Source organism: Desmodus rotundus, chromosome 7 (assembly GCF_022682495.2).
Source record: "Desmodus rotundus isolate HL8 chromosome 7, HLdesRot8A.1, whole genome shotgun sequence".
In the NCBI taxonomy this organism is placed as follows: Eukaryota; Metazoa; Chordata; class Mammalia; order Chiroptera; family Phyllostomidae; genus Desmodus; species Desmodus rotundus.
Window position 1 is genome coordinate 6,981,540 of NC_071393.1, and position 71,900 is coordinate 7,053,439.

General features: G+C 49.2%; 1 long non-coding RNA gene across 1 annotated transcript; it reads right to left on the bottom strand.

The window, feature by feature from the left end:
• Positions 1-30,041: 30,041 nt before the first annotated feature.
• On the bottom strand, positions 30,042-40,586 carry LOC123480406 (uncharacterized). The gene is made up of 5 exons (XR_006656411.2): positions 40,476-40,586; positions 36,372-36,483; positions 33,480-33,597; positions 33,127-33,206; positions 30,042-31,769 (listed from the first exon to the last, which is right to left on the bottom strand). It is a non-coding gene; the product is annotated as an uncharacterized lncRNA (long non-coding RNA).
• Between the last annotated feature and the right edge of the window lie 31,314 nt (positions 40,587-71,900).

The following is a 71,900-nucleotide window of genomic DNA, read 5'->3' on the forward strand; positions in this document are numbered from 1 at the left end:
CCTGCTCCCAACTGGTTTGAAATTGAAGTTTAAAACCAAACCCAAGTTTCCTCTTCCTCGCTCTGTTCTATTTAACTTTCCTCTATAAACAGAAGCTCGTGTGCGTTCAGCTGGCTGAGGGGCAGGGGAGAAAGGAGACTCAGACATGCTCATTAGGCTTGGTTTAATCAGAATGCAAGGCAGCTGTCCTGTGTGCACAGCGTCCTCAGCTCCTTTTAGTAAAGTGGACGCAGCATCTGCACAGAGGTAGACATGACTGGGCACAGCTCACCTCAACTGCTGTTCACCTTAGCGGGGCAACCAAAAGTGAAATAATCATTGGAGAATGTCTCAGGTGTTTCACGTTTGAAAGCAGGAACTCCAGATGCAACTGGATCCCAAGATTAAAAAATAGGGAGTAGGCGGCCATAAAAAAGAATGAGGTCTTGCCATTTGTGGCAACACGGATGGACCTAGAGAGCATTATGCTAAGTGAAATAAGTCAGAGGAAGATGAACACAGTACGATTTCAATTATACATAGAATCTAAAACACAAAACAAATGATCAAGCAAAATCAAACAGAAATACACTCATAAATACAGAAAACAAACTGATGGGGGGGTGCGGGAAAGGGAAAATTGGATTAAAAAGTACAAACTTCTAGTTATAAAGTCAGTCACGGGGGTGTAATGTAGCCTAGAGAATATAGTCAATGACGTCATAACAATTTTGTGTGGTGACAAATGGTGGTCACTCTGTGAGACACGTACATGTCAAATCACTACATTGTACACTTGAAACTCACATCATCTTGTATGTCGGTTATAAATGAAATAAATGTTTAAAATAAATAAAATTAAATAGAAAAATAGTGAGTAGAAGAGGGAAAAACCAGGGCTGAATGTTGAACATGGCATGTGCCAAATACATTGTATCTATTTTTTATAGGCAGAACTCGCTGATGTCCCTGATATATCCGTTGTTAAATACATAGAATTGGGAGAAGGACCAACCCCCTCGCCTCTGCTCGCCCACCCTGTGACCTTGGAAAAGAAGGGTTATCTTGGGAGTGCTCACCTGTGGCACAGCCACTTCAAGACAGAGGACATCAACCAAGGGAAGAGAGTTGTGCACGGTTTGGTGTGTATAGGAAATATACTGTTTTGTGAGCACATGTGAATTTCCTGTTTTGGTACCCCCAGGAACACTTGGTGACTTTTGTATTAATCAAGGGCTTGTATGGTTGCAAGTGATGGAAATTGAACTCCAGTTGGCTTAGCTTATGAAACTGGGAAGTCCAGGAATAGAGACAGCTTCAGGCATGGCTTGACTCAAGGGCAAATTACTGTTGTCACTTTTCTCTCTTTCTCTGTCTTGTAAAACATTAAAAGTAAGTAAAGTGGATGCAGCCTCCTGTGGTCACCTATGGATGAGATTATTAGACAAAAGGCTGATGAGAAAATTTTCAAAGGAGGGATCAGGCTGTTGTCTCGTGAAATCCCTGATCAACATGTACCTAAAAATGGGACCACCAGACAATATGAAGCTCCCACAAAAAGGCTGAATCTGAACCTACCTAAGCCTTGCTTAGTTTGAGTTCCCCCAGAGCAGCCCTAAGATGAGAACTCAAGCGCATGTTATATATTTGTTTCCTTTTTTAACTTTTATTTTTCAATTACAGTTTACATTCAATATTACTTTGTATTAGTTTCAGGTGTACAGCCTTGTGGTTAGGCACTTAAGTCCTTCACAGAGTTATCTCCCCAATATTTCTAGTATCCACCTGGCACCGTACATGTTATCACAATATATTTGACTGTATTCCCTATGCTGCCCTTTACATCCCTACGACTGTTTCGTGTAACTACCAGTTTGTACTTCTTAATCCCTTCACCTTTTTTAGACCTGGTCCCCTAACCCCTAGGCATGTGATGTTTTGGGGAGGTATTTTCAGGAAATGCTGGTAATGGGGTGAGACAGGGAAAGGAGAGTGGTCAGTCAGTAGAGGGGGAGTTACCAAGCAAGGTACCACTGTAGATAATTAAAGCTTAACCCAGCTCAAGAAGTCTGGGAGCCAGTGGAAACCACGCCCCTCAGGGTCAACCCACCCAAAGGACGGGACAGCAAGAGTATTTATAGAGCAATTCCCATAAGCCACTGGTTAAGAGCTGTTCCTGAGGCAGAGGGCTGAATCTCTAGCACTTCTCAGCCCTGCTAGCCGAGAGAGTCTCCAGGCACAGAAGAGCAGACACTGCCCGTGGACCGTGGGCGGGCGTGCAGTGAAGTAATACAGGCACAATGACAGGTGTGGGGCCCAGATGCTGTCTACTCCCAGTCTCTGGAGCTCACTGGTACTTACTGGAAACACAAGGGATTTGGGAACAAGTTAAATGACCTTGTAGGGGTATTACATAATGGTGAAAGGGTCAATTCCCCTAGAAGATTTAATAATCTTCAACATATATGCGCCTCACAACAGAGACTCAAAATACAGAAGGCAAAAACTGATAGGCCAGCAAGGAGAAAGAGACAAATCTACTTATGACAATCGGAGAATTCGGCACCCTTCCATCAGTAATGGACGGATTCAGCAGGCAGTAAATCAGGAAGGACATCGTTGAACTCAACAACATCATCAATCGACTAGATATCATCAACGTTTATAGACTATTTATCCAACGACAGTGAAATACATATTCTTCTCAAGCTCGCATGGAACACTCACTAAGACCACATTCTGGCCATAAAACATGCCTTAACATATGTAGAAGAATAGAAATCATACAACATATATCCTTGGATCACAATGGAATTAAACGAGAAAGATAGCTAGAAAATCCCAAAATATTTGGAGACCAAAAGACACACTCCAAATAAATTAATGTAATAATAGATTAAACACACATTAATAAATTAATGTAGTAATAGATTAAACACCACTTCTAAATAATACACAGGTCAAGGAAGTCTCAAGAGAAATTTAAGAAATATGTCAACAGAGAGAAAATTAAAATGCAATTTATCAAAATGGGTGGAATGTAGTGAAAGCACTGCTTAGAAGGAAATTTATAGCATTGAATGTATATGTTAGAAAAGAAAAAAAAAGTCTAAAATCGATCATCTAAACTTCCACCTTTCTAGTCAACTAGGAAAAGCAGAAAAAAAAATAGATCTAAAGTAAGCAGAGGAAAAGAAATAATACAAATTAAAGAAATAATCAATGACATTAAAATAGGAAATCAATAGAAAAAATAAGTGAAGCTAAATGACATACAGGAAGCAAACAGAAAAATCCAGAATGTGGGCGTCATCTCTGATTTATTTCTGCCACAAGTCAGTGGCATAAAAAAGAATGGGGTTGGGTTCTAGCAGAAAAGGTACCCAAGCAGCACACCAATCAAATGTGATGTGCGTGCACTTTGTCTGCAGTCTAGTTAGAGAAAAATGAAAGAATTTTTTTCATCCATCAGGAAAATTTGATTCTAAACCGATCATTAGATAGTAGCAGAGCATTCTTGTCAAGTTTGTTAATGTGCCAATAACATGGAGGTGATGTTAAAAAAAAATGCCCATGTTATTTAGAGGAGCCGACAGAAATGGGTAAGGAGGGGCCCTGGCTGGTGTGGTTCAGTGGGCTGAGCACTGGCCTGCAAACCAAAGCATCGCGGGTTCGATTCCCAGTCAGGGCCCATGCATGGGTTGCAGGCCACGTCCCCAGCGGGGGGCGCACAAGAGGCAACCACACATTGATGTTTCTCTCCCTCTCTCTCTCCTTGCCTTCCCCCCTCTCTAAAAATAAATTTTTAAAAAATGTGTAAGGATGGAATAACACAATGGGTGGGATTCCTCAGCAACGATTTTTACTAAAAGTGGGGTCTGACCTCCCCCACCCCTTGCTTCTCCTCACCTGAATCCTGGACCTACCAGATCTGCGTTTATTTAAAATTTAAATAAAATCTAAGATCATAGATCATTTCGCATTCATTTTGGGTTTTTTGTTTTATTTTTTAAATAGCGCATTAAAATACCATGGATCCTGGTGACTGAGTGTGTTGGCACCCCCTGAAATTCTGTGGCCATGAGGTCATCGTCCTGGCACCGTGTGGAACTCAAGTCACCGTATTCCCTGCCTTGGGGTGGCCCCGCCTGGGGGTGACCAGAGTCGGTCACTGTTTTCTAGGTAATAACCCACTGAAGTTTTCACCGCCATCCACTCTCACCGCACCTAAATATTTAACACCCTCTTCTACCCTCCAAGGAGCCACAATGGAAGACACAGTCCAAAGGCAGGACATGGTGGCTTGTGGTTAATTAGGAGTCTCGCCAGCACACTATTTACAACCCTTGCCTTGAGTGGCAGGTCCACCCTCCCAGGCTGCCCTGAGTTTTGCCGGCGTTTTTAAAAGCAGCTTCAAAAATGCCCATTGCTGTGCCCAATGCTGCCTCCACGCTTTCCGCTTTGGGTCCCCATGTCCACCCCCTTCTAACCTGGTGGAAGCCACTCTCTCCCACCACCAGCCCCTCCCCAAACAGGGCACTTTGCGGATGCCCTGGACTGATTCTCTGCCCTGTTTCCAGCAGAAAATCGAGTCTTTCCCGGACGGCACACACAAGCGGTACAACGGCCCTTGTTGGATAAATAGGGTTCTATTTCACATCTTCCTAAAAACCCTCTTTGAAAAGAATTAAATGTCACCCTCGGAAGGGTCCTAAGGAAGAACTGAATCCCACGCCTCTTACCTCTTTTTAGGAGGTAAATGATTGTAGCCCTAAGAAGCAGCTGGACCTGGGTTCAAATTCTGTCTCTGATGCTGGGGGTCTGCAGACAAGTGACTTAACCTCTCTGGGCCTCTGTCTCTTATCTGTCCAATAGGGATAAAAATAGTCTTGGCATCATAGGGTTGTGAGACAGCAAGTGAGATGATTCTTGTGGCCGGCTTAGCTTAATTCTCAGCACAAAGTAAGTGCTTAATACCTGCTGATTTCAATCATTATTTTGGGGACTGCTTTGAGAATCTATAAATAGCTCTGAAAGACTCCTCAAAAAGATACATCAAATGTTCGCACTCTTTTACATAAAATAGAATTAAATATGCCTTAGAGCGAACCCACACAGGCATTTTATGCTAATATTGTAAACATACTTTATGAAAGATGAAAAGTAATAAAAATACTATAGGAGTGCACAATAAAATAATGGAACAGACGATGTGGAGACCAGAGGGGGCGCGTGCACTTCCAACCTCAGCCCGGAGATGTAGTCCCGGTGCCCGGCGTTTCCTCCGCCAGCTGGCCTGGCTGGCGTCCGAGGCTTCTGTTCCTGCAAAGTCAAGAGTAGCCACGGTGGATACACTCTGTTATCTGTTTGTTTTGCTTCTTAAAATCTACTACGTCCTTCCCCACATTGCCACACAGGCCTCGTACACCTTATTTTTAACCATCCCTGTTTTCTTCTGATTATGGGACTGCCACATGTTCCATGTGTGAACGGAATGTGAAAGAAAGTCTGTCCTGATAGATTGATGCGCATCGTTCCAGAATCCGCTCGGGCAGATGGTAGGCATGCCAGCTCCCACACTCGCATCTACTGAGAGCTGGTTTGTCACATGGCTGGAGGTAGGGCCCTCCACACCCCACACACCCCAGCTCCAAGTCCTTGAGCGACCTTAGACAGTCCTCATAGTGTCTTCAAACTTCATTTTCTCATCTGCAAAGTGGGCAGAATACTAAGCATATGTAACCTGAAGAATTTTTGCAACTCTGAAACGAGTCGATGCACGTAAAGCCTTTAGCCACGGGGTTCTCCACGGCACACCACTGACATTGGGGCTGGACGATTCTCCCCCGTGGGGACTGTTGTGGACTTCGCAGGGTGCTTAGCAGCATCCCCGCTGTCCCCTAGACGCCAGTAGCATGCCCCTGTGTCTCCAGTTTTAACATTCAGGCCTCCAGATATTGTCACACGTCCCCGCGGGGAACACAACCCCATCCGCCCCCCGCTGAAGACCGCAGTGCCAGGAACATAACAAGTGCTCAGTAAACTCTCGTCAAATCATCATCAGTGTAACAGGACACCTTTACTGCAACAAAGCATTCATCCCATTGCTCAGTTCACGCAAATCAACGAGCATGTTAACTGTCTGTGAGGAAGTCCACTTTTCTTCTACTCCCAGACTTTTCATACCAAATCCTCAGTTTAACCTCAGATGCAGACTTCTCCTTATAAGAGCGTTTCATCTGTATAATATTAAAATACCGGCGGGATACTCCATAGTGATAGACTTCGGCCAATTTTATTGGCTTTCTGCCTCCTGAATCCCTCCTTTTCCTACCCCTCCCCCGACGCGCTTGAGAGACAGGACTGAGCCCACAATGAATAAGCTGCTTTTCCCACTGAATATACCCAATTTCTCGTCTCTCATTTTGCATCCATCGCGGTGTTTTTCCACGGAGCCGTAGGAAGATGGGATTATGTGAGTGCATGCGTTCATTCACTGGCTGCTTAGGATCGAAAACCCCGGGGATAAATTTGGAAAACGACCAAATTAATCACTTATGATCTGCATTCGGTGCACATTATCATAATATTGATATAATACACACACTGTTCTTTGCTTATTTCTATATTGAGTGAGGCCCTGCAGCAATTTTGAGGAAATTTGAGACCCACGCACCTGGCTAAACGCTCTTTCTCTCTAAATAACCCCAGGTCTCCTGGTTTGCAAGGATTGGCCTAAAATGAGTTACAGTTGCCAGAACATTTTTAAGTAGGGAAATAAATTAGAGTGGTAATAATCATAACAATTATATAATAAATGTTAAAAATTGTAAGTTCCCCAGTGTCCTTAATAACTTTATTTTGGTGTGTGGGGGGTGGGGGTGGGGGGATGTGGAAATTCCATCCCTGGCTTCTGGTGACATCATCAGGCTGAAGTGAGAGGACAGGCTTCTAGATTCCAAATGTCACCAAGGTGCCGAATGAGGTGGCACTCTGACTTTCGCAGCTGAGTTTGCTGGGCTTGAATTATTAAAGTCGTCGTTTGTGAAATAAATTTGGGACTTCGTGAAAGTTTCTGGATTGACCATCTCCCCCCGCCCCGGCCCCCAACCCTTTTCTCTGTCTCTCTGGCTCCCTCGTTCTCTTTCTCCAACCGGCAATACCCAAGGCAGCGGCAGCCGCATGAGGCGCCCAGCATGGGGCAATTGGGATTGCCCCAATCCCAGCAATCTCCCCATCTCCCGCTGCAGATGGGAGAAAAACAAGACTGAAGAAAGGGATGCCAACAGGTCCCCAAATAAGTGACTCTTCCAGGAAGACCTGGTGGCCAGAACGCATGTAAAAATGCCCCAAATGCCCAAACCTGTGTGCTGGGCTGGGTCTGAGACCCGTCCACGCTACACAGATGAACACAACCATGCACAGAGAATTCAGCCACGCACAAGTCCTACACACTTCACAGCCACACTGGCCAACGTCTCTAAGCCAGGGGTCGTGCTGAACACTCGCCTCTCCCATCGTACGGATGGTTATGATCCCATTTTATGGATGTGGCCACCGAGGCCCAGAGGACATAGACCACGCGCTACAGGTCACAACATCTGCCAGCAGGAGAGGTGGGGAGGTCAAGTCCAAATCTGGGTGACTCCAGAGCCCCTATTCTTATTAGCCATGATGCCATGTTACTAAGACGCACTGTATCCCTGCAGGGTAAAAAGATTTTCAAATCCTAAAGGCAGGCCTGCAAGTCCGCCCCAGTAGGGATGCGAGCCCAAACGAGAGTCTAAGTGAGTCCTCTCCGGGACAATTTGGAAGATCCTTTATGTCGGAAGTTAGTGCTGTGTCTGCAATCAAGAGTGAAGACCCAAAGCAGAGTCTACGCTTTGATGAGGTTCTGCTCCTTTCCCGAACACCACCAACGGGCCGTCACGTGTGAAGCAATCTCTCCCCTGCGCTATTCTGCATCTTCTTGGGTCACGTGCTTTTCATCCTGGGGGATCCCTAATGCAGCAGCGGGCTGGAAGCCCAGGGTACGGTTTGACGGTCCTAGGTTTGGAAGCTGACTTCCTCTCTAACCCACACTGCGGCCCTGAGGCGGGGACTCCACCTCTCTGAGCCTCGGTGTGCCCACCTGTGAGTGGCAGGGGTGGTCACAGCCACTGCGAGGCCATACCCTGCCTTTACAAAATTAGAAGAAGGCACACATTCCTGCAGTCACCTTACTTCCATGTTGGACATTTGTCCTGATAGGCTGTCATTAAAACAAGACACTCTCCTGCCATCTGCTGGAAACCTGCTGTAATACAGCGTGCAAAGACCAGGCTGTGAATGGCATCCCCTTCCGGCAGTGCAAGACCTGCCCAGCTGTGCGTGGCTGCCCCATGATGCCTCACTGGATTGGTGGCGAGAGAGGATTTGATATTGCTGCCAACTGTTTATTTGATGCTTTGGTAGACCTGGCTCACAGGTCCTCAGCAAAGGTGGCTGTTCTCTTGGCTCAAACGAGTTGGATGGGAGTGTCTCGTCTGGCCACATCTAGTCAATGAGAAATCTCGTGTAGCATCCTTTGAGGGGGACCTGTCTCCCAGTCATTTCACTTCGTCTCTCCTGGACGGCAACCTTCTGCTCTTGAATGAGCCTGCTGACAGGGAGACGAGACTGAAGGAACTTTCTGAGGCTTGCTCCTAAAACTCTGGCTGGCATTTCTTTGATACTTTGAATCTCTGGGGCTCTCCAAAGAGCCTCGCCAAATGCTTAGTATGTTCCAGCAGCTTTGCCCCTCGGCCAAAAGGTTCTTACAATGGGTGAAGAACATGGTATCTGGAGTGCCACAAAAACTGGGTTTGAATCCTGGCTTTTCCATTTCCTTGCTGTGTGGCTTTGGGTGAGTCACTTAACCTTGCTGTGCTTCAGTTTCTTCACAGGTGAAAAGGCCAGATTTCCCAATCTATCTATCACACGGAGGTGAGGAGTGAAGACAAAAGGAGAAAATGCGTTTAAAGCACTTAAGAGTAAGCACTCTATGCATCAAAGATATTATTGGCTCCAGGGAAAAATATTTCCGACTTCTTTTTATAGGTCGTTCATTTCCAGCTGCCCATGCGCTCTCTGATGACCGTGTTTCTGTGAACCTAGAAGTAGAATCCCCGATTTCACAGACCTCCAAAAAAATGTCTTCCTTGAGAGGTTTTTCGGAAAAGCTAAAAAGTCTCACGATGTTTACTTCTGCATTTAAGGCATCCCACCACATCAGATGTCCCTGGCTTCTATGGGGCAGGGAGTTGCTTCACTCAGGAAGTGTTTGAACTTCACAGCTGTTTCCTCTTCAACAACAAATACTCTAGAGATAGGAATGGCTGTGGACGAGAACCCACCGACAGAGTCTCTTCTCTGTGGGGCTCTAACTGTGCCGCCGGTTGCTGCATCCTTTTTTCCTGGAATTTCAGGCAGGATCAGGACACGTTCTGTTCCCAGTTTCTCCTCTGATGTTTTCTGTCTGCTCCACCCCCCATCCCTGGCTCCAGACTTCCAGCGCCTGCTCTCTCAGCCTGAGGATCTGTGGCTTATTGAAACGCCTCTGGTACACAGAGTACATGCCTAGGTTGTTACTGGCTAAAAAACAGCTGTTTTTGGATGGTGGTTTAGTTCATTCTGGGGGATGTGGGCAGGGCAAGGAACGCCAGTCTGCAAGCCGATGGCCCAGAAATGCAGATGCACAGGCTCCTTGTGTAGCCTGCCCTGGCTTTGTGACTTCAAGCAAGTGGCTTCACCTCTCTGAATTCCCCCCACACTTCCATTGTCTTTCAATGGCCTTAAGTGCAGATGAAACAAATTTTCACAAACATGTTCTACTTAAGAACTGGCTTTCCGGAGGGAACCCCGCCGGCCTCTCTGCCAGGCTTCCTTTCAGCGGTCGTGTGACCTGAAATTACTTCCCTCTCCGGGCCTCAGTTTCTTCATTTGCAGAAGGGGCAGAAGAGGTGGCTCCTATCTCCGAGACTGGTTGGGAGGACTAAGCCAGATGATGCTTTGAAAGGGTTTGCTCAAGTGTCTGACCTGGGGTGAATGCTCCATAAATCTTAGCCATTATTATAGGCCTTTTAATAAAATAGAGGCTTTCTGGGGAATAAAAAAAGAGAAAGAAGAAAAACACTAATGAGTTCAAACAGCATTTTGGAAAACTGCTTTATTTAATATGTTCTCGATGTAGCTGGCTGGCCTATTCCATTAAAAAAAGATTTTCTTCTCCCCTAAGGAGGCCACGGTCTGGGCCCAGCGCGGCCCGCTCCAGGCCACACAGTGAGTGTGACCTGAGCTCCCAGGGACAAAATCCAGGCCTCTGACCCCTCGTCAGATGGCCGAGGCTCCTTGCTCTCCCTCACGGCCAGAGATGTCACACAGCAAACGAACGTTGTCACATCCTAGGGGAGGAAAATGCCATTTCTCCCTTGCCTTGATCTGCCCAGTGGAACCAGTCAGGAAACCACGTCGGTCCCCTGGCCATCTCCCCTGCCCCCTTTCTCCCTTCACTTCCTAAGTGCCCAAGCCTCTCCACAGTGACCCGGCCCCCAAATATTCTCCAACCAAGGACCCGAGTGAGGCTTCAGGGGCAACAGGTAAGGGGGCCCCAAAACTCAGCAATCCAGGTGAATCATATTTTAATGGAATATATTAAAAATCCCATGCAAAAAATAAAGTCCACGATGACCAGAATGTCAACATTTTAAAGAAGGAAAGAGTCGGTGGCTAGGGTGGCCCCTCTCTCACCTGCAGCCCGAATGTAACCAAGGGGCGCCAGATTCAATTCTGCCCCCACCCCCTGAGCCTCGCCCTGTGAATTTCCTGTAAGGGCCACCGCCATAAATTTCCACCTTCCCGCCCTGGGCACCCCCCTTCCCCACGGAGGTGAGCTGGGGTGAAGAGCACAAACGCTGTTTGGAAGACTGAGAGGACTTGGGTTAAACAGGACTCGGGTGGGACATTCCAACTTTCCGTCTTGTTTTTGAACTGCATCTCGGCTCCTCTCCTTAATCAATAAAACAGGAATTAGGTCTCAGCTCCAAGAGTCGCTTTCTGTCTTCCAGTTTATGACCCTGGCCACCTCCGCAGCCCTTTTAAAGTTGCCGGACTGCCTTCTTCAAATACCTGAGGTCGCAGAAGCAGGTAAAAAACGTTTGGGAACTTGCTGCGGCAAAGCGGGAGGGCAAGTTCAACGGCCGGCTCCCCCCACCTCAGGCGGCGTTCTGGGTGCAGAGGGCCCGCGCGGGAGCGCGCCAAGAACTTTAAACCTTTTTCTTTGATCCCCCTCTTTTTGGGGGGGGAAAACGCCGGGGGAAGAGGGAAGCAGCGGGAAATGAGGTGCCGAAGCAAAGTGCTTCTGCCCTCCCGCCTCTGGCTGCAGCTCCGCCCCCGTCCAAGGGGGAGGACTTTGAATTCCAGACCCGGAACCCTTTCCGTTTTGAAATTGATCGATTTTATCCGGGAGCTTCAAATCGAAACCAGGAGAGGGGGCTTTGAAATGTCAAAGAAAAGTTGCAAAAGGAAAAAGGAGGTGGGGTGAGGAGGGGGGAGAAGGGAGAGAGAGAAAAAAGTAAGAGGTGGGCAGAGGCGTTTTGTTTTTCTCCTGAAAACCTACCTTTGTGACGGTTCGTAACCTTTTCACCCTCCCCGCGGTGGTGGTGGGTTCCTTGGAGCTCTTTGAAAATCTGCTAAGAGCTGGGGACCCCCCTCCTCGCAAAAATGCCCTTTAGGGCCGTGCGTGCGACGTTTGCATTCGATTTCAGGAGGCCGGGTGGAACCGATTTTGCGCAATTCGGGGAAATTTTTGCAAAACCCTCTGCTCGGCCATTTGCATTGGAATTTAACCGTCCCCAACTTCAATTTTGGACGGGTAGTGTTTGTCTGGAGGAATCTTGACCTATTTTTTAAAAATTATTATTTGGAATGGAAAAAAATAATCCGGCCACGTTTTGGAGAAGGCAAGCGCTGGCAGGCGCGACTTCTAGCGGGGGACTCGGGTGTGGCCCCGGACTCCACGCATGAAAACCTGGGCGCATTGGAAAGTCCGCCCGCGACCGTTCCCAGCGCAGCCACCTCCCCACACTGGTGACTCCCACAGCCCCATACCTTTCCTTCTGGTCCCCAAGATCCGCGCTCTTGCCTCTGGATGCTGGGGCAGGGGCTACGGGCCTCCTCTTCCCGGGAAGACCTCTGGATGGTGCCCAAAGGAAGCTTTTTAGGCGACTGGCACGGTGGGAGGCCCCCGCAAGTGCAAATGCAGACTGGGTTCTTGGCAGAGAGCTTCCGGTCTCCTTCAGGTGGGCTCTGGGTGCCGCCCCCGCCCTCCCCCCCAGGAGTGAAATGCACACCTTAGGAGTCATGGCAAACCTAGTTCCCATTGTCTTTTATTGTTGTTTTGAAGACCCCCTGCGGGCAAGGCCCCCTGGGGGGCTGGCAGAAGAAAGTGGGGGCTTGGTCCAGCTCAGTCTGTCCCCTCATTCTCCAGCAGCCCAGAGCTGAGGCTCCAAGAAGGAGGGAGGGGAAAGGGGCACAGAGGGTCCTGGGATCCCTGAGGGCAGCTGCCCCCAAAGGCCAGTTTGAAGGGAAAGGCATGGAGAGGTCTATCATTTTAGGCCAGACAGAAGGTGAATCAGAGACAGATATCCAGAGACAAGCAGAGAGGGATGCACATCAAGGAGAGAGACAGAGGAAGAGATGCAGGAAGACAGAGCCATTGTGAACTGGCACAGAAAGACGCAGAGAGAGAGAGAGACAGGTTGGCAATCCCAGCATGCAGGGTGGCCAAGCTGCCATACAGATGGAGCCCGGCCCAATGGGAGTGTGGCAAAGCCTGAGCTAGAACCGAATCTCCCTGGCCTCCACCTCCCGTGTCCCTTCCCCAAGTCTTTGGAGATGGGAGTTACCGAGTCCCACGTGCCAACCCCCCACCCCAAGAGAGTTACAAGTGTGATAGGGTGGGATCAGGAAAGTCACTTGTTCCCTGGAAGCTGCTTTAGGGGCTGGAATGTTGCCTTCGAGCTCTTGACCCCAAATATCTACCCACCTCTGCCTCTGAGCCGCACCTCCCAGGTGGAGAGGGAAAACCACCTTCCCCACCCCATCCTTAATTTAACAGTGTGGCTCCGCTGGGAGGGGTATAAATTGAGGTCCACACACGCTGGATGAGAACTTCGGAGTTATAAATGAAGCTGACAAAGTGTTGATCGTGTTCCGTCATCTGACAAGTTGACAAGCATATCTTTCTAATCACCCAGGAGGCCAAAGTGGCCTTGAGTCCTGTCCCAGAAACACAGGTAGAGCGGACACTCAGCCTTCTCTGTGTGCTCGATGCAGCCTGTTTTTACCACGACAGGCTCTGTGAACATGTGTAGACACCCTCACGTGCAAACACAAGCTTCATCCACATCCCCTCGGACTAATACCCACCCCTTGGCCATCCCTCAGGCCTAAGCATTGGGGTGTTCATGCCCCAGAGATGGATCCAGGGACTAGGACCATGCAGGGTCTGGACTCAGGCTGACACCCATGTGGACAGAAGCCTCCCTTTCTGGGTACCCTGAATATGAGGGTACAGTGATGGGGAGGTGTGGCCTCTGTCCTGCAAGCCCCCTGCCCCCATGAGAGAGGCAGACCCAGAAGGGAGGCAGAGCAGAGGCCCCTAAAGCAGAGATCCCCTCGCCCAGGACTAAGAGCAGCACCTCCCTGGCACAGCCGGACCCCACCTCGGGTGCCCCCCGGAGCCCTGACAGTCTGCAGACCCCGCCGGGTGCTTTGACACACACAGCTTACCCACTCTCCAAGGCCCCAGCCGCGCTCAGCTCCTGCCATGGCAGACGTTTCCTCTGGGAGCAAATTCTCCAAGAAACTCAATCTGCTGTGTACAGAATTATGGGTTGTTCTTGGCTCCGGGCTCGCCTCGCCCTCGGTGCGCACACAGACATCTACACAGAGCGAGCGGGCTTTGCTGGAGCGCCATGGGGCTTGGGGCTATGCCGGGGAGACCGGCCTCTTGTTTCTCCCTCTCTGGGCTGGAGCCCCTCAGCAACGAGGAGGAAAACACAAAGGCATTCAGAAGCAGCCTTAGAGGGAAACCCACCTTCCCTGCTCTGCCCCCCACCCAAAGATACAGCTCACCCCACGCTGTGGAGAAGGCCTCTGTGCCTCCCTTCCAGGGTCAGAGTGCAGCTGGGGGCCTGGAGGTGGTCCCGGCATGCACGTGGGCCTCTGTGAGGCCTCCCGAACATGGCGTGCAACACTGTTTATGTCGGTGCCTCTGCATTTCTAGATCTGTGCGTGTCTGTGCATTTTGGGGAGGGGGCCCAGCTTTCATCAGATTGCCCAAGACGTCCTTGACCCCAAAAGGGTTTTGGACTCGGGCTAAGGGCTTAAGGGTTTTCCAGGGCAAGCAGCACCTTTGTTCACCGGACATGGATAAGAACCTCCGTGACAACATTGTTGCCAATAGCCCTACCACGGACACAAATACCTAAATATCCACCAGTAGTGCGGCAGATGGGCGCATAGCAGCAAGTTCATCACTGGCACTGCGATTCTGCAGTGAAAATGAATGAGCTACCACGTGACACAAAAGTGTGGATGACTCTCCAGCGTAGGCCTGAGTAAAAGAAGCGGCCACATTTACCCATCGGAGGAGCCCAGTTGAACTTAAACCACGGTCTGTCTCACCCTTTCAAACTCCTAAAGGCTAAACTCTAAATTGCTCTGCTAATGCGGGTCTTGGAATGATCCCCAGGAGTTTACAATACAGAACCTACCCGCTTCGTCATGCTGGGGGAGGCAGGGACGGGGAACAGTTAACGGGGCAACATGCCCTGCGAGTGGAGACTTAACTAGGCCGGGACAGTGCAGACAGAGGGGCAAAGGGGCTCTGGAGCTTGGAAAATAATTATTTTCCAGCCATTATTATGGTCCCTGGGAGCACATTAAGGTTTGAAACTCAATTCTGACCATTCCAAGAAGGATATTTAAAAGGTTGGCTCTACCGTCACTATACTCTTCCTTTGAAAACTAATTTAAAAAAACAAAAACAAAAATCTTACAATCCCCCACCCGCCTCCAAACCCTTTAAAAAGCCCACGACACGGCGATCCAGGCAGCATAACTGATCTCAACTTGCCCAGAGAGGTTACCCTAATAACCCTTTGAAGTACAACTTTGCTTTCAACCCTTCCAAATATACCGAATAGCTATGTATATATTTCCCTCTCTTTTCTCCCTCATTAAATTCCTCAGATGCAGGAGCCAAAGGAAGCCTCCTGCAGAACCCAATTATCTGTGTTCCACATGTTTAGTTTTTAATAATAAAATAAAATGAAATGAAACCCAAAGGGCGCAAGCCTCTGACCAAACTTTTATTACCTGATCGGAACATATGCCGAAGCCACGCTGGGGTGGGGGGAGCTTTCTTCTTCCGCCCGAGCTGTCCCGGGAAAGCTCTTCTCTAGTCCCCTGACCCCAGGCCACTCCGGAATCCTCCGCACCCACGTTCGGCTCTTCTGAAGGGGCTTCCCTGGCAGAGAGGGCGGGCTCTGGCTGCGAAGGAGCCGAGCCTAGATGTAACTCGGGGCGCGATTCAACCGCGGGTTTTCATCCAGCTTGAGTCACGCCATCTGTTCCCCCGAGTGCCTTTGTTTTCCTGTCGATTAACTCAAGAAATCTTTATTCGGCGCATCTAGTATGTGCGCTCAGGTGCTGGAGCTCGGGATAGAGCGTGAACTCGATGGGTAGAATTCCTGTGTCGGAGGGGTAGCCATTCGAGGGGAGGAACCAGACAACTTTATGTATATAAGGTGTGTGCCTGTATGTTTGTGACTTTCTGCATGCCACATACTGATTTCTAAAAGTATACACGGTACCTATGTAACTATGTATACGACTTTGAAGTTTACTTGCGGAAAATGGTATCTATCTACATACCCACCCCTCCCCCACCGTCATTCCGGCACACGGGACTGTACGTTATTTTCCACATAGCACTTCATGATGTCTAAAATTATATATGTAGTTTGGTATTTTACCTGGAACTTTATTTAATTTCCAATAACTTTATAAATACATCTTACATGCAGTTACACATACCGTCCTACATAGGGTTAGAAATCGCGAGTACTATGCAGGCAGCAGAAGCAGCTTGTGTGATGGTGGAGGAGGAAGTCCTTTGGATGCAGTGGGACTAGGAAGGCCTCTCTAAAGAAGTCAGTCTGTTAAAGGCAGGTTTCTTGAGTTAAATTTACGTACATTGAAGTTCAGCCTGGATAGTCACACAGTCCAATGAGATTTGACAAATATGTACGGCCGTGTGGCTCCCGCCACCGTCGAGGTGGGCAGCATTTCCCTCACCCCCAAAGTTCCTTTGGGTCCCTTCACAGTTTGTGTCTCTTGCCCTGACCCCTGGCAGCCGACGATGTCTTTTCCGTACTCCGGTGTTGCTTTTTCCGAGATGTCACAGCAATGGAACGAAGGAGCATGTAGTCTTTTGGGCCTGGCTTTCTTTCACTCAGTTCGAATAGCTTGAGGTTCCCCCATGTTGTTGTGTGACTCCCCCCTGCCCCCCGCCGTGCATTCCATCGCTGATTAGCTCAGGGCGTGCGGTGCCACAGCATGTCTGTCCGCGCAGTGGGGGATGGACAGGGGAGGTTGTTCCCACGTCCTGGCCACCGCGAATGCCACCGCTCCAAGTGTTCGTGCTCATGTCCCCGTGTGGAGATGTGCTTTCATTTCTCTTGGGGGCAGCCTGAGGCAGGTCATGGCTGGGCAACAAGGGAACGCGAGGTCTGCCTTGACAAGAAACTGCCAAACTGTGTCCCAAAGTGGCTGGACTGTTGTGCAAGTCCACCGGGGCCCTATGAGCATTCCAGTCGTTTCCTATCTTTGTCAGTACTTGGCATGGACAGCCTTCTTCCTCTCAGCCCTTTCAGCATCTCCATTGCATTTCCTAGAGAATTGATGATATCGAGCATCTTTTCAGGAGCCCGTTGGCCATTATTATATGAGACATTTAATTTTATATTAAATGTATTATAATTTGTCTGTAATGTATTATAATTTGTGTGTCGTTTATATGTTTACACTTATGTAACACGTGTGGTATATAGAATGTATTTGGATTCATTCAATGCCGATAAGAAGGCAGCCATGGGCTGAGGCTGCGGGGGACTGTTCCAGGCAGAGGGAACAGCAATGGCGGAGGCCCTGAGGTGGGAACCGGCTGGGATGGTTGAGGAGCAGGAAGGCCAGTGGACAGTTGTGTATCTTACAAAAAGGAAAGAATAGAGTCGTTCCAATACTGTTGTTGCATTACATTATTCCAAGATTTCCCGGCTTTAAGTAACAACTTTTATATTAAGCTCATAGATTCCGAGAGTCCGGAATTTAGACACAGACTAGAGAAGGTGGTTAATCACTCTTTCACAATTGCCTGACATCTGAGCTGGGGAGAGTCCAGAGGCCAGAGGTGACTTGATGGCTGGAGCTGGACTCTGCTGGAAGTTCCTTCACTCATATATGTCTGGTGCCTGGATGGGGGCCCCTTGGAGGCTCAGCTCAGCTGTGACTGCGTAGCGAGCACCTAACCTTGGCCTCCTCACAAAGCCTCAGGATATAGCAGCCTCAGGGGTCAGAGCAGAAGTATTCCAGGGAGCAAAGCTGAGGTGTCCTTGACTCCTCTGTCCCGGCCTTGGAAGTCACACGGCACCACTTCTGCCTCATCTCAGTGGAAGGAGCAGTCACGAGCCCGCCCAGATTCAAGAGAAGAAAAACGGGACAGCTGATGGGGCACGCGCAAGGCCCCGCTGGAGAAGATGGAAGGTGGAGGCTGCTGCTATGGCAACCTTTGGGAAATCGAAGGCACCACAGAGTCAAAGCTGGTAGTGAGACAGCTTGTTCTGCTCAACAAATGCTTCTCGGGGTGATGAATAAGCATGTGGATGAATAAGACCCAGTCCTTGAACTTGAGGAATTCCCAAGGCAAATGGAGGAGATGGCTATGTAAATGAAAACCATACTGTACTGACTTGGACAGCATGTATCACATTAGGCTACACAGTCCCCAGGAAGCAATCCATATTGCCTGGGAGGTGGATGGGGCTTGGGCTCTGGGGGCGGGGGGCGGGGGGGTGCGGGAGTGTCCCAGGTAGGCCAGGGCAGAGAGAGCATTAGAAAGAAGGGTCCCCTCAAACAGTGGATGTTCAGGCAGAAGCGGAGCATGAAGATGAGTTGGAAAGGCAGGCCGAGCCCAGGTAGGAAGGGTTCTAAGTGAAGGCTGGGAACTTGGACTTGATCGTATGGATAATAAGAAACCATTGCAGGGATTAAGTGCTGTAATCGGATGCTGGCTATGGGAGGAGCCCTCGAGGGGCTAGAAAGGTGGATGGATTGACAATTGACCAGGAATACACATTTAAAAGCCAACAGGAGGTTCGTGTAGCCGGCCTGGTGAGAAGGGAGGCGCAGGCATGGATCGTGGGGCCAAGGATGGAGAGAATGGGGGCAGAGTGTGCAGAGTCAGCAGGGTCCCCAAGAATGGGGAGGAGCGGAGGGGAAGGAGCATGTTCTACACCTGGGCGGCTGTGCACCTCATCACTCCTCAACCCTGACCATGCACTTGAATCATCCAGGGGAGCTTTCCCCAGCTGGAACTGTTTGATCTCCACACCCACTCAGCTCAACCAAAACCCTCAGGTTGGGCCCCAGTCGTGGGCGCTTTTAAAAATCTCCCCAGCAAATGCCCCTGTGTGCCTGAGGTTGGAGGCTGCTGGATTAATGACGCATTTCCAGAGACCCTGGGGGGCTTTCTAGAACACTGGCTTGAGTAGACCAAGGAAAGAGAGAACTGATTTTGATTTGGGACATGTTGGCTTTCACGATAGCAAGGATGTTGGATCTTTCTCCAGGAGGCGTAACATAGTTTAATAGAAGTTAGTTAATCCATAAAAAGAGATTGCTTCGTTACTTCTCCTGCAGCAGAGTGAAGCCACAGAAAGCATTGGCTACAGTCCTAAGCGTCCCGGCACAGAGCTACGGGCTTTCCGTCAACCCCCACAACCACTGTGATTATCAAACCCATTTTGCAGAAGAGGAAACCGAGGCTCAGACGGACCAAGGAACTAGCCCCAGGTGACACAGGGAGGAGGTCCGTGGGAGCGCCCATGGAGTCCGACCTCAGAGGCAGAGCCCACAGGCCACGCACAACTACTCACTCTCAGTCCACTCTCGTGGCTGCATAGCATCAGCTCTGCTAGAATCGCTGCTGACCTTGAACCCAGCCCTGGGACTGCCATCACCCCTGTGTCGCCAGGACTCCCACCAGCAACCCTCCTGACCATCCCTAGTGCCTTTCCACTCGCACGGCCCTGCAGGGCCAATGGCCTCTGAAAAGTTAACAGAGCCTCCACGGCGTATCATAAAACAAAACCAAATGCTTTCTCCCCCCTCCTCGCCTCCCACACCCCTTTCCCTGAGTATCTGTCAAAGCCAGCAGAGAAATAAAAACCAGAATCTCCAAACAATACACTGCCCGACAGATAATAAATAAAATCTCCAAAGAGGGGGGAATAAAAAAGAGCAAGGAGTCCCACAAAGGCAGGGGCCTTGGGTGCACTGGCCCGCGGCAGCTACCAGCAGACCCCGGGTAAGGAAGCAATTGAGATAAAAAATGGACGTCCCCCTGACACACGCCGGGTGCAGGGAAGCGTGCGACACTGGCCGGAGCGAGGCCTCGCTCGCTTGCATACAAATAAATACACATGTTGCCTTGCATAGAGCAGACACTCAATAAATTCTTAAGCAATGCATCAAAGTACCAATCTTCATTTGTGAATTTTCCAAGTACACGTGTTTGTGGGCCATTGCGTCTCCCCCGCACAACTGCGGAATGAGCAGGCACTCTTTTTGAAACCATTTGTATTTACTGCACGCATTCAGTTAGCTTCCCTCCATGTTGCACGGGGAGAAGGGGCGAGAAAATAACGATCCCACGGGCCTGCGGACGCCTCTGGGGAGCGGGAGGAGGCGGGGAGCGGGAGGAGGCGGGGAGCGGGTCGGCTTTTAGTTTCTCTTTCTGAGAGTTCTATGTTGACAGCATTTTGCTAAAGGGCCTGCCTTGGCTTTGTTCGGTTAAAGAACTTCCTATCTCGTGATTCCTCAAGATTGTTACGAAATGAATAAAGTCACCGTAGAAAGTGAAAAAGAATTAAGGAAATATTCCGAAGGGTGCTGTGGCAGCATGAAAAGGCGAATGGGTGGCCGTTCTCCATGGCGACCGATCAGATATTTCAGTTTTCCTGCCCTCTGGTCCCTGCACAGTCATTATTTTCCACATGGAGTCAGGGTGTAGAAGGTTATTAAGATGTGTTTCTGCAAGCTCTGTGTATGAGCTTCATGATGACTTTTAGCTGATGGAGGCTACACACCGCCCCCCCCAGATGTGTAGTTGACCCGTAGTCTTGGGTAAGGGGGATCTGTCCTGAGTGCCAGTCTTTGGAGGGCCCCTCTCTGCCTCTTTTCCAGCCACACCCTTCTTATGGGTTGAGGAGACTCAAGGGCCAAGGGGCCAGCCCACCCAGAGAACACCCCTCTCTTCTGGACCACATTGTTGGCGGCACCTACGGAATGCTAGGAAGATGCATTTCGTGTGCTGGCCATGTGTCGTGGGTGGGGTACATCTCTCAAGGGCGTTATATAACCTTCAAAATGAAACCTCCCGGGAACGCTACCTCTGCGCCTCCTCTGGGGTGGGGATGAAGCTGGACTTCATTTGCTGCTGAAGAGATGGTAGTTGGTCATTTCCTGAGCTGGGTGCTTCCTTCGGGACTTGGCTCCGAGATGTGTGTGCTTGCGTGTGTGCGGCGGTGGGGGGCTGGCGAAAAGCTCGCCCCCCACCATGAACTGCAAGGGGTGCAAGCTCCTGGGAGCAGGCTTGTGCGTCCCCTGTGAACGCCTAGAGTGTCGGCCCCAGGAGCCATGGCCATCCCACACTGTGAGCCCAGAGACGCCAGACCCGCGCTGCCAGAAGCTTCCTGGATATCGCCATGTGGTGCACACTCAGCCGCCCCGAACTCAGCGTGTTCCAACTGGAACTGATTGTCTTCTCTCCAGATCTGGGCTTCTCCCAGGCTCCCGGCCGCTGTCTGGGGCTGTTCCTTTCACATCTCCCAGACCGGAAGCTGCCCATCATCCACGTGTCTTCCTTCTCCATCACACCAGGGACAACAGGAGCGGGCAACTTCCGCGCGCTGAGCGCCCACTCCGTGATTCAGGTGCAGAGTGTCACCTACCCCACCCACGTACCTGTGAGGTCAGCATTATTGTCGCCATTGCACAGATGAGGAAACTGGGGCGCAGAGCAAAGGTGAAACTTTCCACTTTGACTACACGCGGCTTCCCCTGCAGCCGATCAGACGTTTTTCCTTCCCTCCCTTGTGCTGTTCACCCCTGCCCCCCAGCGAAGTTCTTCAAAGGCACCCAGTAGGTGCTCTGAAAAGATGCATTGGATTGAACTGAACTGACCGGCTGGGGCACGTAATGCTCTGTGTCTCTGCCCCTGTCTGGGTGGAAACTGTTGCCAACACAAGGTCCTCCTTGGAGAGGAAGGGGAGCAGGCTAAGAGCGGGGAGAAAATGGATGGGGCGACTTCAAAGGGGAGGCAAACCGATTAGTGGGAAATCTGTTTATAGAGCCAGTGAGTGATAGTGAGGGAGAGACGCTGAAACGCAGAAGGGCGGGGAGTGCCGGGTCCACCACGCCATCCCCGATCCATTTCATCCTCTGGCCACATTAGGTGCCCCTTTGAAAGTCTCCTGGACCCCTAAACTGGGCAGCCAGCCCTGGACCACCAACAAGCCCCCAGCAACGCTGGTCATAGCGCGGCCCAAAGTTTACGCGTGTCTGACTTCCGGAGGTGCAGGGTTCGGGCATAATTAGCAACAGTATCAACGTGCATGTTTGTAGCGTTTCCGACGTGTCAGGCACCACTCTGAGCTTTTGCAGGTTTTTTAATCCTTATGACAACTTTGTGAAGAATTTCCTATAATTAGCCCCACTTTGTAGGTGAAGAAACTGAGGCACAGGGAAATGAGCTTGCCTAAAGCCACAGAGCTGGGGAAAGGTAGAGCTCAGAGTTCAATCCAAGAGTGCAGCTCCAGAGGCGACCCTTTTAACCCCTCCACTCTATGCTTCCCTGGCATGGAAGCTCTGGGTCATGAGTTCAAGCCCCACTGCCCCAGGACTGCGCAACTGGGTGGCTTCTGCAAGCTGTTCCCTCTCTGAACCTCAGTTGCCACCTCTGTGAAATGGGACCAATACTCCCAAGTACCGCATCGTGCTGCTGAGGTTATTCTGAGATAATCCACACAAGTAAAAGTGGAACTTAATATTAGCCATGGTATTCTTTCTCCCAAACCTTGGGCACCTCTTTCCCCATGTCCAAGATCACAGAGAGGGTTGGAAGGGCCCGGAGGGGAAAAGAATGCGTTCTCGCCACAGGGTTTCACAAAGAGCAAAGGACATAATGTATGGAATGTAGCAGATTTGCCTCTTGAAATATTGCAGGCACACGAGAAAAGTAGAGAACATTATAATAAACACTCATGTATTAAACACACAGCGTAACAAGTAAAATCTTTCAGATACTGTTTCTCCTCAGTAATTCTTCTGATCGCACTTGTCCTCCACACTCTCCACGGGGACCCACCTTTGACTTTGAGATTTATCATTCGCATCCTTAGACTTCCGCCATGGATGGGTGGCTGTAGCCTTAAACATCGTATGGTCTAACGTCACCCCTGGTCTGTCTCACACAGTTTAAAACTGCACACGAATAGCATCAGCCTGTCCACATCCTCGTGCAAACTTCTTTCAGCATCATCTCCCTGAGCTCGTTCTCTGTTGCATGTCTGGCTGGTTATTTTAACTGCCCGAGCACATTCAGCTGAATGAATGCACCTCAGCTAATTCATTCATTCCCAGTTGATGGCCACGTTGGGAGTTTTCAGGTTTTCAATGCCACGAGCAACACTGCAATGCATGTTCTTGTGCGTGGCTGGCTCCCTGTGTGCGTGGGTGGGAGTTTCTCTGGAGACCACAGCAGCAGGCGCTGGGTTGCTGGGTAGAAATGTTTGCATGTCCTAGAATTGTTTGGCTGTTGCCAGTTTGCACTCCAATATATTGTACCATTTACCCTGCCTGCCACCAATGGTGGCTGATGGTCCTACTAGTCCCCATCCTCGCCAACCCTTGGCTTTATCAAATAGAAGCGAAGGCGACTATGATTAGGAATACCATGTGGTCTCTTTGGAGGCCAACAGATTCTCAGTGTTGACCATTGAGCAAGACCAGTGATTTGAGGTCTTTCTCCAAAACAAGTCTACAAGAAGCCCTTCTCTTCCAGGCAGTCTTCCATGGTGCCTCAGCATCTAAACCAGGACCCCCTTTTCTGTGCCCCTACAGAATGTAGTTCTCTCCCCACTGGGTATACTCATAGCAAAGTGGAAATTCCCTGTTCCTCTTTCCTCCTGCCTCAACTGAGCATCATGAAATTCACATTTCACCCCTGGAGCCAAACCCAGAGCCTGGCACACAGCAGGCACTCAGTGGATTTTTACTGAATGAATAACTGAATCGATGTTCAGCCCTGCAACCTGCTGTCTGATGCACGGTGGGGGCCCAGCATTTCATCAAATGTAAGAATAAATGAATGAATGAATGGGCCAGGTTGCTAGGCCCATGGCCCCCATCTTTAAGCATCTCATGGCTTGTTGTTCTGTAATGTGAAGGATGCCCAGACAGCTGAGACAGAGGGCAGCTCAGAGAAGGGAGACTTAACCCAGCCGGGGGTGGGAGGGACGAAGTCTTCCCAGACGACTTCCCCTTCTGCCCTGCTCTCCCACCAGCCCCTGCGAGCCCCTCCCCACTATTACCCAAACTGCCGAAGAGGTCAAATTCAGTTGCTAGATTCATGTCTCCTTTGCCTCCAGTTTCCCCCAAATCAAAAGTCAAAAGGTCGGCGTAGTGGAGGTGTGAGCTGAAGAGCTTTTGAATTTGGTCCAGGGAGGTCGAGGAAGGGGTTTGCCTCTCGCTTTGGCTACGACTCAAGAAAGAAAAGATGTGGGGTGGGAGGTGGCTTCGTTGACACGGAGGACAGGGGCTGGAAGCAGAAGGGGAGGAAACGTCCTACAAGAGACAAACGCAGGCTCCGGGGTCTCCTGGTTTTTGGATCCAGGGCCCAGCATCTTAGAAACTCGCACCTAGGGACCTGCCAGGCAGGCCTGCAAGCACACCTCCGAGCTCAGGCACCACCATAAACCACTCAGCCGGCACTCGCCGGCTTCACTGTGATGGCCCCTTGATGTATTAACCCGAAGAGGAGAAGTGAAAGGTAGCTGTGGACATGAAACCGTAAATACACCCCCGGTTCAAGTGACATCAGCCCGAGCTCCCTGCCCAGTGCTCCGCGGTGCACTGGGCGCAGAATCCTGGGCGGGCGGGGCGGGCGGGGCAGGCAGCTCCAAATGTACTTGACCTCCTGCGCGGAGGGTTTTCCCTTTCACTTGGGGGGCGGGAGGTTGCAGTGACTTCTCATTTTCACTTGGAGAGTGTTTACCTACCTCCTGGACTTACCCTCTTCTAGGGTTTCTGGACTGAAGACAGTGGAGCTTTGCACACAGCGCGGAGCTCCTTGGAGAGCCCGGTGCCTTCTCCGGGTCTCGGTGAGCGGATCCGTGCTGGTCTGTGTGGAACTCCGCCCGTGGCCACTCTCGGAGTGCTGGCTTCTCGTTGGACCTTAAACATCCAGGGCAGAGATTTCTATCTGCTCTGTTTGCTGTTGGGCGGCCCCGCTGCCTGACACACAATATACACCCAATAAAGACCTAGCAAGTGAATGAACCATTGATTTAAGATTTTGATGAACTTTACTGCTAAGTGAAGAGATCGACTAACTCTGAGATTCTTTCAACTTTGTAAAAATCCAAGTAGTCATTCTTGAAAACTAAAGATAGGAGTACCAGCTAGTCAACCTTTCTGGAGGGAAAATTTAAAACATGTTTTGAAAAGCCTTGAACCCCAGTAATCCCAATGCTAGGAGTTCATCATAAAGAAATAATCGGAACTCTACACTAATATATGAGTTGCAAAATGTTCGTTGCAGTGTTATTTATGATGGAAGGAAATTGGAAATAACTCACATGTCCAGCAATGGAAAACTGGCTGATTAGATTATGCCGCCGTAGTTCATGCTTTAGAAAACTCTCTCTCAGAGTGAACATGTGTGGTCTGTATAGTCACTGGGGGGTGGGTTGCTATTGAACAGAACACATGATGGGATCGCAATTTTGTCAGGAAAAATGTCTGCACAGACGGCTGGATTCTGATAAGCTTACACATGCTGTCTCTGGGTGGTGGGATTAGGTTATTTAATTTTTCTCATTGTTCCATTTTAACCCCCAATTTTCTACAGTAAACATAACTGAATAATAAATGCCACGAGGAAATCCCAAGATAAGGGGTTGTGGGATGTTTGGGACGGGGCACATTTATACCCGGGCTCTGGCTAGAAAGGGCTGCTACGAAGCTGAGCGGCTGGTTTTGAACGTGCAGCCCCTTCCCCACAGCTCATTCGATCACCCTCAGAAGAAGCGGAGTCGGTGACCCGCCCTCCACGTACTTCTGCCTGCTGCACTGAACTGTCACTCTGCCTCTCTGAATTCCCCTCCGTGGGGATCGCAACATTTCAGTAGATCTCGGGTTTCCCCAAGTCAGTCTCCACGTGAGCGACGTGGGATCCTCGTCAGCTGCCGCTCCAAGAAAGCTGCCCGACGACACGCCCTCCCACGACACGCCCTCCCAGAACTCGACGGCTCCCCGCAGCGTGCACTTCTGGCTCGAGAACCTCTGAGCTGACTGCGATTCTGCCGGTGCCGGCTGGGCCCAGCGGGGAGGGCTGCGTGTGAAGCTGTGAGCTGGAATCAGGCTGGATGTATCCTCTCTCACGTCCTCCACGGACACGGTCTTCACGTAAAACCGAGCATGTATGACAGTCAATCCACAGCACGTCTAGTGACATCTCGTTGGCCAGAGCAGGTCCAGGGCGAGACCTGTGTCAGTGGGTCAGAGAAACGAGCCCCACCCACTCCGGCGGGCGGTGCTGACAAGTCACACGGCAAAGGGTGTGGGTGCAGCGCAGGGAGGTTACGCAACACTGCAGACAACAACTCGCTCTATCACGTGTGGAAAGGCCGGCGCCCGCCCACTGCCAGCTTTCGCTTTCCCCAGTCTTGATCGAAGATCATAAAACTGTGGGGGAAGCAGACGTGTCTCCATTTCAGGTTGCAGAGGGTGGCTGCAGGCACATGGGGTTGTGTACTGTGTCGCCACAAGGTCTCTGCATGGTCGGTGTGTCCAGGTCTCGCCTCTCCTGCAAGGCTGCAAGGAAAAGACATAAAAGATACTCTGTGTCTTCTGTATCAATTCAGTGTCTCATGCAGCAGGTCCCAGGGTGAGTTCTCCATGCTGAGTTCACAGATTCCCATTTCGACTACGTGGCAGTTTGGAGAGTGTTGCCCTGGCTAAGGGGGAACTATGTCCCCAAGAGTCCCCTCAGTGTTTGGGTCCAGATCATAGTTGGCCAAAAGGAAGATGTGTGAGAGAGAAGGGAGGAAGGGAGCCCAGCCATTGTCCTTGGAGGGTCATCTGGGTTACGCGTGGTGACAGACACAGACGTGTCGGCGCTTTTCTCTGTTCCCGTTCCAGTTTTGCCTCCCAAATGCTGACCAACAGCAGCCCCAGGCTCTCAGCAGATGTTTGGAGCTGGACTCAGTGGAGGCCACAGTCACGCAGAAGCGGAACTGCCCATGGACCCCTCTCCCCACCGCCATCTGCCCCCCTGATCTTCCCTCCAGCCGTCCCACTGCAGCCGCTGGATGTGTGCCATTTCTCAGGTTGTCTGGTTGGTGATTCCTTTCAGGAGCCTCCGACATCTTCCTGGGCCTTGTCTTCCCCGGCTCTCCCTACTGTGAGCATCAGCGAAGGCTTCCTCCCAGACCTCACACTGGTTCTGCTTCTCAGATGGGACCCCGGCCGGTACAGACCGTCTCAAGGGACAGGGGCAGGTAGCACCTTCAGGGAGCAGCTCGTGAACACATTGCTTCTCTTCTGAACTGTGTGCGTCTCAGTTTCTTCGTGTGTACAGTGGGGCTCTCCAGCTCCTGGCACGGCTTCGACAATGAAGTGAGTTAACCCACCTTGATGAGTTGATGCGAATGGCCGCCCCGTCTCCTGCTGAGCCTTTATCCTCTCCTGCCACTCGGAGCCTTTTACAGACGGTCCCTGTCCAGGTCAAACATGCCCCATTTCCAAGCTGCCCAGCTGCCCAAGACAATCCGGCTGGTGTTTAACTTGTCAGACCCTACGAGCAAAAAGAAAGCTCGGTGGAAAAGCCACACCCATAGAGAAAAAGAAAAAGAAAAACAATCCACATAATAATTTGACGTGCCTGTTGAGTGCTCAGCACATAATTCCGCCTTCATCATCACATTCAGTTTCTTAATTCACCCCAGGAGAGAGGCAGGCCAGAGGCTGTTACTTCCATTTCATGGATGGGGACACTGACGGAACAGGGTGACAGGCCTCAGGGGACCGTGATGATAAATGGCGGGCCTGGTGGCTTTTACATCACACCACAACGCCCGTAATACCCGCGTTTTTGGAGCCTGCGTTGTGGGCGGTGGACTGTGGTGAGTTACCTCCTTTCTTCCCCCAAACTCCCTGCAGCTTGCATATTATTATTATTATTATTATTATTATTATTAATCGTTTAAATGAGGAAGCAAGGCGTAAGGATAGGTCATTTGCACGGTGTCATATAACCTGTATGTGCAGAGAGACAAGAGGGTCTCTGAAGAGAGATTCTGTGGGTACCAATGATGACCGTGAAGCTACGTAGAAACAGGGTATTGCAGGAGGGAGGGTTCATTTGAGCCCCCAACCAGGCAAGGCCTGAAACCGTGCATTGGCAACCAGACGGCACATCTCTGGTGAGTCTGGGAGATTAAATGATTAGCCTGGATGATTACACGAGGTCACCTGACGTCATTTTATACAAGACATCCTTGCTGCTGCCGTCTCAAGGTGGGCGGGGCCATCTTGTGGGTGGGCTTGTTCACGTGACTCGTTCTGACCAATGGGATGTGAGTAGATGCTATGCACACAGAGGCTTGAAATACAAAGAGTACTTGCCTTATTGCACTCGGCTGATCTGGCCGCAAAATGACCTTCCCAAGGTAGCCATCGCCCCTTCATCTGAGCTCCAGAAAAAGACACGTGGAGCAGATCACATGCTCTGGATGGTCCAGGGAAGCCAGACCTGGATTCATCCTGAGTTGCCGCTGACCCACAGATCTGAGAGCTTGAGAATGAATGAATGTCGTTGTAAGCCACTGAGCTTTAGGACGGTTTTGCTATGCCACATTGGTGTGGCAAAAACTAATACATTCGATGCTGTGAATACGTGGGGAGACAGTTGCCAAACAATGTCCATAGCGCCCTGGACGGTGTGGCTCAGCCTGCGGAACATCGTCCCGGACACCGAAAGGTTGTGAATTTGATTCCCAACCAGGGCACATGCTGAGTAAGGGAGACAGCCAACTGATTTTTTCTCTTTCCCTCCCTCCCTTCCTCTCTCTCTAAAATCAATAAAAATATTTTATTTTATTTTTTCAATAAAAATATTGTTAAATAAAATTTTAAAAAAGAATGGCCATAGTAAGCCCTTGTCCGGGCACGGAGGCGTGTGGTCACCGGTGTGTGTTCGAGTATGCGTGTGTATGTGTGTGTATGTGTGTGCGTGTGTGCGCACATCTATAGAGCAGATGTTAATGGCGGCTTTCTAGGGGGATGGGCTTTTCAGGATCTCTCACTGTATAAATCAACCATAATTGTAGTGTTCTATTTTTTAAACCGAAAAAACATCTAATGCTTTTGTAATCACATAATGAAGACTGGTCTTCTTTATAAGACATCATACATTCTGGTCACTAATGGATCTGTCACCAGGAAGTGACTCTGTCCTGAGTGGAAATACACATGTTTCCTTAGCACTTTTCCCTCAGCAAACCAGATTCCCCGGGCCACGCGTCATTTGCCAGTTCCCCGGATGGGAAAAGCAAGCGAGAGACAGCTTCTCCGGAACGTTGAGGGGTGATTTTTGTCCCCGCAGGAAATGTCGAGCAATGTCCAGAGACATGTTTTGGTTGTCAACATGGAGGGTGGGGGCAATGTGTGGATGTTTCTGGCTTCTAGTCTGTAGAGACCAGGGAAGCAGCTCAGCACCCTACATGCACAGGGCACCCCCAGCCCCCACGAAGACTTGTGCCGCCCCGAGTGTCCGCAGAGCTGATGTGGACAGGCAGAGGGGAGCACACGCCACGGGACCCGGCTCGGTGCATCCGGGGTAAACCTGGAGCCTGTTCTGGGTGAAAACTATGCAGAGCCTGGTCGCCCTGGACTTTGGGACAGGAAGTGAACAGGCATGGGTTTAGGGAGCTGCACGGGACTCCAGAAGGCTTGGTGCCAAGAGAAGAGCTTGAGGTGGGTTCACGGTACAAGAATCCGTGCCAGGCTTGCTCAGAGGATCGAACTTGACCTCCAGTCACAATGTGGTATGTGTACCGTGAGCACATGTCTGGAAAATGATGGAAATGAAATCTCCTTTTCTTTCTCACATATGTGTGTGAGCTCACACACATGTGTACATTATGTACATGCATGTGTGTCATATGTCATTTGCATGTATAAAGTATATCATATACTTTTCCAGGAAAAGGTCTGGAAGTAGATACACTCAGCTATGAGTAAAATAGTCAGGGAGAAAAGGGATAGAAAAAAGGTAAATTTCTTTTTCACTTTACGCTCCTGTAGTGTCCAGGATTTTTTTTAGAGCACCCATGCATTTGTGTTATAATATTTTATTAAAAGAAAATAATAATTTAAAAACATAGAATAGAATACCAATACCTGAATATATGCTGTTGTTAGGGACATGGAAATACCAATCACCAAGTAGTAATGGGTAGTGGTTCAATTTTTAGAGGTTTTTTTTCACAAATTTATATTCCATAAAATGCATGTTTTAAGTGAATGATTCAATACTATCTTAGTAAATTTACAGAGTTTTGTAGCTTCATGATGATTCGATGTGAGAACATTTCCATTGTCCCCAAAAGGACCCTTGACCCCACTGGCAGCCACTCCCCGTTCTGGCTGCAGACCCAGGCAAACACACGGGGGCTTTTCCTCTCTTAGTGCCCCGCCTCTTCCAGACCTTGTGTGCGGTCGGGGTCCTACAGGAAGCGGTCTTCTGCCACGGCCTTCTTCTGCTCGGTGTAGGTTTCCAGACCCACGTTGCCGCAGGTATCCGCGCTCTGTTCCTCTTTCCCACCAAGTGTATTCCGTCACGTGGAGGCACCACGGTCCAGGCTTCCATCCACAGGTCGATGGACTGTGGGTCGTGTTCCTTGTGGAGCTCTATTGTCTGTTTTTAAATATGCCTAAAAATATATTAACGCCCTGGCTGGGCAGCTCAGTTGGTTAGAGCATCGTCTGAAACACCAAGGTTGTGGGTTCGATCCCCAGTCAGGGCACATGCAAGAATCAACCGGTAAATGCACAAATAAGTGTAACAACAAATTATCTCTCTCCCCCTTCCTCTCTTTCTAAAATAAATAAAAATTTAAAAGTATATTTATATATAATTATATTATCAATTAGACCTTGAAAACACCCGTATTTTCCTCTATATGTAAATAACCCAGAATATTACAATTCCTTTAATTATGTAAATGCTACAAAACATATCTATCTATCTATCTATCTATCTATCACCCCCGCATTCTCAGGGAAGTCTCAGCAGTTTACAATTCTTTAACACAGAAGCCATAAAGTCACTTAGCGAGAAGAACTAAAAGCCAAATAAGCCTAATGCATGTGTGCTTGGGGTAATACTAGCAGCTAGTATTTATTACAAGTTCATACTCAAACGATTCAAGCTACTGATGTGCTTGACAAGCATGCACTCCTTTTAGACGCTTGCTACACCGTGAGGAAGCTAATGTCATTGTCTTTACTTTACAGGTAACAACACTGAGGAGCAAGCAGATTAGTAACGTGCGGAAGGGCGCGTGCTTAGGAAATAGAAGGACTCCAGCCCAGGAGCCTGGCTCCGCCTCCCACTCCTGACCACTCATGTTTTTCCCTCGGTATCAATGACTCATCACAATCTGTCGATTCCTTGGCTGTACAGCATCCATGCCAACCCAGGCTGAGCATCTCCTCTCCCTCCTAATGAGCTACAGTTTGAGTCAGGTACCCAGTCAGGTACAGTTTTGGGTCAGGTACCCAGTGCGGAGCCTCAGACCATGTGCTGTGGAGTCCTGCCAACGGGGTAGCGCTGTGCAGCCCTGAGCAGGTACCACAACGTCTCTGAGCCTCGGTCCTCTCACCTGTCAGGTGGGGACCACCCACCTGGCAGGGTGGCTCTAGTATTCGATGACATGAGCATCCGATGTCTCACACAGAAGAAGCGGTGACGAGTGTCGACTGGTATCATTGTTGTTACATTTGTCGTGCCTTACTCGCCGCTGATGCTCGCTTCGGCTATAGATACTCCCACATCGGGCAAGGGGCCGCTTTTCCACACACCCGCCTCTGTGTCCACACATCGAGAGGTGCTCGGCTGCGATTGTGATACTAATGTGCTCGGTCTGGTGGAGGACAGCAGGGAAAACCTGTACTCAGGACGTGCACACGGAGACCCCCGGCGGCTCAGGCAGCCTTCGCTGACCCACCCCTCCACCCATCGCCCACCCATCCCCCTCTCTTCCAGCATTCCAAGCTGCCGAGGCTGACCCTGTCTCTCTTGATGATTTAAGTTTTGGAGAAGGACCGGAGAAGGATTTGTTTTGACGTTTAAAGGCAATCCAGGTAACAAATGGCGGGGGCGGCGCCCACCACCCCGTCCATATATCTGCGCAACAGTATCTATTTTTGACGCAGCTGACATGCCATTTCCTTTGGCAGCGCGAGGGGGGCTCGTCTCTAAATTAAACTCGTCTCCGACCCCTCCGATCTGCAGCCCATTTGGGGGCAGACCCTGGCGAGGGAGGCAAGAAAGGCCTGTCGGCGGGAGGTGATGCATGGGGCGAAGGGCCGTGCGCCGTGGTCTGGGACTGAGACCCTTTCTAAAGCATTAACTAATGACAGAGGGTGTCCCCAAGTCTCCTAATCACCTCTAATGCGCACATTTAGAAGCTAACAGTAAAGCAGGCGAGATAAGCAGGTCAGACAAAGAAAACAAAATAAAATCCTGCCATTGTTTGGAGGGGCTGCTTTGGGATGGGGAGAGGCAGTGCCTGTGATTAAGCATTAATGATGGTGGTAACTAGGTGACCCCCCAGCCCCCTGCCCACAGGCCCCAGAGTTGGTAGAGCAGAGGGAAAATGCGAGCCAGCAAAGCACAGCTCTGTCATTGTACCAGCTGGCGGGGGCAGGGAGGGGGATGTTGGAGGGGGAGTGTCTTCCTTTACAGAGACTCAGTTTGCTCATCTGCAAAAAGTCCCGCGTATGCTTTCAATGGTGATTGTCAAGGTGTAAAGGCAGAGAAGGACACAGACAAATAGAGATGCAGAAGCAAAAGGGAAGGAGTAGGTGGCAAAGAGGATATCCCTATACGTGTAAGCAACATATAAATTGTTGCAATGTACTTTCCAAATCTTGCAATTACTAGGCAACAGTGGGGAGACATTTGAGGCCTCCAACGGGAAGGCATCGAGTCTGCCTGCCTTCTCTGCCAAGCCAATGTTTCTTTCCATGATCAGCCAGTACTGTCCCTCTCATTCCTCCCCCCTCCCCACCCCCAGGTTCTGAATCTTTGATCTTTTACTTTTAAAAACATCTGATTTAAACCATAACTAAAACAAAGACCTCCTGGAGAATGCCATGGCCAGGTTAGCATCGCTGATATTTGGGCGAATTTTCTTTCCGTCAAAACAAAGCAAAGTGGGGTGGGTGAATGCATTGTAGGGGGTGGAAGAGGCCACTCTTACAGGCATGCACACTCACCCTAGTGGCCACGAATTCTCACGACGTGGAACGCAAGTGGAAAATTATTTCCAAGGCACCATAGTCCCTGGCAATGGCTCCTGGAGGATGATGGGAGATGTGTCCCAAGAATGAGGGAGAGAAACAATGAGAAACCTATAACCAGGGAGAGGGAGACTAAGGCGGGGGCAGTCTCCAAAATCCAACAGGGCCAGCTGCCTGCTGGGTTCCCGTACCCCCATCTCCTCAGACCCACAGGGCCCCAGTGCCTCCGAAACACCCCATGCCTTGGTCCCTGGCTAGAAACAGACCAAGGAGCTGACTTCTTGGTCCCTGCCTTCTTGGTGGAGAACCCCCTTTCTCATAGCACCTACTAATATCTCATGGAATTAGATGTCCAGGGGACTTCCATGGGAAAACATTGTCTCTGCCTTGAACTCTGTGCTTGGGTCCTCTCTGTCCATCCTGTTCCCAATAGCCCCGAAGACAGCCCTGTTTGGAGAGGACATCAGACTGGGAAGGATACTGCAAAACAGGGATGACAATAAAAGAATCCAAAATCCTAAACACTGCTGGAAGAGTGATGGAGGGGTGCCTTTAAGCCCACTTGTATTTTGTGATCTGATGCGGAAATGCAGGGATGACAAGTGGCTTCCTCACAGTGGACATGACTGTGCCCCAGGAGTTTGGGCTCCTGAAACCCACCAGCAAGTGATATCAAAGCAACTCAGGGGGATACAGCCCAACTGTCCGTTCGTGGACAAACGGAGACATCAAGTGTGATCCCTCCATCTGATGGAATATCGTCGAGCTATAAAAAGGCGTGAAGCATGGACACCCGCTACAATATAGATGAAATTTGAAAGCAGGATGCCCAGGGAAAGAAGCCAGGCCCTGAAGGTCGCATGCTGCCTGGTGTATTCTCATATAAAATGTCCAAAGCAGAGAAATCCAAGGAGACCGAAAGCAGATCAATGGTTGCGTTGGGGTGGGAGGGACAGAGCACAGGGGAGTGAGAGCTAAAGGGAACGGTATTTGTTTTTGAAAAAACAGACGCAAATGTTCAAGAATGGATGGCGTGACCAATCTGTGCACTTGAGACGGGCGAGCTGTGTGGTGTGTATGGATTATTATCTCAGCGAAGCAATTCCTCGGGGCTGAGCTGCGCTGCATTCACAGGGGAGCATCTGAGCCGACATTCTTTGGCCAACGGGACCACCCCTAGGATTCGGGTCTGGGGCTCTGCGGTTGGTGCAGGACAGGAAATACCAAGATGTGGGACCTCGGGGCCGACACATTAAGCAGTTCATGGCTATTAATCCTGGGGACAGAAGATTGCAGCCCACAAGTTAAATCTAGAGAGCTGGGCTGTTGAAGAATAAAGCACCTCCTTCTGGGTAATTGATGAAGGTCACGTGGGAATCATGGGGGCTTGAAATGTGATTGAGATTTTAAAAGCTAGAGTTCTTTAAATATATATATTTTTAAATATGTAGTTAAGTAATAGATTTTTAAATATATAATATATATGAGGTCTGTCCGGAAGAAGTCCAGCCATTGTTAACATAATAAGAATGGTTTGTGCAACATCTATGTGTCCTGGCAGCCAAGGAGAGCGGACTGGAATGCACATGCGTGAACAGTGATGACTTCACTGTACTAGTCAGTGGGGGCGGTAGATGCCATTGAGTGAGCACCTGTACTGTGTGGCCGTCACATTCAAAATGACTGAGCGAGTAGAGCAATGAATCTGCATCAGATTTTGCGTTAAGCTCGAACATTCCTCTGTGGAAACTCTTTGGAAGATTCAGAGACCGCAGCTGTGGGCAGCTGGTGATTGGCAGCTTCATCATGACAACATGCCCACTTGTGCATCATGTCTTGTGCAGTTTTTTTGGTGAAACATCAAATCACCCAGGTGACTCAGCCCCCCTACAGCCCAGATTTGGTGCCCTGTGACTTCTGGCTTTTCCCAAAACTAAAATCACCTTTGAAAGGAAAGGGATTTCAGACCATCGATAAGATTCAGGAAAATACGATTGGGCAGCTGATGGCAATTAGGAGAACTGTGTGAGGTCCCAAGGTGCCTACTTTGATGGGGACTGAGGCATCATTGTCCTGTGTACAGCGTTTCTTGTGTCTTGTATCTTCTTCAATAAATGTCTCTTTTTTTGTATTATGTGGGTTTGGACGAACCGTGTACATGTTTTTATATATGGCTGCCTGTGAGAGCCAGAGCTCCCTGTCAAGGCAATATTCAAGAACCAAGTGGGGACCATCTACCTGGGCTGTTAAGAAGGGCTTCTTGCACTAAGGAGCAGGTTTGGAGTGGAAACCTGCCAAGACCATGTCCATTCTCAAGCACCTGTGATTCTGGAAAGACCAGATCCCGGGTTCACTGGAACCCTCCTAAGAAACGTCTCCACTGTCTCCTTTGGAACCGAGCCCAGGTGAGGTGGGCCAAGAAGCTGATTTACAAAAGGACCACTTTCTAAGGCTCTTGAGCTGTCATCTCTGGAGACAATGTTTCCATGACAATCCTAAGGGCCCTCCTAGGGAGACAGTATTAGCTACTTTGGAGTCAGAGAAGCCTGAGTTGGAATCCTGACTCTTCCACTTATTTGCTGTAGGATGTTGGGGTGAGTTACTTAGCCTATCAATTTTCTCATCTACTATATTTGAGCCATTATATATTGTGGGGTAGGTAAGCCATCAAAATGAAAGCTCTTATTGACATCCTAAAATCTTATTCCCTCATCTGCAAAGATAAAATCAACGTGTGGAAAAACCTTCATGCAAGATATAAATGTTAAAAATCAGAAGCAAATACATTCTGGAATTTCACCTCCCGGATATACTTGCTCCTTTGCCTTTATACTTTGGTATATTTTCCATGTTTTCTTCACTAAGTTTATTATGTTCCTCAGGAAAAGAAAACAATTAACTTGATACATTAAATATTAAAGCTTGACGCCCCTCTTACAACATTCTTTGTGAGCTCCTACAAGTCAACTTGCCCTCCAACATCCTTTGCTAAAACCCCACAGGCTGTGGTACCAAGACTTCGGTGCAAGGAAAACTCAGATTTGGCACCTACTCTCCATCACCCTCTCCATCCCCACCATCACCACCACCACCACCACCACCACCATCACCATCTTCATCACCACCACCATCACTACCATCTTCACCACCATCATCACCACCACCATCACCACCACCTTCACCATCACCACCACCAGCAGCACCACCATCACCATCTTCACCATCATCAGGGGAAATTGTGAAATGCCCTTAGGCAAGTCACTTCAGCTCTGTAGATTCTTTGCTTGCATCTCAGGCCTCTTTGCTTATCTTTAATCGAACATCTCCAGGACCCTGTAAAGAATTTTAACAGTATTAAATCCATCCTTACCAGGGTCCCAGTGAACTTACTTCAGTCCTAGATGCCGGCAGCTGAACACACATTAAGTTAAAATTTGTATGAAAATTCTCTGTAGCCTGTAACTGGGGGACTCCATTGACGCTTTTTACTATTAGGTTCTGAGTCTCCAAGACCCGTCTCCTTGGAAGCCCGAGCCCCACGAATGCATCCAAGAAGGAGTGGGCGAGAAGCCAGCACTGCAAAGACGACTCCCTCAGCCCAGGGGTTGTGAAGCCCGGGTCTTGGGAGCAAAGTTCCCTCAGAGAAGCCGGGCAGTCTTTGATTTTTCTGGACTCCATCCTTGACCTGTTGCCTCCTAGTAGAGCATGTTCCTAAGGGACGCGATCGAGACATTCCACTGAGTTATACTACTTCCAACTACCAGACGGTGCCTTTGAACCCAGCCGGCAAACCAGGAACTTAGGAACTGACATCCACACAACACTCAGCGGATTCCAAACACTGGAGGGGGGGCGGAGCCGGAGAAGAGGGAGGGTGTGGGCAATGGCTCTTTGATTAAATGTGTTCCTTTCTCTGTGGGCTCTAATGGGGTCTAAAGGTACTGCCTGACGACTTCAAAGTTCGTGGGCTTGCTTGCCGAAGAAAGTCCCTATCGACTTCTCCCTCAGAAGTCTCCAGCCAAGAGCAATAGGAGAGATTTGTTATTGGTTGAAATACCCAAGCATTTCAACGGGTAAACATTCAAACAAGGAGAGGAAGTCATCGCGGAGAGACGTCTCCGAAGAGAGAAAAGGATGTGAAGAAAAATCAAAGAATGAGCAGTCAAAACTTCCCGTGCTCCACAGAACCAGGCTTATCTCTGCCCAGACGTTCCTCTGTAGGAACGACGGTCCAACCTCCGTGCCACGTTTTAATCCCTCCACGCTGGTTTTAGTTTTTGCCAAGATGGATGTCGGGTCCGAATTAAAACCAGAGCCATTTATCTCTGCCAAAGCATTTTCTTCTTCTTCTTCTTCCACGACGGGAAGTTATGAAGATAGGTGCCTCCTTTTTTGGAATGTGCCCCTTCCGAAGTTATCGGGGCCGCTGTGGTTTGCTGATAACCGGAGAGACTCAACCTCAGAAGGACAGAAGCCCCGAGAGGATAAACGAGGAGACCGCTAAAAACAAGACATGTGGCTGCTCGGCCGTGAGGGGGAGCGGAAGGAGCATTTTTCTGGATGTGACGCTATTTTGTTTGCTAATAAAAGGGGCTTTTAAGAGGTTGTGCACCACGACTTTCCAAGACTTGGCTCAAACTCCGGTCTTTGTACCTCCTCTCTAATTTGGGGGAAGGCAGGAGAGGGCCAGGCACCTTTTCAATTAAGGAAAAAGCGAGAAGGAAATTCTGCCGTTTGCCGGGACAGGGATGGGCCTTGAGGGTATTGTGCTGAGTGAAATAGGTCCGACAGAGAAAGGGAAGTGTTGCGTGATCTCAGTGGTATGTGGCATCTTTAAAAAACAACATGAACGACAACAAAAAATGAATTTACAGAGTGGTGCCAGAGGTGGGGGGTGGGGAGTGGGCGAAATGGGAGGGGGAGGTCAGAAGGTACCAACTCCCGGTTATCAGAGAAATACATCCCAGGGACCTGATGTGCAGCATGGTGACCCCAGGTCACAATCCTGTCTTGTGTATTTGGAAGTTGCTTAGAGAATAGATGGTCATAGGTCTCACATCACAAGGGGAAAATTGGAACGCTATGTATTGACGGATGTTCACTACGATTACTGTGGTGATTATTTTGCCATAGGTACAAGTATCTAATCATTATGTTGAACACCCGAAACGAATACAATGTTAGGTATCAATTACATCTCAATGTTTAAAATTAAATATAGTATAAATGGCAAAAAAAATAATGTTCAAAAAAGCTAGAAAGCAATTTAAAGCCAGGGACTGATTTCTCCCTTTCTCTTCCGCTCACTGAGGAGATGGGTGCTCTTGGAAGCCAGAGTCCAAATCTGCCACCTTGTCAGGAGGGAAGCCTCGAACCAGCCCAAAGGAGCCTACGCGGGCTTGAGGAGCGTCCCGACCTAGGGGAAGCAGGCTGTGCATTTCAGCGAGAACCCCCAGGGCCAGGGTCTTATCAATGGCGACTAGCACGTATTTGGGGACTGAAAAAGCTGCCAGCTTCTCGGATCTACCACCTGGGAAGACCCTCCCCTGAGCTCCTGTTGGTCTGGGCATTTGTCCTTGCTTTCTGGAGTCCAAGACCCAGAACACCGTTGCCAGGGCAGCCTCGTAAACACTGGTCGCTGTTTCACATTAATTACTAATAATCGTGGACCGCTCCAGTTACAAGCGCTATGACGCTTGGCTGCCCATTAAGCTGTCAATATTATTAAATTCCTTCAACATGAGGGAAACAAATCCAAGAGTACCTCATCGGAGGCCAAATGAAGCAAAGAGAGGCAATTAATGAGTGACATGCCACTCAGTGATGAAGCTGATTCATCGGAAGTGGGAAAATTAATTAAGAACTTAAAAAGAAAATTATTTTGAGCGGTCTCCTTTCCCCTCTTATGCCCAAAGATTTTCCCTCGTGGTTAAAGCTACCAGCTGTTTCGCAGAATATGAAAGTCCTCACGGGTTGGAAGATGGAGGACCCCTCCCAGCAAGAATTCTGGAAGGTCTGGGCCTTCTCCCTACCCCCAACCCCTCCCCTTTTTGCTCCGGGAGACGGGAGACAGGATAAAGAAGCCCAGGCCGCCCAACCCCAAATCCCACAGCGCCGGTGCTGGCTGGAAATGTGTATTGTTAGTGCCCTCTAGTGGCCAAAGCTTGGCTGAACTTGAAAAGAGATTTTTCCCCCGGAGCTGGGTGTTGAGTGCTTTTGAAAAGCTATTTTGCAACTTGTCTGTTGCCTTGGTGCTCTAGTAGGATTGGCTTTCGACTCACAAGGCAGCTTCTTCCATTGTGCTCAGTCTCAAATCCTCTTGGGAAAGCGGGGGAGTTTGAACTACAGTTTTTGAAAATGGCAAATTGCAATTTTTCTGAGAAAATCGGTTAGCCTGCAAAGTAGACCATTCTTTTTGTCTGCACGACTTCCTCTTGGCTGCCTCTCCCCCAAAGTAACATCTTCATACTTATAAATGTCTTTTTTTTGCCCAAGTTTCTTCAGCAACATCATTTTTCTTCTTCATGCTAATGGTGTGTCTTGCAAATGCTCTAAAAATTAAGCAATTTCCCCTAGGAGTGTTTCCTTAATAATTACCATGGAAATGAGGAGGATGGAGGATAAGCTACTTGCTGAAGAATTTTTTCATAGCACAGAGAAAAATAAATTCCATTAGCCCCTTAAGTGTCCAACAATAGAGAACTGGATTAATCAGAGTGCAACCAGCAAAATGAAGCGAGACATTGTCAATGAAGATGACTGGTTACAGTTGAGAAGACCCTTTTTGCTAATAGATGGTGACAAGAAGGTCAAGGCAGGGTGACTTTCCTGGTGTGTCACAGAAAACCTGGGTGATGGTTACCTGAATGTCCGCTTTGTGATAAATTACTGAGCTGTATCTTTTCCGAATATATGAGTGTATGTATATTGTGTCATTAAAAAATAATTTTTTTTAACCAGGTGTCCTCACTCACAATTTACCAGTCTTCTGACACTGTTCTGTCCCCAGCAAGAAAGGCAGAAGTCCAAAAGGGGAAAAAATGGGAACCAGGCCACTGGTAACGAGATTTTTAAATTGTGTTTAAAAGACTCGCATGATGAGACCAGACTTACTTGTACGTGGCTTTGTCTCTGGTGCGTTGGAAGACGGTGTAAAACAAAGCGGGTCAGGAAAATGATACACTTGGCATCCTTAGATCCCTGAGGGCTGGAGACTCAACGAACTTCGCTAATTCACCTTCCCTTCTCGCCAGAGCAACTGCGAGTCGCCCTATTGTTGCCCTCATTTTCAAACCCAATAGAATATTTAGAGAAAAACCATTTACCTGAATGTCCAAGGTAGCTGATAACTTCTCCTCTGCATTTCCTTGTCAGAAGCAGAGAAACGATGAGTGAATTTTTGAGTTCCTTTTAATACTTCCTTATTTTGTGTCTGTTACCCGGAAACACTACTTAAAAACAAACAAACAAACAAACAAACAAAACCCTCAGTCCCAGCCCTCAGTCTGGCCAGTAGGAAGCTTTACATCCATGAAAAAAAAAATTGAGACCAATATTAGGCAAGTGAACACACAGTGCATAAGATCTACAAAGGTTACAAGGAAGAAAGTCAAGTGAGAGGCACTTGGAGTCGGACTGCGGCGGATAAATGTTTGCAAGGACAGGTGAGTTTGCATCTCTGCAGCCCAGTCTTCCTGCCTGTAAAACAGGGGGAACATTAGTACCTCCTACTGTGACGATTCAGTAAGACAACTCACATTGCTAGAACAGTCCGTGCTCAAACATGTTAATCGAATACTAATTATTTCTATTAACAAATCTCATGGAGTCTGGCCAACTAGACAGCGCAGGTGGGACTTCTTGGCTTTTACATCAAGCTAGGTGTGCAGGTTTAACTTTAAGAAATGGTTTCTCGCTTCCTCTCTGAAGAAACACACCCAATGGTGGAAGACGCGGGTGGCCCGGAGGCCAGGAGGCCCTGGCATGGGAGGTTGCAGCTTCCGTGGGGAGTTGGGCAGTGGCATCAGGGCCAAGGTGGCTGCCAGGGTCAGAGGGACAAGGAGCAGAACCCCGTCACCAAGCTGGGCCGCCTGGTCAAGGACATGAAGATCGAGTCCTTGGAGGGGACCTATCTCCTCCCTGCCCATCAAGGGATCTGAGCTCATTGACTTTTTCTTGGGGGGGTGTCCCTCAAGGACGAGGTTTTTAAAAGATTACGTACATGCAAAATCTGAAGCAGATGACCCGAGAACGTGGTATAAGGCCTTTGTCACCACCCGGGACTACCGCAGACATGCTGGCCTGGGTGTTAAGAGCTCGAAGGAAGTAGCGCTGCTCTCCATGGGGCCATCGTCCCAGCCAAGTGCTCTACTGCCCCTGTGCAGCGAGGGAACAAGACCGGCGGGCCCCTCACTGTCCCTGGCAAGATGACCGGCTGCTGTGGCACCGTGCCGTGTGCCTCGTCCCCGTGCCCGGGGCACTGGCATCGTCTCAGGCCCTGTGCCCAAGAAGCTGCTGCTGATGGCCGGTCTCTATGACTGCCACCCCTCAGCCAGGGCTGCACTGCCACCCTGGGCAACTTGGTCAAGGCCACCTTCGACGCCACCTCTAAGACCTACAGCTGTCTCACCCCTGACCTCTGGAAGGAGACCGTGTTCACCAAGTCTCTGTATCAGGAATTCACTGACCAGCTTGGAAAGACCCACCCCAGAGCTTCTGGGCAGGGGACCCCGGCTCCAGCTGTGGCCATCACCCAATTTTATACAAGGAAAATGAAGTGAATTAAGCCTGTCTTAAAAGGAAAGAGAGGAAGGAAGGATGGGAGGGAGGGAGGAAAGAAAGGGTTTCAAGCTGAAGTAACCAGCATGCCTGAGAAATCTCTGTATTCGCACTCTTTGCCAGTTTCTCTCAGTAGATGGCGCCCTCGAGACCTCTGCCCACAAGGATTTTTTTTCCCCATCTCAGAGAAAAAGAACCAGTGTTTGTGCCAAGTACAAAGTCAGAGGACAAGAAGTCCAATTTAGTTAATTTGTAAATATCTTAATTTCCAAAGGCTGTCACCACAGAGGGTATTGCTTAAGAAACGCAGCCACAAATGAACGAACGGGAGGCAGAAAGCCCGGCTCTGCCTTGTCCAATGAGAGTTCTGCTATTTGCGGGTTGGTAGGGCACCTGAGTCAAGAACGCCTTCTCTACCTGCGAGAAGACGACGCAGGCCCTGGTGCCTGAAGATCGGCTTTGAATCCCGGCCCTGAACGCAGCCCACGCCTGTTACTCGCCCAGCCCACCGAGAGTACTTCCTCCTCCATAAAAGGGAGAGATAACACAGTGAGCATCACACCCTTTGATGGCAAAAATAAAGCCACTATTAGTCAAGTACTTACGCTGTTCTAAGCGCTTTATCCATGGTATTGCTTTTAATCTTGCACACACCCATGAGGTTGGTACTGTTGGGGCTCCTAGTTCCTAGATGAGGCAACAGAGGCATGTGCAATGAAGCCACTTGCCCGGGGTCACTCTTGTAAGTAAATGACAGAGTTAACCTTTGCCCCAGGCTCCACAGCTCCCCCTCCTTGCTGCGGGGCCCTCCCACCTCCCTATCTCTGAGGTCACAGGATTCACACCCCACTCTCCAGGCTGGATCTGGGTGGGGCCTGGCGTGGAGTCGGTCAACAGAAAGAATCCATAAACTTTTAACGCCCATCACGTGACACTGAAAAAATTAGGTTTTCATCTAGATAGCAGGATCTTAAAAAATATTGTGGCTAGGCATTGCTAAGTTATTTCAATCCCTGACTTTCAAACCTGGAAACCGACACCCTGGAGGGGGGTTTAAAATGGCTATAAGTCCTTTGGTACTTTCCCCAAAGAGATGTGGGGTCTACCTTCCCGCCTCTTGAATGTGGGCTGACTTTCGTGACTTGTTTAAAACCAATAGAATTTGGCAAGAGTGAGGCTGCGTGTTTATTTGAGGCTGGGTCATAAAAGCCGAGACACCTCCCACCGTATTTTCTGGAACATTCTTAGTTGGGCCCTGAGCAGCCGTATAAGAAGCATAACCTTCCTGAGACGGCCATCCATGCTGGTTAGATCATGCCCAGACGCTCTGGTGGGCAGCCCAGCCGGGCAGGTGACAGGCCGCCACCCACAAGAACGAGCCATTCCGGACGCCCAGCCTCCATCCGAGTCTGCCTGCAAACGCGTGAGAGACCTGCAGTGGACCCCGCGAGCCCTTCTGGAATTCCCGACCCACAAACCTGAGGGCACACTAAAGTGGCTGTTTTAAACTATTAGTTGGGCTACTTTATTACATGCCAGTAGCAATTAGAAGGGCAACCAGAGTAACCCAGAGAGAGGAAGTGACTGACCCAGCCATCCGTGGGCAGTGGCGGACCAGGGCTAGCGTCCAGCTGTCTGACCCTGAGCCAGAGCTCTGCCAGCGCCCATGCCAAGCTGAGCCTGTTTCTCCAGCTCTCTGGCAGTGCTTCCCTAGGGACGAGTCTAACCCGGACAGGCAGTGCCGAGCCCTCTAACTGGCTTCTGCATGTGATGCCAGGGACGCAGGAGAAGTCACGTGCCAGGGAGGAGGCAGGTCTCCCATGCAGGAACATTCTGAGAAACCTATGGACATGATCTGCCATCCAGGCGGTGGGCTGTGCCCCGCAACCTGAGAGTGAGGTCTGGGCACCCCGACATCCTTCTCAAGCCTACGGGGCGGATCTGGGAACACAGACCGACTGTAAAGTCAGCCTGAGGAGCAACCTGACAGCACCTGAGCCAGGTGATCTAGGTCATTACCCACGAGGGTGAGTCACACACGTGTCCTTGGTAGCATGTGACGAGGAAGTCACTTTATGGCTGTGGTCTTCCTCGCCAAGTCTCATGACCCCAGTGTGACCGTGAGAAAAACATCAGAAAAACCCTACCGGAGGCGCCTTTTACACCACACCTGACCAGAGCTTCTCACAGCAGTCAAGGTTGTCGAAAACAAGAGGAGTCTGAGACCCTGGCACAGCCAAGGGGAGCCCAAGGAGACAGGACGACTAATGGAACCTGGTATCCCGGGGGGGTCCTGGGACAAAGCTAAAGAAATTGGATTTTATGGACTTCAGTTAATAATAACTCTACAAAAGGTGCAGCAAAACTTTATTGTAATGATAATACAATGTATCGATATTGGCTCATACGCTGGGAGAACTGTATTACCCAGAGCGATGTAAGATGTGGAAAGCAAAGGAGATAGGATCTGGGGTGCATGCAAACTCTGTCTTCTTTGCAACTTTTCTGGAACTCTCAAACGATCGTAAAATCAAAAGTTTGTTTAAAAAACAAAGCCACATGGCGAGCCTGCTCCCAGCTGTGCAGGGGGCCGTGTTGCATCTTTATAGGGCGATCACTTAGTTTCTATCTGCATGGCTTCCCTGGTCCTTCCTAAGCCGTCCGCAAGGGGCCTGGGCACAGAGGGAGCGCGGGATTCAGAGCCTGGCAGATGGAGAACATCCAGCCCCTCGATTACGGGCTGCAGGAGCTTGGGTAAGGCCCTCCGCCATAAGCCATGCTGCATCTGGAAAGTGCAGAAACTTCTATCCCACACTGAATTCATAGGATTAAATGAATCAGCGTGTTGAAGCACTTGGAAAAGTATGAAAGCACTTTGCCTGTGTGATCTCCTTTATACCCAAAGACAAGGAAAATTAATATAAAGGCTTTTAAATATGCAGTTTCCTAATGGGGACACTTATATACATAATCTTATATAAATTCACGGTGTGTCGTATACTGTACATGCTTTGCGTGTGTGTGCGTGGCTTTTATTTTCCTGTTTTACTGGGAAAGCTGAAGGGCCTGTGTTCCACCCCATGACTGTCTGATCTTGAACAAGCTATTCCGCCCCTCTGAGCCTTAATTTCTCCCCTGTCCAACGTGGGCCAAATGTCTACTTGAAATAATTAATTCACATCCACCTTGGTAATTGCCTCGCTGGTTAATAAAATGATTAAATAGGGTGATGTACGCAATTTGCTGAGCTCGATGTCTGATATATAGTAAGTACTCAATATACGATTCTTGTGACAAAGACGATACTACTACTGCTACTACTAATTACTGTGTTTGGGCAGTTACTATGTATCCGGCATGTTGAAAATGCTTTACCTCTATTCAGTTAATCTTCCCCATAACTCTGCAAGATGAGTAGTATTATTACCTCCACTTAACAGGTAAAGACATAGACTCAGAGAGGTTAAGACACCTGCTGAAGGTCACACAGCCAGGAAGAATCAGCAGTGATGTAAACTGCCCAGCCCACATCCTGGCCCCTAGGTGCTCCACACAGCCGTTGTCAATTTTGTTCAAACTTCTGGGGCCCCAGCATGCCTGGGGGTAGCCTAGGGGTTTGCCTTTGAATGCCAGCTCCTAGCTCTGTGGCCTTAGGCTAGTGACTCAACCTCTCTCCGTTTGAAAAATGGGTAATATACTATCCATAGTACCTTCCTTTAGGAGAGTTGCCAGGTTTTAAAGAGTCACAAATGGAAACGGAAATGTCTGGCATCTAGCAAGTTCTCCAAAATGTAAATGGTAACCATGACGATGGTGATACCTTTCCATCTCTCAGGTTCTAGGTGTGTGGATATGTGTGGAGTCCAGCCATCAGACTGTTACAGTTGCTTGTTTCAGAAATAGAAGTTCCTCCCCTGGCTGGTGTGGCTCAGTGGGTTGAGCACCAGCCTGCGAAGCAAAGGGTCACCAGTTCGATTCCCAGTCATGGCACATACCTGGGTTTTGGGCCAGGTCCCCAGTAGGGGGTGTGCAAGAGGCAACTACACATTGATGTTTCTCTCCCTCTCTTTCTCCCTCCCTCCCCTCTCTCTAAAAATAAATAAAATCTTTTTAAAAAAGAAGAAAGAAATAGAAGTTCCTTAAACAATTCATTTCATTCTAGCTTGTGTCCACGCAGTGGGGCAATGCGACCGCTCATCCTTTTCACGTCCTGTTCATCTGCCCCGGGAAGCTGGTGGCTTAGGTGGGAAGCACAGTATGGAGATCAGAACTGCGTGATACGCACACACATGCACACACGTGCACACACACGGTGCCGGCAGCATTGGTCTAAGGTGTCATCTGCTTCAAAGAGCTCTTACTGCACAGCTCGACGGTCTGTCCATTTCGCATTGCTCAGTAAACATTTAGAGAGGCATCAGATTTGGGGTGTTTTCTCTTAAGAATATATCCTTGTTCTCTTTATTTCCTGATTTAAACATGGATATGGGATCACTGGTAAGAGTTAAAACGCATAGAAATACACTGTGTAGAGAAAAGCAAGAGTGTTGAAAACCCCTGTCTTCGCCCCGCACCACCGCACAGCCGCAGCTGGCAGTTCATGGTGTGCTCCAGAGGAGGCGTGTGAGGGTGGGGGCGGCAGAGACGGGGTGGACGTGGATGAGGTGCCATAATGAGGCCGAGTAGTGAGAACTTCGCTGCTTGATTGAACCAGCCGAATGGTGTGGGGGGGAGGAAGGTCACAGGTCCGTCGGAGTGGGTCCCTGCCAACGTGCACTTTGCATTCTAGTAAACATATATGTATAGGACGCGGCCCTGGGATCTGGGGAGTAGAGTTCTGGTCAACCCCTCACCCCGGTGCTCCTCATGCTAGTGTCCTACATCGCCATGGAGCTTTTGTTGAAACTAAGACACGAATGTTAGGATAATACTGGCCACTAAATGACAGGCTGTATTCATATTCCACCAGTGGCTCATCTAATTAAAGCCCTTTTTCTGTTCCCAGATCCAAACCAGGCCGTGTGATTGCATGTAAGGGTTTCATAAATATTCTGACGTCCCTTAGTGCAGGTCCCATGGGTCTCAGCTACGCCCAGCACGTGGCAGAGCCTCGAACACCCAGTCCACCATCATGGAAAGAAAGCATTTATCGGCTGTGCCAGTGGGGACCCGGAAACAATAGAATTATCCAACAATGGGTGATTCAGTATGGCACCTCTGCATGATGACATACTTATTATTCAGTCATTTGAAATGATATTCAGGAAGCATATCCATTAGGATGGCAAGAATTCACCCCATATTCTTGTGAGGATAAAAGGGGTTACCATCAAGGACTACGGCATGATTCCACTTTTTAAAACATCAAGGTGCATTAAAACCTAGGGTGGGAAATTCACCCCAAATCGAACTGGGGTTGGTATAAGTGGTTTTAGTTTTTACTCGTTCCTTGACTTTTTTTTTTTCACACGTCCGTGCCATAAACACACTGTCAACCGTTTTCAAATTTTAAAGACAGAACTGAAATTACACAGCAAGTTGGAGACGGTGGCTAGACAGCGAGAGACCCAGCCCCGGCCTCTCCATTTGAGAGGTCAGCCCATCACCACTTGCTCAGCAGTTATGCCTCAAGCACTGGAAAGCTTCCACGACAAACCGTTCTTTTACAAAGATAGAATACACTGTTTAGAAAGGAAGCAGTCATCGCTAAGCTCGCCACTATTTGACAATTACTTTGAAATTGGCCTTCGGGGACATGTGAAGGGGGGAAAAGACAGAGGTTAGGGACAAAGAGGACAGCCCAGACCCAGAGCTGGTACAGCACGAGCTGAAGAAAGGAGATGAAATCTGAGATGCACTCAGGGAGAGAATGGTCAGCAGAATTCTTGCCTTGGGGAAAAGCATCTATCTTCCTTCCAACTTTCCACCCAGGCCATAACTCATGTCCCGCAGTGATAATGGACCTAAGAAGTGGGTAGGCACGAGGTGTTACAAAGTGTGTGTTAATTACTTACTTAACTGGACACCACTCCCTTTTCTTATCTGAGCATCTTCAGTTCCAGCACCTGCAGGGTCAAAGCTGAACCTTCATTTACAAAACCTTTGGAGGGTTTAACGCTTCAGACAGCAACCAAAGAGGAGCCAAGCAAGGCCCAGAAACACGTAATGGGGTTTTCTTTTTATTCTTTATAATTTGCTCAGCAGTTCCTCTCCACTGATTAACAGGGAGCCCTGGAGTTTGTTTGTGAAAAGAAAATATCTTTATAGTTGTCCATCCAAAATAAACAGCAGCTCCCTCACTGGGAAGGCGAGAAACAGAAGGCATCCCTGACTTTTAAAAGTCACCTTTTCACCTTAGCGGGTGGGGCTCAGTGGATTGAGTGCCAGCCTACAAACGGAAGGGTCGCTGGTTCGATTCCCAGTTGGGGCACATACCTGGGCTTCAGGCCAGGTCCCCAGGAGGGGGCATATGAGAGGCAACCACACACTGATGTTTCTCTCCCTCTCTTTGTCCCTCCCTTCCCCTCTCTCTAAAGATAAATAAATAAAACCCTTTTTTTTTTTAAGTCACCTTTTCTTCAAGAACAGGATATGGGATTTGAGTCACTATTGCATGGGGACCAGGCCCTGGACTTTCTCTCCGTAGGTCACATTTATCAGGGTGACCACCAGGGTCTTCGAATTCTCCAGCCTAGTTCTTACATTTTGAAGGGTTGTCAGATGATGCTTTCGAAGCTCGAGGAAACCTTTGTCTCAGTGAAGTTTCTCAAACAAGACTGGCAGCACAGCAGTGCACACGAGAGCCTGCGGGTAGCAGTCAGCAATGAGAAGGAAGCAACCATCGCCACGCCCGTGACCGATGGCTCTCAGGGGATTGTGCTGCGTGAAAGAAGAGCCACTCTCAAAAGGTTCCGTGCTACGTGGTTCCACTTATGTAACATCCTTGATGTGACAAACCCACACAGAGAGCAGATGGGTGGCCGCCAGGGGTCAGGAATGCGGGAGGGAGGGGGCTGGTGGCCGCTCTTAAAGCGCGGTCAGTAGGAGGGATCTTTGAGAGGACGGTTTCGTATCTTGGCTGACGTGCTCGCAGGAGTCTGCACGCGGTAAACCCGCGCACACCTGAGTCCGCAGTCCTGCAAAGGAGCGCGTGTGGAGCCGTGAAGTCTGCGTGAGGTCAGTGGATTGTGTCCGTGCCGATTTCCTGCTCATGATGGCGTCCCGGCGTTGTGCAAGAGGTCACCCTTAGGGGACACTGCGTGAGGGGATGTGGCATCTCTCTGTGTTATTTCTTGCCACTGCACGCGAATCTACAACGATCTTTGAAAGTTTGAAAACCTGAGCAGCTTTAGAATGTGGAGGGAGGTGGCTTCCTCCGCCATGCTCTTGCCTCCTGCAGGGGGCACTGCAGAGCACAGTGAGAACGCCCAGGTGAAGTCCAAGGCCTGCACTTGACAGTGATGAGCTCACGCCCAGAGGCAGGGAGAAGCCCCATCTCACACCTCCAGATTATTAGCCTAAGGGTCTTTCTTCTAAATCGCGATGATTTTGGTTCATGCTAAGTATTTGCCACAATGATCCTCTTAGCTAACGGTATAGAGATGATTTAAAATAATTAATACTGCTGGCTAATGAAGTCTTGTAAAACCGGATGGGGAAGATAATACTATTATTCCCATTTTGCAGGTGAAGGAAGGTGCCCATGGAGAGATTCAGTTATTTGCTCCTGGATCTAACCAGCAAGTGGGTTTCCCAGGATTGGGACCCACGGCCCCAGCCAAGGAAGATGCCTAGTGCTGAGCCGACCCATGGTACTCACACAAGGCTACGAGTGCGGGTGGTACGTACATTGGGGAGTGTGTGCGTGTGTCTTTCAGAAGTCAAGCCCACGTGTTTGCTAAGGCCATGGTAGAAATGAGATTTGGGTTTCAAACTCAGCAACTTTCCCAGCGCTGCGTGTCTCTCCTTCTTGTACGGGAGGAATTTAATTTGCTCAGGAATCTCCCCTTTGGCCACAGGGGAGCCACAGAGGGACAGCCTGTTGGCAGCTCCGACAGAAGGCTCCTTTGGGCGGCCAGCCTGGCTTCACACCACAGAGCCGGCGGAGGCCCCGAAGTCGGGGAGCTCACACCACCAGCCCTGGCCTCATGCCCACGCCACGGTGACACACAGGTTAGGAAATGAACTTGATAATTATCTTCCCAGGACGGGACGGCCAGCAGCAGAGCTAGAACTCAGGCCCAGCGAGGAGGTCTGGTCCCAGGCCTGAACTCTTAACCTTCATACTGGATCACTGTCTTCTGGCCTGGGACTGTCACCACGTAGGCAATCTGGGGACGCAGCCACCGAACTCTGATGGTGGCCCGTGTCAGGGCAGAGGTGCAGATACTCTGCACATGACAGAGTTCCATCTAATTCACACACTGCACGACAAAACTTACTAATTTTGTGATCATAAGACAAAGGATAAAATAATTTTTAAAAAGATTTACGAGCCCCCCCCCCCACTTAGAAATCTCCCGGTGCGGGTTGCTGACGCCGTCCAGAGAGACGAAGAGAGGGAGAGGAAATCCTTGTCATTTGTTGGGACTCCGGTGTGTTATTAGAGACCAAGACTGGTGGCAGACGAGCAGGCGAAACTGTTATCATCCACCTTCTACTCCATTTCTACCGCTAAAGGCTGTGAGCAAGGTTGGGGTCATGGGCTGAATTGTATCTCCCCAAAATTCGTGGTTCAAGTCTTGGCACCCAGTGACTCGGAATGTGACTCTGTATTCGGAGCAGGGTCTTCACAGAGGTGATTACGTCACAATGAGGTCACTAGGGTAGACTAACCTGCTGGCGTCCTTACAAGTGGAAATCAGGAAGAAACACAGAGCATGAAGCCCCGTGCATGGGGAAGACACACGGGCTCCCACCCCCCTCACTCAACCATCCACTCACAGCACCTCTGACCCCCAGGTCCGTGGGCTTTCTCCCTCCCCCCCCCACTCAGCAGTTCTCTGCTACACCGGCTGGGCATCTAACGATGCCTGTCAGCTGTCACACCGACGGAGTCAGTGCAGACCCCCCAGGTGCAGGGCTCAGGTCCGCAAGACTGCTCACCCCCCACTTCCGGCGCCCATTGCACGTAGAAGGACCCACGACGTCTGTCTGTCTGGTGTGGCTACAGATCAGAGGTGCCCCCTGCTTCGAGGCCGTCGAAGAATAACTCGCAGGCCCCAGGAAAACGTTTGCCTATGTGTGCCAGGTGATTGTATGGTGGGGATGTGGTGAAGGACCCAGGTGAACAGGCAGGTGAAGAGGTCCATAAGGTGGGGTCTGGGAGGGTCCGGAGCACAGGTGCTTCTGTCCTGCTGGAGCTGGGGTGAGCCACCTCCATCGAATCTGATCAGGGTCACTCAACTAGGACTCCGCTGAACGATCGCTCTGTGAGAAGAAACGATTGTTGAGACCTGGCTGGGGTGGCTCAGTGGGTTGAGAGCAGGCCTGCAAACCAAAGAGTTGCCGGTTTGATTCCCAGTCAGGGCGTGTGCCTGGGTTGCAGGCCAGGTACCCCAGTAGGGGGCACTCGAGAGACAACCACACACTGATGTTTCCCTCCCTCTCTCCTTTCCTTCCCCTCTCTCTAAAAATAAACAAATAAAATCTTTTAAAACAATGATTATTGTTTTGTGCCACTGAGGTTTTTCCCCCCACAGCATTAGGATACCGTGAACTGAAATAGAAACAGTAGTAACCACAGAGGACAAACTGAAGACTAGCGTCAACAGTAATTAACCAGCCCGACTACCGTGGGAAGCCCGGGGCGCTCCTGCGGGCCGCAGCCCCGTGACCTGTGCGGTCTGCACTACTTCCCGTCCTCAGTGTGGGATGAAATTAGACTGTAAGACGCCCCGCGGGTGTCCTCAGAGAACGGGGGTGTTGCTTGGGGTGGGAAACCCACACATTCAGAACCGGAAGTGTTGGGAGTAGAGAAACAATTTCTCCCTTTAGTTTGCAATGTCACAGGACTCAACCTAATCGGATTATTTAAAAAGTAGGAGAAACTGATCGAAGAGTCAATGAAACAAGGAGGGAAGGCTCTTGAAAGCCGAGGAATTCTCGGCGCTCTGACTTGGTGTGATGCTTCTACCAAATGTTGGGTCCTGTCCCCCCAGCCCTGCCTGGGGCGGGCGGGCTGCTACCCTGTCCCTGAAACTCCCCCCTCTGCACGCTGGTGGGCACCCGACTGTAAAACTTCAAGAAAGGAAATGCCAGTAGCTGCGAGAGTGTGACGACTTGGTTTTACGCAGCAGTAAGGAACCCCTGGCCAATCGTGGAGTTCGGCGATCCGTAAACTTCACACCTTGTTATGAAAAAATGTTTTTAATAGAAACTTCTGTGTGAGTTCATTGTACACCGTTTGTAACTTGTACGGGCCCCTGGGTGACAGAGCATGGAGGTTGGTTTTTTCCAAGTAAATTTCAGTAAGGGATCAGATTTTAATTGACCCACAGATGTCCCTGCTGAGGTCAGACGGTAACGTGGGGACCTGGGGCAGAGACTGGGACGGGAAGTGAGACCCTAGGTACTGAAACTTTCAGGTACTCAGAGATGTGTCTTGTCCTGGCTCCGATCGGCTCCTCATGTGATCCAGAACAAGTTACTTCTTCTCTCTCAGCCTTTTTCTCTTCTGCACAATGGGGAGCAAACGGAAATAGCCACCAGGGGGCGCGGTGGAGTGGATGAACTGAGATCCCTGTGTCCACGACGTGGCAAATAGGAAGCCTGCAGTAACTGGTCGTTAACAGTATCGTGTGTCCAGGTGTTCTGTGCGTGATGCATGCCCCGCCCCGCGCCAGGCACTTTCTGTGCATTTGCCAGAAATTCGTTGCAGCAGGTCTACGAAGTCAACATATTTGTCTCCATCCTGTGTAAAGACCCTGCCTTCAGAAAGGTTAAGTCCCCTCCCTAGCTGTCTGAAGTCACAGCGGGAGAAAGAGTGGCAGCTAGAATTTGAATCCTGAAGGAGGGTGGGGACCATTTGGAGGGCCAATATCCATGGCTGTTCATTCAGCTGCCTCTTTAAATCCTAGGGCCAATTCGGCAAATATTTTTCATGCCTGCCCTCCCTGCCTCGTGCTCAGCTTAGGTGAATGCAAACTCATCGCACTTTTAGCTGCTGGGACTTCCGGTGGTTCGCACCTGAAAGGAAAAACGTAGACAAAGAAAGACAGCGTCTGAATAAGTGTGAGGGATGTCCCAGTTTCTTTCCATAGCCTGCGCTGCATGAGAAAGCTTCCAGAATGTTCTGGGAAGGCAGAGTCAGGCATTCCCAGACACTCACCTGCTCTCTCCAGACAGACGAGAACAGCTCTCCAGGCTGGCAGGGGGGGGGGACTCGTCAGTCTTGTTAGCTCGCTTTTATAGGGCGTGTTTCGGAGTTCGCTCAGCCCGCCTGGGGTTGCTGCCCGTGTGGGTGTGCAGACGCAGAGCACGAGTCGGCCGTTAAGGGAGGCGGCCTTGCCCAGCACAGGGCTAAACCGGGCGGAGACACACAGGCTAATTCTCCTGCCTCGCCCCCCACTTCTCACACCTGCAGAATTATGACCCAGAAAGAACTGAGCGGTGGAGGGGAACCACCCACAAACTGGAACAGCTTGTCACGCCGAGGGCTGCCAGCCACCTCCGACCCCATCCTCAGCTCCCATGCAGGGACACAGAGGAGCTGATTCTGAACCTTCTCTTAGCCATCTGATTCCGGATACTTCCTTTGTCGCGTGAGGGAGAGACACCGTATCTATCCCTCACCACGCCCAAGGATACCAGCCATTGGCATGTTGGTTCCCCCAATTTTTTTTTTTGAAGTTTTTTTTCCAACACATATTTGTACAGAATCATGGATTTATTATTGTTGTTTTTCAAGATTGGATATTCTAGTTTTGCAAACACAGTATCTCCACTTCTGATACTGAGCATTAATCGTTATAAAACGTCAACTTAAATGATAAGATGCTATTTGGGGCTTTGTGATACTGAAAGCAAACACTTCCATTATTTATATTGCCATGACAAGCATTATTCCATGTGCTTTACATTGGGAAAAAAAAAAGGACTTATTCAATCCGTACGATAACTCTATGATTTGGGTTTTCTTATCATCCCCACCTTACTGACGAGAAATGGAGGCCAAGGTGCACAGGTGTTAAAGGGCAGAGCTGGGATTTGAACCCAGGGAATCTGTCTCCAGACACCATGGCCTTAACTAGAACTGAGACCGTCTCTCAGGTTGGCAAAGTGAAGCTTTGGAGGCTCACCAGCGATGGGAGGAATTAGGGAGACAGGCCTTCGTCAGGGCTGATGGGAGTCCAAAGTGTCATAAATTCCTGCAGGACGGTTTGGCAGGATCTGCAACCGTTTTAAGTATTTATCTCTTTGGCCTGGCAACTTTTAAACTCTCTCATCTACAAGTCCTCCGCCCCACCCACCAAAAGAGTGCGCACACCACCACACAGACCTAATGAGCTCGAGGCAGCGTTGTGTATAAGGGCGCATCAGCAGGAAAATCTTTTAATAATTAAATTAATAAATACCTACTATGGAAAATGTATGACAACCCAGACAGTTAAATGTAAGTCAAAACCGAGAACGTGGGTGTGGAGAAAAGGGGAAACCGAAGGTAAGACTGGAGAATGTGACAATTATGGTTACAAAACAGAGACTATCAGCATGAAAGGTAGAATACAGAGAACGCCGACTGACAAGATAAAATCCACAGCATGGCCAAAAGGTCAGGGCGGGAGGAAGAAGGAACAGGATAGGATTCAAAATGTCAAAAAAAAAATTTTTTTTTAGATGACTCAAGAGCTTATTGCTTTTATGACCTTTCTGCCTTCGTGTAGAATTTCTTTTTTAAAGAGAAGACTGTCTTTTACGGTGAGAGACGTTGTACTAGATTGTTAAGTAGGATGTAAGATAGGGGCTCAAGTTCATTCTTTTGCCCGGGATATCCAGTTTTTCCGACAGCATTTATTGAAAAGACTGCTCTTTCCCCATTGGATAATCGTGGTACCTTTGTTGCAGATCGATCAACTGGCCACCTATGTGTTGGTTTAATTCTGGGCGCTCTGATCTGTCCTGTTAAGTGTAGAAGCCTGTCTTTATGCCTGTACCATACTGTTCGTTCTTTCAGAAAGCTTTGTTGTTCCCCTTTGGTCCGAGGCATGGGAGAGGGCTCCCAGGTAGTTAAAGGATGCCAGTGGTCGCAGGGAGAGGCTCAGACAGAAGCCAGACACCAGGGGACAGACACACAGGGACCCCTCAAAGGTCTCTGGGCTCCAAAGGCTCCTGGTCACACTTGAGGGGGTGCATTTCAAAGAGACACCACCCCACCCAGCCTGGGGGCCCGCCAGCCTGTGGAGGTGACTCAGGTGTCGCCCATCTTCTGGATGAGTTTCACCTGCCCATCCAGGACCTGGTTCTGCAGGAAGTCACAGAGCTGAGGGTGTGTGCGGGCAGAGCCCAGGGCAGGCAGGTCCAAGAGGGCCTGGGTCAGGCTCCTCTCCAGGACCGTGGTGGCTGCCGTGTGTCCTGAGTGTCACCCCACTCATCTTGGGAAGGCTTCGGCGCCTCCCGGAAGAAGAGAACAGGCCACTGAGCGCTGGTTTTGCATCTTTAAGAGACGCTGGGAGCCCTCGAGTTTCAACTCGGCCAGCTCGCAGAAGAAGAGGCCTAGGCCCTGCAAGGCCACATCACTGAGGTCAAGCCAGAAGCCCAGAGCGAGGTAGGTGTAGGGGGCCCGCAGATGCTGGATGACCAGGCGGTTGCCGGCAGCCCCCACCTGGGTGGAATAGTGCTGATGAGTCTGGGGGTTTGTGGTTGCTCGGCAATGAGGAGTTAAGGTCAGAAAACTGGTGCTGGCTGGTCTCAGAGGCTGAGGACGGACGGCTGAGGTGGCTCTGGAGGCGGTGCTTGGAAAGGAGATGGGAAGGGGGTCAGGGGGCTGGGAGAAGGGGCGTCCCTGGGTCTGTTCTGTCCAAACACTGCTGAAGCAAAAGACACCCCTGGGGGGAACTGCTGAGGGCACTGCCGGTACCATACTGTTTTAGTCACTATAGCTTGGTAGTGTATTTTCGAATCAGGACGTGTGATGCCTTTAGCTTCGTTCTTTCCCAAGATCGCTTTGGCTGTTCTGGAGCTTTTGTGCTTCCCTGTGAGGTTTAGGGTGATTTCTTCTGTTTCTGTGGAAAATGCCCCTGGGTGTTGATGGGTATAGCGTCGAAGCTGTGGATAGCTTTGGGGAGTATATGCATTTTAACAATATTAAGTTTTCCAGTCCATGAACACAAGGTATCTTTCCATTTACTCACGTCTTCTTTAACTTCTTCCGTAAATATTTTGCAGTTTTCACTGTACAAGTCTTTTACTCCCCCTTTGTTAAGTCTATTCGTCTGCATTTTATTATTTTGATGCTATTGTAAATTGGATTTTTTAAATTTCCTTTTTGAACAGTTTGTTGTTAATATATAGAAACACTACTGATTTTTGTATGCTGATTTTGTATCTGGCAACTTCACTGAATTTGTTGGGTTTTTTGTGAAGTCTTTAGGGTTTTCTCTATATAAGATTACATCATCTGCATGCAGAAATAATTTTACTTCTTTCTTTCTTTCTGATGTGAATGCCTTTTATTTCTTTTTCTTGCCTAACTTAATAGCAAATAATAAAAATAGCCCAATCAAAAATTGGGCAAAGGGCTCGCATAGACATTTCTCCAAAGAAATCACACAAGTGACAAACAGGTGTATGAAAAAATGCTCAACACCACTAATCATCACAGAAATGCAAATCAAACCCACAATGCCATATGGCCTCCCACATAGGTTGGGATGACTATCAGTTATTTTTAAAGAGAGCAAGACGTTTTGGCAAGGACGCGAAGAGAAAGGAGCCCTGGGGCACCGTTGGTGGGAACGTAGACTGAAGCAACCACTATGGAGAACAGGATGGAGGTCTCTCAAGAAAATTAAAAATAGAACCATCATATAACCGAGCAATTCCACTTCTGGGTGTACATCCAAAGGAATTGACATCAGGATCTCAGAGAGATACTTGTGTTCCCCTGTTTTTATGCTGCTGTGCACAACAGCCAAGGTGTGGAGACAACGTAAATCTTCATCAACAGGCGAATGGATAAAATACAGTGGAATGTTATTCAGTCTTTGAAAAAGAAAGAAAGAAATAAGGAAAGAAATTTCGCCACTTGCAGCGACACGGGTGGACCTGGAGGGCACTGTGCTAAGTGGAATAAGCCAGACATAGAAGGACAGGCACATGATTAACGCTTATGTCAGATTCTAAAACAGTCGAACTCATAGGAGCAGAGAGCGTGAGGGAAGTTGCCAGGGGCCGAGAGGAAGGGGGCCTGGGAGGGTGATGTTCAAAGGCGCAGAGTTTCAATTATGCAACACGAATGAGCTCTGGAGATGGAGCACACAGCACAGTGATGACAGCTAACAAGACTGTATTGGGACTTACAATGGGCTGAGAGACCTGGCTGCTGTGGCTCAGTGGGTTGAGCATGGGCTGCGGACCAAAGGGTCACCAGTTCAATTCCCAGTCAGGGCACATGCCTGGGTAGCAAGCCGGGTCCCCAGTATTGAGAGGCAATCACACACTGATACTTCTCTCCCTCTCGTTCTCCTTCTCTCCCCCTCTGTCTAAAAATGAATAAGTAAAGTCTTTTTTTTTTTAATTGCTGAAAGTAATTTAGGTCTTAAGTTGTGTTCTTACCGCACACCATCGTCGGGAAAGAAGAAAGCTTTGGGAGGTGATGAGTATGTCTTTGGCTTAATGGCGGTGATTGTTTCATGAATGAATACTTATCCCCAAACTCACTGAGTTGTAAGGATTAAATATGTTCTTGTTAATTTGGTCAGAGTGCTAACTGCACGGTAGTTAGAGATATATACGGCATTGTTTATGGGTGAAGTGAGGTCAGGATTTACATTTAAAATACCCCCGAAAGAGGGAGACATAGATAAAAGAAGCGTAGCAAACATGCTGATCGGGGAAGCTGGGAGGTTGATACCTGGGGTTCGTGAAGCTGGTCTTTCTACTGTTGCGTGTGCTTGAATCCGATCCCAGTCAGAAGCCAAAAAGAAATTAAAAAGAAAGGAAAAGTCACCCTGCCTGGCTTCACCACTCACCATATGTTCAACTCGGACACGTAACTTCTCCTCATTTTAATTTTCTCATAACTCAGATGTAAGTGATCTAATTATTTATGTCATAAACTTTTACGGTGACCCACCGAATTAGCATATGCGACGTGACTAGGTCACTGAGACCCCGTAAACCCTCAAAGAATGCAAGTCATGACTGTTATTAAAAATGGAGTTAATGCACATACAGACGTATAGGACCAACGTGGGGTCGAGAAGGCAGGCAAGAAACTTCAGATTGGCAAACGGGCAAAAAGAGTTCCTTCGCGTAGGGGCAGCTGACGCATTTGCCATGAGGCTGGATGCGGAGAGGGTGGCAGCGCTCGGCCACGCGTTCCACACAAAGTGGGCCTGGCTCGCTCCCTGACTCGGCTCGCTCTACCACTAATGCCTGTGTCTCCAGGGAAGGTGAGGACGGTGGTAAAAACAGAAGACAATTGTCACTCGTAGCCCAAATCCCTCTTCTAGGTGGCCAATGAGAAACAAGGAAATGACTTGAGTCAAGGCAGCTCTGCTGTGGAATGCCATCTGCTCTTAGAGATGAGAAAAGAGGCATTTTCTTCGGTCTCTACTGGCCATACTCCTGGCAGTAAGGGAGAGTCACCGATGGAAACTTGCTTGGGCAGGAGTGGAAATGACTAGCGTGTGTTGTGAGAAGTGGTGAAGCAGCAGCTTGTTTCTCCCGGTGGATTCAGGGATGCGACTGGTGCCACAAGAAACTCTGTCCTTTTTGTTGAGCTCTGCTCGACCCTGGGGGTCGGCTCACCCTCATCTTTTTCAGAAGCGTGTCTTCTCTGTGGTGAAGGAGGGGTAAGCGTGGCATAGCATCCTCTCAACTCCTAAACACAAAGTAGAAGGAGGTCTCCCATCTTTTTGTGTTTGCATAAAATCCCAAGGAAAGCTCTGATTGGTCCTGTTGGGTCATGTGTTCATTTCTTGGGCCAACCCCCATAGTCAGTAGGGAGTTGTGGATAATGTCTCAAGTTCCTTGCCCCTCACCTGAGATAGCTCTGAGGTGCGTGTCCTACCCTGTCTCCCCAAGTCTCAGTGGCCCACAGGCATATCTGACATTATACACCTTCTATTGACCTCTTTCCCTATCTATAATTTGCCACCTTCCCACGGGTGTTTCCTAGGATCCCCTCCCAAATAAACTGTGACATTTGAGTCCTTGTCTTGGGCTCTGCTTCTGACGGAGTCCAAGCTTTGAGGGTTCACAACTTGGTGGGGCTAAGAGAGATTTGGGGTGCACAGCTGAGCACTTCTGAGGAAGTTTTTGAAAGTCAAGCAATGAGGTTAAGAACCCTGGGAGGATAAAAGGAAGGAAGAGAGGGACAGATGAGGAAAGAGATGGAGGTAGGGAAGGAAAGAAGGAAGGAAGGAAGGAAGGAAGGAAGGAAGGAAGGAAGGAAGTGAGGGAGGAAAGAAGGAACTAGACAAATGAATAATGAGCCCATTGATTGCCTGGTTTAAAAAAATCACACCATATACGTGCACTGAATAAATGGATGAATTCATAAATAAATGAATGGCGAAGTTAAAGATGCCTTCATTTTAAGGAATCTTTAAAGGAAGCTTTGTAAGGGTTAGAAACCTGTTTTTTCTGAACATTTAAATACCAACACACACATTGAAGTTAAGAACAATCTAACAATGGTCAAGGGGGAGTGGGGAGGGGACAGTGGGAAGAGGGGATTACAGGAACTACTATGAAGGACACATAGACAAAATCAAGGGGGAGGGTGGAGGTGGGGGAGGGAGGTGGGTTCAGCTGGGGTGGGGTGGAGGGATGGGGAGAAAAGACACACAACTGTAATTGAATAACAATAAAAAATTAAAAAAAATACCAACACACAATTTGGAAGAAGCCCTAAATAAAGTTATACCAACCCCTTAACATAAAAGCACTTCTTGGCATCTCATTGTTCTCCTCTGCAAGAGGGTAGCCGGATGGGAATTGGTAACAAAGACAATACCATCACTGTCGTGAAGGGCACTTGAGGGGAGTAAACGCCCTGAAGCTTTGCCTACGAGCATGGACCCTTCTGGTGACATTCTGAGAACAGGGCTGTGCCTGTGACAACAGGACCCCGTCACTGAAACTTGCCAGCTGGACTGGGACAATGAGACCCTGACTGCCCAGCACCTATCACCTAGAAGAGACTCAATTAATAATGGACAAATAATTAGATAATAATACCAACAGGTATTTTTTTTATCTCTTTCATGTCTTTCATTGCCCAATAATCCAACCCCCACTCAAGGGCTCACCAACCAGACTGCCTGTCCTGTTAGAGATGTTGATACCTACCCTCCTTTCCCTTAGAGTCGTCCTTTTGAATTTGAAAGGTGGCTCGGCTTTAGGATTCATACAATAACCCCCTGCTTCCACACAAGTCTATTATTATGTGCTCCGCGTGTGTACACTTTTCCCCCTTGGCATGTACTTGGGAGATGGGACTGAAGAATAGTGGGCACTGAGGGCCATGAGAAAAACATAAGGTTGCAGGCTTTTGGTGGAAGCTCCTGGGTGCAGTAACGGGTGAGCCTCATTCCTAGGCAGTGCACACAGGCAAGTGGATGGCGTCAATGTTTATTTTAAGGGGGGGAGTCATTTATTTTTCAGGCAGAAAGTTTATACAGCTTGGGAGAATTATTTGAAAGGAAATGAACCCCTTGGCATGCGATGCTTACGGGGCCTTGTCCGCCTCCCTTCTCTCTGCCCAGCTATGAAAACGAGAAGGTTGAGCCCCTTCCTCGCCAGGCCCCCCCTCACACTCAGGTCTCAGCAGCACCGGCTTCACAACCGACCTTTGCACTGGGCCGCTGCTGTTGGAAAGGGTTCCATGTCACAGCCTCAGTGGGTCCCACTGAGGGATACAATTAAGCAACTTTTGGGATGTCGTGAAGTTGGTCCTGGAAAGCAGGAATCTGGAGGTGTGGCCGTAAGCCATAGGATTCTATGACAGGAAATGTAGACTGGACTGTGTCAGTCATCTATGAAAGTCAGGGCCTCCGTTTCCCCACTTATGAATAAGTTGGTGGACCCAGTGCTTCCCAAGGTCCGTCCCTTCCAATTCAAATACGATATTTTAGGGAAGACCATCCTCATTGGTTCACTTCCAGCTCTGTCTGGCAAAAGTCTTTCGAGGCCTTGTAGTCTTCCCTGGGACTCGTTTCCTCTCCAGTTCCCTTCCCCAGCTGTCATTCCTTTATCCGTTCATTGGGAAAAAACTCCTAGTGAATGCCAATGCACAGGCCAGGCCCTGGAGTACAGCCCTTCACTAGACTAGGAACTTTCTCGTGTGGAGTTCTCATGCTACTAAGGAAGGCACACAATAGCTAACTAAGCGAGTAAATAGAGCAGCACCCGCTCATCACTCATGCTTAATCCAAAGGCCGTAGAGCATAGTCACGCCTGGGTCTGAATCCTCACGGGTACACAAGGGCAAATTATTGCACCCCTCCGGGCCTCAGTTTCCTCATCTATAAAACGGGGATGATCACGGCATCCCCCTCACCATCCTGTGGAGACAAGGACAGCTCTTAGAACAGCACCTGTGTTCTGAAGCCTGAGCTGCCTCATTGTCATCTTCCTCACCACCCCCGTCATCACCCCTGTGGCTCTCCCTTTAGTGTTATCCACTCTACCACTTACCGACTAGCACGTCATTAGGCAGATAACCATCCCTCTGTGAGCCTCCGGGTTTCCAGCCATAAAACGAAACTGGAAATCCATCAACAGACAGAGTAAGAGAGACAGCGGAGGACACAGACTCTGAAGCAGCCTGCCCTTTGACTCCTGGGAGCTGTGTGACCTTGGGCCAGTCTGTTGAACTCTCTGAGCTCTGGTGTCCTCATCTATAATGATGGTGAGAGGTACCCTGCAGGGTTTGGGGGAGGATTAAATTCATTATCATAGTCAGGAGTTTAGAGGAACATGGGACAGAGTCAAGTGCTCAACCCACAATATTATAATCCCTCAGAGTTTTATCGTGAGAATTATCGTTAGTCTCCATAAGTTGCCAGACCTGTTAAAGAGTTGAAAAGTTGCTAGCTGTTATTATTAACAACTGATTCCTTTCACTTTCCCAATGATGTGGTGTAACTTCTCATTAAACCACCGTGAGTGAAAACCAAGATGTCTCCCGCCTCAGCCTTCTTTAAACCTGGTACACGTTTTAAGCGGTTTTTCTTCTCTGCCCATTTCATATTTGCTTCTATTATTTTGACAAATAATTAAGATGACATTTTAATATCAGTTGGCCTTTTCTGTCCATTTTATATTTGTTTTTATTATTATTTTTTAAATTTTTATTGTTATTCAGTTACAGTTGTCTGTATTTTCTCCCCATCCCTCAACCCCACCCCATTTGAACCCACCTCCCTCCCCCACCTCTACCCTCCCCCTTGATTTTGTCCATGTGTCCTTTATGTAAACCCCTCTCCCCACTGTCCCCTCCCCACTCCCCTCTGGCTATTGTTAGGTTGTTCTTAACTTCAATGTCTCTGGTTATATTTTGTTTGCTTTTTTCTTTTGTTGATTATGTTCCAGTTAAAGGTGAGATCGTATGGTATTTGTCCCTTACCGCCTGGCTTATTTCACTTAGCATAATGCTCTCCAGTTCTACCCATGCTGTTGCAAAGGGTATAAGCTCCGTCTTTCTCTCTGTTGTATAGAATTCCATTGTGTAAATGTACCATAGTTTTTTGATCCACTCATTTGCTGATGGGCACTTAGGTTGCTTCCAGTACTTGGCTATTAAAAATTGTGTTGCTATGAACATTGGGGTGCATAGGTTCTTTTGGATTGGTGTTTCAGGGTTCTTAGGGTATAATCCCAGCAGTGGAATTGCTGGGTCAAAGGGCAGTTCCATTTTTAGTTTTCTGAGGAAATTCCATACTGTTTTCCACAGTGGCCTCACCAATCTGCATTCCCACCAACAATGTACTAGGGTTCCCTTTTCTCCGCATCCTCTCCAACATTTGTTTGTTGATTTGTTTATGGTGGCCACTCTGACTAGTGTGAGATGGTACCTTATTGTGGTTTTAATTTGCATCTCTCTGATGGCGAGTGATCTGATGGCTGAGCATCTTTCATATCTCTCTGGGCCCTCTGTATGTCTTCCTTGGAGAAGTGTCTGTTCAAGTCCTTTGCCCCTTTTTTAATTGGGTTGTTTGTCTTCCTGGAGTGGAGTTGTGTGAGTTCTTTATATATTTTGGAGATCAGGCCCTTGTCTGAGGTATCATTAGCAAATATGTATTCCCATACTGTTGGTTCTCTTTTTATTTAATGCTGTTTTCTTTAGCCGTGCAGAAGCTTTTATTTTGATGAGGTCCCATTTGTTTATTCTTTCCTTTATGTCCCTTGCTTTAGGGGACATGTGTTTTTATTATTTTAATTGCACAAGAAATACAAGTTTGTTGCAGTAGAAACAGAAAATTCAAATATGCATTTAGGGGGAAAAGGGCCCTTGTACTTCTAGACCCAGAGATAAATAAACACTATTAACATTTTGACCTATAGCCTTGCAGACACCCACGCATGCATACATTGTTATAATATTAGATATGCTATTGCCCTGACCAGTGTGGCTCAGTGGATTGAGTGCCAGCCTGTGAACCAAAGAGTCACTGGTTTGAATCCCAGTCAGGGCACATGCCTGGGTTGTGGACCAGGTCCCCAGTTGGGGGTGCATGAGAAGCAACCACACATTGATGTTTCTCTCCTTCTCTTTCTCCCTCCCTTTCTCTAAAAATAAATAAATAAATAAATAAAATATTTGAGATAAATAAATATGCTGTCTTCTAACCAACATTTTTTATTGTCATCATATACAATATTACAGCTGTCCTTTCACGTCCGTAACATAGGTCCAAAACATGGTTTTTAGTGCCGGTGTAATATTCCTTATGAATGTACTGCAGCATTTCAAGTCCTCCCCTCCCACTGGACAGATAGCTTATTTCCACTCTGCACCTGGTAAGTCGGCCATGGATGGAATCACTCCTGTGCCCACTGGTCTCTTCACACTGTTTCTGAGAGATTCCGGAAGGCCGGGCAGAGTCACAGGGACCCTGAGTGGACGCCGACGTGGAGTGAATTAAGACTTTGGGCTCCGGTCCCACCAGGGGCTGCCTGCTGTCAGTTTGGAAAGATTCCCCCCTCTCCAGGAGCTCATTGCCAATGTAGAGAACAGGAGGTCACCGAGAGGTCATGAGAAAGCCTGGGACCATAATACCTGCAGGGGCCTGTTGACTTCTAAAGAAACGAGAAGGGATCATTATTTACCGATAACCTACCATTTCCTGGCAATTCCCAGCCCGCTCTGCTACCTCGGGTTCAGGGCCCACTGCTATTTATTTACTATAACGAGCGGTCTTGTGGCCCCTGAGCAGCATCACTCAGGAGGAAGGGCAAACCCGTACAAAACAGGAAGACATTCTTTTTCTCACAGACTCACTCGCCCATTTTCCCCTGGTTGCTGGGAAACCTCCCCCGCCCTCACCCCAGTAGGGTAGAAAGGATGCCCCATGGCGGCCCTTTGTCAGGGGTCACAGGTCATGACCGCCCTAACCCTTCCCTCCCCCACTGGAGCTCTCCGCGCCCCACCCCCAAAACGCACTGGGACCCACTCCCCACACGGCAGCGGGAGTCAGACGTGAAGGTCACCGATTTACATCGGACAACCCGTGAGGGTCGTGAGCGGTCAGCGCAGGCACTGAGTGCCGCAAATGCTTCCCGCGGCGTCTTGTTTGACGGGCACAGCATCCCAGGGAAAAAGTAGTACTGTTCCTAGTTTACAAAATATATATATATATATATATATGTGCAGAGGCTCGGAGGGTTCCAACACCCCACAGAGAGCGAGTGGGACGAGGCTTCTTGGCCCAAGTCCGTGAGGTCCTGGGGCTCCCAACTGCAATACCTTGCTGCCTCTCTGAACCATGGCTTTGACCTTGAAGGAGGCATCACACTTGTGCTAGAGGCCACGGGGACACCTCCTAGACTTTTCAAAGTCTGTTCACCTCTCCCGTCAATCCACACAGGATCGCCAGGTGTCACATTAAAAAAAGGCGATTAAATAATTGCAGGTATACATAGGTGCATATATAGACTATGTTAAGTTCTGCCCTGATTCTTCATGTAGATGTATGTATATATTCTTCATTTACACACACACATATACACGTGCATGAAATCAGGGAAAAAAGGATACATTTTATGTGGGTGAGTATACATATGTATCCGTGCATGTGGTCGGAAACTAAATACAATTATCGTTGCCCCTCGTATAGGAGCTCAGCAGCGTATCCCTGGCATTCTCATGAGAATCATTGGAAAGTCAACCATTTCACACCTCAAATTCTCCAGTTTGTTGTAAATTACTTTCCCAAAATACTCCCACTCAAATTTTTTAAAAAAACATTTACTGTGAAAAAGAATTTGATGTAGCCGATATAGCTTAGACCCCGGTGTCTGTCCAGCCAAATGTGAGCGAAGGAGAGTCTGGGGTTCAGGCCAGACTCTGGTCCGTCCAGTCCAGAACGTGTGCGATAGGGGAGCGTGCTGTGGAAGTGGGTGCCAGCCCGAGTGCGGGTGACACGGCCTGGATCAAGGCCACGGGCAGAGAGGCCAGTGTTGTCTCGGGACACGTGCAGGTTTGCTCCTGGCCACAGAGGACACCTCCAGGCAGGTGATCAACCCGAAGCCAACACTCCCGGCAGCCTGCTGGCGATTCGGAGGCAGGACTGGACCACAGAGCAGCTGGGCTTTGGACACAGTGATTTCTGCTCACACAGAGAGGCCTAGACTTCGTTCTATGTGGCCTCAGAGAGAGGGTCCCCGCTGCTCAGAGGCGGGTTCCGAATATGGGCCCTCTTTTCTCTGTGTGATAATGTGTGTTAGTGAGTGAAGGCTTTACTGAGGGAAATTAGGAAGGACACAGTCCAGCTGGACCCAGCCTCCCGTGTACAGATGGAGACGTTACTCTTGCTCAGAAAGTTCTGTGAGAGCCCCACGCTCCACTCCTAATGAGACCAGTGGGGAACACTGACCCTCTGGTGGCCCCCGCATCCTCTACCCTGAGAGCAGACATTCCGGTCACTTCCGCTGGAACGCGACGAACCGTCTCCTGCCACAGACGCTCAGCCGAAGCGCTCCTGCTGGGCCCTCTGCGGGCGGGTAATTGCTGGTCCCCCAGCAATAATTACACCCACGGTCGGACCCCAAGCAAAGCAACAAATTTCAACATCTCGGGGTGCCGAGGCCATGGGGCATCACAGAGCCTCCACACAGAAGGCCTCAGCCCTGCAGCTGTGGCTTAGGGTCTGTCTCAGCCTGCGGTGAGCACCGGAGCCCGAGGTGAGACAGCAGGTGACACACCACCACAGACCCCGGTGGCCAGTGCCTGCTCAACCCAGGTCATGGTTTCGTGAGACCCCTGCATCTGCTGTTTGGCTCTGCAAACCCCCCAGTTTGGGGCAGGGCCTCCTGTCCGTGGAGGCCACTCCAACCTCCTCATTTTTGGGGGGTGTCTCGGGGATTGTGGCTGAGATTGGTCCAGCTGCTCCCCTTGTCAGACAGCTGCTGTAGAAAAGTCTTCACTGTTATTATTAGTGGTAGTTAATATCTGCTTTTATTTCTTTCCAAGTATCATCTGGGTGGGGCTTTGTCTTGGTGGAGAGATAAAGAACGGTGCCCTGGCTGGTGTGGCTCAGTGGATTGAGTGCCGGCCTATGAACCAAAGGGTCACTGGTTCAATTCCAGTCTGGGCACATGCCTGGGTTGCAGGCCAGGTCCCCACTTGGGGGACATGCAAGGGGCAACCACACATCAATGTTTCTCTCCCCCTCTTTCTCCCTTCCTTCCCCTCTCTCTCAAAATGGAGAAATGAAATCTTAAAAAAAAGAGAGAAAGAAAGAAAGAAAGAAAGAAAGAAAGAAAGAAAGAAAGAACGAACGAACAACAATACGGGCCACAAATTAATTAGTTATGAGTGGTGGGTACATGGAGTTTCATGAGACTATTCTCTCTACTTCCCTATTTGTTTGAAATCTTCCAAATGAACACGTTTCTCCAATTGTTTTTGGTTCCTTAGACTGTTAAAATGCAATTTGCTATAATATAATTTTCTAAGCAGGGGAAATAAAATCAAAAGAAAAAGGAAAGGAAGGTTTTAAAAGGGATTTCAGGCATCAAAGGGAACATAGGAAAGCGGCAGCTTTACCAGAACCACAGCGCGAGCTAGCCACCAGGAACTTTCTCCATGGTGGTGGGCGGGAGCCAACCAGGTGCCTTCGTTGGCTTCTTCCATCCTGGGTCCTGGTGAGGCCAGCGATGGGGGCCCCCTGCCTCACTTCCCAGGATGGAGAGAGGGGAGGAAAGCAGGTGGGAAGGCTCAGGTGCAGGTTCCGGAAGCCTGGGGCCACTGTCTGCAGACCGGTCAGGCTCCTGGGTTATGTACGTGGGGCCCTGCAGTGACGTGGGGTCTGCTGACCCACAGCTAGAGGCACTCTGGTTCCTTTTACCATCACGGCAGATGGTGAAAGGCCTGGGCTTTTGAATCAGACACACCTTGGTTCACACCCCAACTCTTCCCTTTAGGGGCTGTGTGATCTTGGGCAAGTCACTAAAGAGTCGATTTCCTCATTGGCCAAAGGAAAACAAGGATAGACTCGATCTCTGCAAATCACAGTAAGGGTTCAGTGAGACCATTTTCCCAAGGTGCCTTGTGCTGCCCTGTACTTCTACGCTGCTTCCAGCCTGCACCGTTTCAGAGGGCCTGAATGAGCTGCCAATCACTCGCAAACCTCTTGGAGCCATGTACAAAACCATACCTGTGGGAGGAACGCGGGAGGGAGAAGGAGTCTCTGGGGAGAAGCTCCCTAAATTATCCAGGTGTCCCAGGGCCTTTGGAAAGTCAGCAATCACTGCTCCCCACCAGCACTGCCCAATAGAACTTCCTGCCGTGATGATGACGTTCCCATAGTGTAGCCACTCGGCGATGCGTGACCATCAAGACTGGAGAACTGAGGTCCTGGCCGTGTAGCTCAGTTGGTTAGTGCATCGTCCCGATATACCAAGGGTGCGGGTTCAATCCCTGGTCAGGGCACATTATTTTTCATTATTTGCAATGTCAAATTAAAATTAAAAGGTGATCACATTTCAGCCTCCCACGTGCCCTGGAAGAGAGGGTGAGAAGGTTGGGGAACCTAGTGGTTCTTTCTTACATTCTCTCTGCCACCTTGTAGCTGGAACAGCCACTGCTGGCAGTGGCACATGGGCACTGGGGACAAGTCAGCATGAAGCCCAGGGCACAGACTAGGAGGTATAGCCGTCCCACCGGTTAGCGGGTGGGGACAGAGTGGTGACTACAAGGGGATGGGTTGTCTTGGCTTTCCTGGAAGCAGATTCTGAGTCAAGGAGGTGAGGGCAAGTAGTTCATTCAGGAGGTGACCCCAGGAAGCATTTGTAAGGAGGAGGGGAGAAGAAACCCACCCAACACAGGGCATAGTAAGGGGAAGGTGCTTCCTTGGGGCCATTGAGGTTGAATCCTGGCAGAAATTGCTGAGCAATGTATAGAACATACATCAGGGGGACCACCCACAAGGGGAGGAAGCTGTCATTGGCTGGGGGATGCTCTCGGGGGGGTCAAGTCCCCAGCACTTGAGGCCTGAGCTCCCGCTGAGCACGTCAGAGAAAGCCACCAGATGGAAAGTCCTTGCATTAGGAGGTCCCCAGCAAGCACAGATCAAGGGGTGCCATGGGGAGTCAATGAGGAACCCCCAGAGTCTGCTACTAACATCGCAATCACAGGGCAGCCAACGAGAAAACCCAGAGGCGCAAACATGACCAAGCACTCACAGGGAACAGGTACGTTATCTGTGACATAATGAACTTCCGTGGAATCCCATGTCCTCCATTGCAAACAACCTGCCCTTCAGAAGTACTAACAGGAGCAAGCACACAGCGATGCCAGAGGACACGGAACACGCATTTGCACAAATCATCCTGTAGGGGGCGTGTTAGGTGCTATCGGGGAGAAGTGTAGGGAGCTGTAAGGATTAGCAGGTGCACTATCCTGTGAAACATGGGGGAGATGAACCCTCTTCCACTTGAGCTTTTCAGTTATTGTTTTGAGAACAAAACAAACTCTGTAGACATAAGAAGCTGAAAAGTTCCAAATGAAATCAGTTTTCAGTGAGCCTCTCTGGGCCGCTAGACATATGCTAGCTGGCTATCAGAGTAGAACAAACCTGGCTCTATTTCCAACCACCTGTGACTCAGCCACAATCCTGGACTGGAGGGCTACGCTCCTCCCTTTCCTCTTGGTTTTTCACCCCAAACCACCAAGCGCCTGTTCTTTCCTTGAGGGAAAAGCTCTTAGAAGACCAGCTTTGAAAAGGGACTCTTTTCCAGGGCAGGATTCACCTCAACAAAATAATATAACAACTCTACATTATTCACAACAAGTACTTGAATGCCTGCAGTGATGGGGAGCTCATTACCTTTTGAGGAAGTCCATTTTCAGTTCTTGAGGATCTAATAGTTAGAAAGCTCTTTCTTTCTCTGTTTGCTCAGCTCCCACCTAGTCCTATCTTCTGCTACAAGGAAAAAGCCTCTACCCCTTCGAGGCAAGTCATTGTCCCTCATACAGCTCTTAATTTTTAGGGCTTTACAGTATGTGCCTTTGCAGGAGGAGTGGTTGAAAGGTCAGAGTGTCATTTGTGGGCCCTCCTGATCGTAGCCTTGGGGGACACAATTAAACCTCAGCCTTTACTTCCCTGGCACCAGCTGCCCCTTAAATCTTAGCCTTCAACCACGTTTTCTACACTGGCCTCTGTTTCTTGGGTCTATGGACTTGGTTCTCCCCTGGGTCCCAGTATAAACCTGTGTATTGAGAGTAGTTCTATCACTAAGAGGCAGTCTGGTTTCTTTTTGGTCTAAAATCATTCATGGTTAGGGAATAGAGTCAGTAACAGTGTAATAACTACATCTGGTGCCAGGTGGGTCCGAGACTCATGGAGGAATCACTTCATAAATTACACAAATGTCTAACCACCACGCTGTACACCTGAAACTAATATAAAATAATATTGAATGTCAACTGTAACTGAAAAAATTTTTTTAAATATGAAAGCTGTCACTTTTGAGCCACACGGCCTGGATTTGAATCCTGAAAGTTCTACTACCCAGCTGTGTGACCCTTAGGCAAGTTGCTTGCCCTCTCTGAGCCAGAGTCCCCTCGTCTGTAAAATAGGAAGGACAACACCGCCCACGTTGGTTGTGGGGCGTAAACACAATGCAGTTCTCCGAACCGTGCCTGGTACCTGGGGCTCAGTAGCTGTACGTTACTGTTACCCTTGCTCATTTATTGAGCACCTACTACCTACCATGAACTTTTCGGCTACCATGCGTGGAATTTCTTTAACTTGTCCACAAAGCAGGTACAATTTATTCCTGTTTTGCAGATTAGAAAAATGTAAGACTCAGAGAGAGTGATCTTAAGAGCTACTCTTTCTTTAGTGTTTCCTAGATGAGACAATTTCTATGTTCCTGCAAAAGTAATGGCAATGTTTCTGGCCCCATATTCCCTTCGAGAACCTCGGCACACCCCCAGCAAGAGGTGGAACCATTTCTCCACCCCTTGAATGCAAGAAGGCTTTGTGACTGACTTGATGAATTGCCTGTGGCAGGAGTGATACCATGTGACTTCTGAGATAAGGACATAAAAGAAGAGATGACTTCCACCTGAGCTGTCTCTCTGGGGACTCTAACCCTTAACACCCAGCTGCCATGTGGTAAGCAAGACCAGGCAATAGAGAGAGGCTGTGGGTAGGTGTTCTGGCTGGTGGCCTCAGCTGAGGAACCAGGCGAGAGCTGAGAAACCAACCACCAGACGTGTGAGTGAGTGAGTGAGTGAGTGAGACATCTGATAATCCCAGCATTGGAGTCAACCCAGCTGGTGCTGAGCTGGGCAGAGACTTAGCGGTCTCCATTCACTAAGCCCTGCCACATCGCATATCTGGGAGCAAAATAAATGTGGATTGTTTTAGGCACTACATTTTAAGGCGGTGTGCCCCAAAGCTGTACGTATCTGGAACAGCAGGCCTCAGTGCACTTGGCAAAGAGATTGCTTCATTGAATCTCTAAGCAACAGCTACGCAAGGTAAGTGTATCTCCGTTACGGATGTGGAAGCAGGCAAGATGACTTGACCAAGATCACGTGGCAAGTAAGTGGGGAAGCCAGAATTCCTGCCCAGGCCTCTCTGGCTGCGGCACCCACGTGCGTTTGATGAGGAACACCCATGCAAGATGAGGCTGGGAAGAATGCACAGCACCCAGCAGCCACTGGGGCCAAGAGTCCCCCACAGAGGGAGCAGACCTAAATAGTTCATGTCAGAAGGACTTCTTTTCCCAAGTAAGAACCCAGCATGAAGCCTCTTGTCCCTCCATGCTGGGGCTCCTTCACAGCCTGTCCCCCGCCTCTGTATTCCTTGGAGAGGCCCAAGATTGTGGGGATGGGACACGTTGAGTGTGGGAAGATATTTGTTTAGAAGCCTAAGGTTTTATGGGAACTCCTTCCTCTCTGGGGATAAATGGTGTCTTATGCGGAGCCTCAGATATAGGTGCTGATTAACCTACAGGGAGGCTCATGATGGGAAAATTCAAGTGGAGTATTTCCACTGTCCCCTTTGCACCCCGACCCCACCCCCAACTACCACCAAGAACCAGCCTCACAGGATAAAGTGTCCCTGGAGAAT